Source organism: Impatiens glandulifera, chromosome 4 (genome assembly GCF_907164915.1).
Source record: "Impatiens glandulifera chromosome 4, dImpGla2.1, whole genome shotgun sequence".
Lineage (NCBI taxonomy): Eukaryota > Viridiplantae > Streptophyta > Magnoliopsida > Ericales > Balsaminaceae > Impatiens > Impatiens glandulifera.
Genome location: NC_061865.1, coordinates 58,111,166 through 58,183,254, shown reverse-complemented (window position 1 = coordinate 58,183,254; position 72,089 = coordinate 58,111,166). Strand labels below are relative to the sequence as shown.

The following is a 72,089-nucleotide window of genomic DNA, read 5'->3' as shown; positions in this document are numbered from 1 at the left end:
TGTTGAATCAATACATTCATTTGCATTATATGTTGGGCAAATGTGAACCCCTTTTTCGATAATACTTTCATCATTTTCTTGTTTTCGGTTATCATTTTAGAACTTGTAAGAAGTCGCAATGCGAAACCCTTCAAATTGGTCAATTTAGTCAACTATGATACGAGTAAAATGTATGTTGACTATGAAGATTGAATAATAAAAACTTTGTAGTGACTAATAATAATGGTTTCATCATTTCATTGGATGATGTTTTTGTCTCTCAAATAATTGTTAAGGATTGAGAATGAGTTAAACTATGACAGGACTTAATTGTTGGGTCACTATTCTTATTATTTTTTGAAGGATTATTTAGTTGGAAAAATATTTATATATTTTCATTGATCGTATTCGATTGATGCGTACATATCATCCACAAGGCTTAACTAACTAATATTATAACGCTTTCATATAATTGTTTTTGGGAGCCCGATGAGTCGATTGAGGGAGTTTACCGCATAGTTTTGAAACCCAACTCGGTCCTCGGTCATCAACTCAGTGAAGGGGCTGGGTCACTAGTTACTGGTTCAGCCGGTGGGTCAACTGGTTCAACTACTGGATTTCATATAATAATAAAATAATACAAAATAGCAAAAATCTATCAAATTGTATAAATAAATATTAATTACTAATTATTCACAAAACGCTCAAAACATTTACCAAAACCAGTCTCACTAAAATTATCATTATTCTTTTATCCGGAGAAAAACTAGGTTTAAGTTATGACTTACAATAACACTTTAAATCATTTTTTTAGTCTGGTAAAGTAGAATCAGCAAGTTCAGTTAGGAGGTGGAGCTTGGGAGAGGGGAACTATGAGAGTGATAAGTGAGAAAGAGAAGAAGTGATTTTTAAAAACAAAAATATGATAAACCCACTGGGCTAACTCGGGCTGTCGGACTTTTTTTCCAACCGACGGGTTAGCCGGGTTTAATTGGGTTGATTGTATTTTCAATTTTTTCATAACACAACCCGCCGGTCCAGCCGGCGGGCCGGGTCAAATTTCAAAACTATGATTTAACGCCCTTTTGAAGACTTTCGTGCTCATTAATCTATTGGTTTAATTTAATTTTTTGGGTATGATGTCATACTTAGTTTTGTTGTGTTTAAAATCTTTTATAAAAACAAACTATTTTAAATGAAAAAAAGTTTATTGGAAGTGGAATTGAGTACCAACTAAGGAGAAATTGAGATAAAAATAACCAAGTACTAAAATTAATATGATGATGAATAACAAAAAGTAATTACATGAAAATTGACAATATATTATGGGCATGGCAAGGAATAATAACAAATAAAATAGTACATGACTCATAAGTGATATTCATCATGTCTAATATCATTCATTTTGATTTACCGATCCATGGCAAATTGATGATGAGTTTGCAGCCCTAATCTTCTCAATGTAAGCAGAAGCTTTCCAATCAATCCCCGGTTCAGCTACATACCGCCCTCTGTCTTCGTCGCTAGGCCACACCCTATACGCTTTCACCTTATAGTCTTCGGGAAATGTCTCGATTTTTCGCGATTTCTTGGACTTGAAGAAACCGAAAAAAGAAGACGACTTCTTTTGTCTATTGTTGTTCCCACCCATGAAGAGTTATAAGATTATAACTTAGAAAATGCTGGCTAGAAGACTCTTCAATTGTTGTTGGCAAAAGGAGGAAGAGAAGTGATTGTTATTTATAAGTGGAGGATTAGGGCTTGTTTGGAAGGGTAATGAGGAGTTGGGGAATATAGTCTGGGGTCCTTTGAAATGACTGATCTTGTGTTTTTGGTAGCTATAAGACAAACAATGAACAGCTATTCATGTTTTTTGGACCGCCCCTTTCCATTGAAGTTGACTCAAATAGTTAAAAAAAAAAAAATCATATATTATAAAAAAAAAAATAACAAAAATAGTTCTGAACAAACCCACTTAATATTTTATATAGAATAAGACTATTTTCTTTTCTACTAGTAATGGAAGAAATAAAATAGTTCATTTCTTACCCAAATTTCTTTTTTTTTAAATGTATTGTTATTAAATTTGATGGTGTAGATAATTAATTAATGAAATACTTTGTAATAGTTTGCATGTATTTCTTATTAACACCTTATCTAGTAACTCAAGGATAAGAATAGGTATTTAAGAGAAAAAATGAATTACTAGTTCGATTCTTTACTTAAAACGTATTAAGTTGAAATAAGAGTTACGGGTGTGCAAAACTAATTTTCTAAATTTTTAAAAATAAGTTTTCTTAATAAATATAAATTAAAACCAACTGAACGAATCACGGTTTGAAAATATATATATATATATATATATATATATATATATATATATATATATATATATATATATATATATATATATATATATATATATATATATATATATATATATATATATACTTACTTTTCGAAAATTCATTTCAGTAAAAGATTGATTGAACTGAATCGACTTGTACTAGGCTATATTGCTTAAAGATGAGAATTAAGCTATAGAAGAACAAAGTATAGTAAAGCTAAAATCAACAATGGAACACCCAACAAAAGGAATAATTAGAAAGCACATAGACGTCTAAATCACCTATAACTCTTTAATTTTATTTTTGTTTTAGTTTTGATTTTTTTTTTCTTGGATCCTATGCCTTTCTCATATATACTTTAATTTAAAACAAAATTATTAATAATACCAATAAGAGAAAACGTGAAAATAGTTATTTATATTGAAATCAATTATAAAATGTGAAATCTCATTTTAATTTATCATGTCCAAAGTAATAGATAATGTAGCAAAGCGAATTGAATAGGCTATATATAGTTTATTACAACGTTTTTAATACCTTGAACATATCCATAAGAAAAACCGATTTATTGGTCGGATTTGAATATTATTATTTTATTAGATTATTCTCAAGAATTTTCTTAATTATAAACTAGTAGCTAGTAATATTACTGTACGTCCTCCATTAGCAGCACTAACAACAATTTTTAAAAGATGAGAATGGAATATATGAAGCATAAAAGTACATCAAAGCCCTCTTAATTGAGGCACCAATATAGCTTAATTAATTATTATCAAATCTTGTTTGGAATCTATGTTTTTTATAATTTACACGTTTGGCATGATTTACTTGTATACTTTTATTTATTTATTTATTTATTTATTTAAGATTCATTTTGAATATATATATATAATCTTGGTTACTTTTTTGTGTCATATTTATTTTATGACTTTTGTGTAGTTAAACTTTAATAATTTCCATACATAAATTATTATTATTATTATTATTATATATATATATATATATATTTTAAAAAGATACATGCAATATGATATAAATATAATCGTTTATTAAAATAATTAATTCTAATTACACATGAAGAAAATTTCTGAAACAAATTATCTCTTATCATGAAAATACGATCGGCACGAATAACATGATCGACACAAACGGAAGAACAAAACGATCAACACGGTATCAAGGTCACGATTCGCTTGTTGTGGTCGCGATTAAGGAGGAGCTCCATAGCAGGCGGAGGTGGATGTAGGCCAAGGTAAAGTTTTTAATTGGCTTTGGAGGTCAGTTGATCAAGCCTGATATCAACCCTTCCTTTTATTAAGATAATTATTATTAATATATCATTTTATAAAAATTTATTTTTTAATATATATTTGTATAATACATAAATTTTAATTAATATATAAATAAGATTTATTTATATAAGTTAAAATATAAGAAATTATATATAAAATAATATAAATTATATAATATTATCATTTATTTTAAAATTATATTTATATTTATATGATAATTATATATTATTTTTTTTATTAATTTCAATATAATTAATAATATAAATTACTTATAAAATAAAAATAAAAATAATAATTTATATTATTAAAAATTACTTATAAAATAAAAATAAAAATAATAATTTATATAAATATAAGGGTAAAATAATCTTTTGTATTTCTTAATTTTAAACTATTTCAAAATTTTATAAAAAAAAAAATCACTAAACTAATATTAAAAATAAGCTAAAACAATTATATTGATTTTGTTTGGTATTTAAATAAGTAAATTAATATATTATTTATTCTTCCAAAACAATTTATATGCATTAATATTTTATAATCGTCTTCTCGAGTGTCTATTCATTATAATCTGTTTTTTTCCACGATTTTATATTTTGGTTCTTATTTTCATGTTTTGTTTTCTTTTGCCTATATTCTAATTGAAATCCACTAAATTAGATTTTCATATTTTTTTTTATTTATATATTTAGTTTTCTGTTATTTAAAGCCTAATTAATTTAACTTCTCACGTTTTCTTAACCTAATTTTTTCTTCAATTATATAATTTTAAATGTAAAAAAAAATTGAGTATTCTTAACTTTTATTAGAATTTGTATATTTATTTTATTTTAGTAGGTGTATTCGTGAAACGGTTTGATTAATAATTTCACTTATTATCCGTATTAGTGTAATATTTATAATATTTTCAATCTAGCCAAAAAAATCCTGGATTCGCCGTTGATCGCGGTTGTTAGTCGCTCATGGTCACTTGTATCAAGAACGTGCATGCTCACGATCGATACGATCGGCACAATCGACACAATCGGCGCGAACGACACAATATCGACCCTAATAGCTAGGTTAGTCATTTATCTACAAAGTTTGATTGGAAGGTTAGGGTTTTTGGTTTTCTCTATTTTATAATAGTTAGGGTTTCTGGTGTACCCTATTATGTAATTGTTTTGATTTGTTGTTGGGTTATGCTCTTCAATAAATGAGAAGAAAGAAAATAATAAGAATAAGAAATTCAAAAAATTTGTGATAGAAGGTTTAAGGAGTCAACTGAAAAGAAAATTGATAGAATTGCTGAAGAAATTATTCAAGAAAAATAGGAATGCAGCAAAAGTAAGGAACAAATTGCTAATAAAAATTCTAAAGAAAAGGTAGTAGAAAAATGCGGGGAAGGTTAGGTATAATGAAAGAGCAAATCTCTTTGAGCTTAAAAATCAAATCATAAAGCTACTGATGCATGCAAAGAAATGAGAGATTGTGCTCAACAAAGAGAAAATACAGTAAACAACCGTCCAATTGAATATACATTATCTTTAAAATTGGAACCCACTGAAGAAGAATACAAAAAGATTGTAAACTAGTTAGTGAAAACAATGAGAGAGTTAATGAAGTTCACAAAATCAAAAACTTATACTATTAGGAGCAATTAATTCCAGTTGGAAGGTAATGAAGTCTAGAAAAAGAATGCAGAAAAAAAAGTAGAGGGTCATGCATACAAATGTCAAATTTACTTGGGTGGGTTTAAAACAAAAGTCGAGATTCTCAACTCTCCTTTTGAATTTAAATTTCTCACTAAAGTGAAGGAGAAATACGTCAAAGAATGGAAAATTTTAGTTGTTGGAAACTATATAAGAAAGAACTGTGTATCTTTCCCAGTCACCAAGGAATCAATAATGAAACAATGGGAGCAGAAAGGACTAGAGAAGGTTTCTGCAAAAATCCATGATTCTATTTTCTAAAATTCAAAAAGGGAACAAACTTGGATAATGTTCTAAAAATTGGGCATACTTATATTGGATCCAACTAAATGAAGTTGGAGAGATAGTATGAAGAATTGAACATTCTAAGTAAGTCAAAGAAAATAGTCCAAATATGGTTCAAACATAGGAACATCCCAGCACACGTGTATAATGCAGAAGCTCTAAGCCACTTTGTTAGTCTATTAGAGAAACCATTATATATAGACTCAATTACAGAGAGAGAATAGCACTTTACTTTTTCTAGAATAATCATTGAAGTGCATCATCAAAGTACATTGCCAAAGAAAATGACAATTATTGATATAAAGGTAAAGTCCACAGTCATGGAAATCTCATATGAATGAAGGTCAAATATGTATTTTTTCTGCAATACTTTCTAACATTTAGTACTAAATGTGCAAAATTAATTGAGGAAGAGTAGAAAATCCTGAAAGCCTAGGAAGCGGAAAAACACGAAAATGAAACAAAGAATCAATAATAGAAGGCATATTGTGGAAGTCAATGACAGTGATAAAAAAGACAAAAATGAGGAAAATACAAAGGAATAAAGTATGGAAGAATCAGAGAAGGAATAAAACAATGAAATTGAAAAAATAGAGGATGCTGAAGAAATTCAATCTGAAGACAAGGAAAATGAACAAGAAAAAGAAGAAAGCAAAGAAATAACAAAGAAAATTAGGGTTGTTGATCCTCAAACCTGCAAAATTGAAGCAGAAAAAAACATTGATAAAACCATGAAATTTTGAAAAAGAATTCCTTTTATCATATCAGTACAGGTTCATACAAAGAGAGGTAGGCTTAACAATGAGAACAGACATACCTCATCATCTGCTACAATTCAATCATCTTTAATAAAGTATGAGCGGGGAATGAGACGTGGAAGAAAGCAACATGACCTATAAGGCGAATATGGAAATAACATGAAAGATTGGGAACGTTAATTGTAATCTTTGTTTATACTGTCGTTTGATTGCTAGCATTCAAAAACTTTAGGGTCGTTTGTTTGTCATCTTATAATCAAATATAGAGTTAGTCTAGTTTTGATTCTTGACCCTCCCACTTTTTGAGTTTTTAATGAAATTGTGCTAAATTGTTTTCCAATAACATATAGTCGTTTAAAAATAATACAAAAACACGAGTGTTCACCTAGTCACCATACACACCCAAAACATAACGAGAGCAATAATAAAAATACAAGTCAAAATGTTCACCAACAAACAAAACGTTAACGAGTTCGAAAATCCTAAAAAATATTAATGAGTTAATCGACCACCTCCACTGATTTTCTAGAAAAGATCTCTCATTTTGTTATAATAATAGCGTTTAGTGTAGAATAAACGCATCGATCGACCGTAATCACTGAATATTCTACGATTTTTTACAAATTATCAAAAAGAAATATCGGGATACGATCTATAAAATATATATATGATCTTACAAAGTATTAATATTTAATTCTCATATTCTTCATTATGATCCCCTATCTCAATATATTCAATTATCTATATCTAGAAGCCATTTAGAGTTAATTATTTGTGGCCGTAAAGATCATATATATATATTCTCCTTTTAAGATGCTTTAGATGATTTATTTTAATAATGAAATATTGTAAGTGAATTTTCCTTTATAAATTACAATGATCAATAAACGGAGATTCTCGATAAGATTGTTGAAAAACTGATAAAAGTAAAAATTGAGAACTATGTAATGTCTGAGGTTTTGAGGTTTTGAGGTTTTAAGGTTGTGAGGTTTTGGGTGGTTTTGTTGTGAAGTTTGAATTGGAGTTCCTGATATGACAAAAATACATATTTGAGTTACTATCTTGATTATTTTCAAGTGGACTATATATCTAGTTTGAGAGAAATCGTCGAATTTCAATAATTGTAGTCGTCTAATTCGTATCATTTATAATGGTATTATTATGAGGTTTTCTATTATTTATTCTTTTTAAAGATCTATGAGCTCGAGAATCTATTTGGTAACATGTTTGTATTATTTTCATGTTTTGTGATTTATTCATATCATGCTTTGTCTTGTTGTGTGCTTACATAAATTTTTTTTATCAATTTTAATATTAATGAGACGCTAAATGTTGGATTAAGATTTGTGTCGATCTCAATTCATATGCAACAGGAGATAGTTGTATGTTTATCTTATTTATAGACTACTTTTGTTGTTTCGTTTTATTTGATTGTAACTTATGACTACTAAGATTATAATTTGAACTCACTTATTTTTAAGGGGTTTTAATAATAATTTTACCATATTTGAAAGATGTGAATTAATGAAATAATTTAATTATTTAAATATAAACACCAAAAATTATGGTCGACAATTTTAGACCCGGCACAAAAACACGGCCCGAACCGAACACGAAAAATCATGTTAGGGTTATGTATTTTTTTTGTTCGAAAAAACTTAGGTCGATCTGTTTAACAAAATTAATAAACGAGTCAAAATTGGGTCGAGCTAAAATGACTCAAAGTAGACTCGATATCCGTTTACAAGTTTTTTTTTTGTTGAGTTTTGTGTATTTTCTATTTATCCACTAAATTTCTTTTGTAGGAATTTTTGTAAACATATTTTTAAATTAGCTTTATTTTTGTTTTGTGTTCATTTCATTTTAATTTGAAACAGATATGTGAATTAATTATATTGAGTTGCGTTCAAGTTGAGTTAGATAAATTGGGTCAATCGGGACGTGTTCGAGTCAATCACAAATAAACAACAAAAGACTAATATAAATGAAGGCACATGCCATCTTTTTTTTATAATCTTTTTCTTTTACATAAATGAGAACTTACATCTCACCGTAATCCTCCTCCGCTTCCATAAAAAAGAACCGTATAATCTTTAATTCCTTGTCAATTTTTTGCGTGCATGATTTCGCTCTTTGGATGACTCCTCATAAGGCTGCAGTCCATTTTGCACTTGATTTACCGTTTACAACCCACACCATGCACTAGGAACCTTGGAAGATCACTTAGCTTTATAATTTAAGAATCTGATACAACAATTTTGAAGAAAACACAATGTTTACATGTTGTTTGATTTGAATTGATTATATGTTGGGCGAAGACGAATACCTTTTCCGATAAGACTTTCACCATCTTCTTGTTCCCGGTTATCATTGTAAAACTTGTAAGATGTTGCATTAATGCGGAACCCTTCAAATTGGCCAATTTAGTAAACTATGATACAAAGAATAAAAGGTATGCTAACTATGAAGATTGAACAAAAATTTGGTAGTGACTAATAATAATGGTTTCATCATTTTTATTGGGTGATGTTCGTGTCTAAATAATTGTTAGAGGTTTGGATTGAGCTAGTAGATATGACCGGCCTTATCATTGAGTCACTATTAATAAAAAAAAATTGATGAGGGAATTTGGGAGAAGGGATGGAGGAGGAAATGACGTGTCACTAAGTCATTCTCTCTCAAATTTCTACTCCAAATTATTTTTCAAAACAATTGATGTACCTTTTAGTAACCGCATTCGACTGATCCGTACGTATCATCACAACGCTTAACTACGCTTAACTGTTATTATGACTTTTTCTGATATTAGCTTTGGGAAGCCAGATGAATCGGTTAGAGTGTTTCCCGCCCCTATTAAAAACTTTTATGTTAGTTAATCTATTGGTTTTAATGAATCTTACTTCAATATTTTTGTTGATGTCATGCTTAATTTCTTTTAGTTATGCTACTCTCATTTTTTTATAAAATATGAATTTTAAATATATACATGTAAAAATGTTTATTGGAGAATGAATTGAGTACCCTACTAATTATTGATGAATGAAGTAGAAGAAATTGAGATAAAAATAACCAAGTACTAAAATTAATATGATGATGAATAACCAAAAGTTAATTACATGAGAATTGACAATATATTATGGGCATGGCAAGGAGTAATATCAAATAAAATAGTACTTGACTCATAAGTGATATTCATCATGTTTAATATCATTCATTTTGGCAAATTGATGATGAATTTGCAGCCCTAATCTTCTCAATGTAAGCAGAAGCTTTCCAATCGATTCCCGGTTCAGCTACATACCGCCCTCTATCTTCGTCGCTAGGCCACATCCTATACGCTTTCACCTTATAGTCTTCGGGAAATGTCTCGATTTTTCGCGATTTCTTGGACTTGAAGAAACCGAAAAAAGAAGACGACATCTTTTGTATATTGTTGTTCCCACCCATGAAGAGTTATAAGATTATAACTTAGAAAATGCTGGCTAGAAGACTCTTCAATTGTTGTTGGCAAAAGGAGGAAGAGAAGTGATTGTTATTTATAAGTGGAGGATTAGGGCTTGTTTGGAAGGGTAATAAGGAGTTGGGGAATATAGTCTGGGGTCCTTTGAAATGACTGATCTTGTGTTTTTGGTAGCTATGAGACAAACAATGAACAATTATTCATGATTTTTGGACCGCCCCTTTCCATTGAAGTTGACACAAATAGTTTTTAAAAAAAAGTTTTTCCATATATTATAAAAAAAATAACAAAAATAATTCTGAATAAACCCACTTAATATTTTATATAGAATAAGACTATTTTCTTTTCTACTAGTAATACTATGGAAAAAATAAAATAGTTCATCTCTTACAATAAAAAATAAAAATAATTATTGTTACTAAATATGATGTTGTAGATAATTGATAATGATATATATACCTTCTAATAATTTGTATTTCTTACTAACCCTTTATCAAATAACTCATATGATAGGAAATAGTTGTGTCTAATTCGATTCTTACCTCAAACGTCTTAAATTGAAATAAGAGTAACGATGGATAAGTTGGCTTTCTAAATTCAAGAAAAAAAAATTACTGAGTTTTAATCAAAATCATCAGAACGAAACAACGGATTGAAATTTAAAAAACTAAATAGATACTTACTGTTCGAAAATGCATTTGGGTGAAAGATTGATTGATCCTAATCTACTTGTACTTGGCTATTTTTTTTAAAGATGAGAATTAAGCTATAGGAGAACAAAGTACAGCTATCATCAACAATGGAACATCCAACAAAAGGAATAATTATAAAGCACATAGACTAAACCACCCATGGCTCTTTAATCTTGTTTTTTGTTTTAGTTTTTGGTATTTCTTTTATTGGATCCTATGTATTTTGTCATATATATTTTAATTTATAACAAATTTATTAATCATATCAATATATAAGAGAAAACGTGAAAAAAGTTAATATCTTTTTAAATTTATCGTGTTCAAGTGATAGATATTGTAGCAAAGCAAATTGAATAAGAAAAAACGTTTTTAATATACTTTGAAAATATCTATAAGAAAAAACGTACCTCCCAATGATATAGACACTTATTGGTCGATATTAATTAACTCGAGAATCTTTTTATTTTATTAGATTATTCTCAAGAATGTTCTAAATTATGAACTATATTAGTATTACTGTCCTCCATTAACAGCACTAACAACAATTTTAAAAGATGAGATGGGCATTAATAATAATGCAATATGCAAAAGCATAAAAGTACAACAAAATCCTCCTAATTGAGACACCAATATAGCTTAATTAATTATTATCGAAATAGCATGATAATGTTCGGCATGATTTACATGTATGATTTTATCTATTTAATTAAGGCTTATTTTGAATATATATAATTTGGTTTAGTGTATGTATGACAATTTTATTCTGCACATTGGTTTTCAATCTGAATTGCCTTGTGACGGCGGGTTGTCTCTAGTTTGACCGGTAATTGATCGAGAATGTTATTTGTGTTCTATGTCTCGATTTCGTTCAGATCTTATCTCTACTTTGTGTCCCAAACAACCATAAACATATATAATTAAATATTTAACATTATCAATATATTTATTTATTCTTATTTATTTATAAAAATTTCTTTTTTATAATAATAAAAATTTTTAATATATATATATATATATATATTAATATATAATATATTACAAATGTCGTTTATATAATTTTATCAAATATTTTTTATATTTTTTTTAGAGAATATGATTTAACGGTGGCTCGCGAAGATTCTCTGAAATGAACGGGACGGGGATGGTAGTAAAAAAATCATCGAGATAGAATTAAGCCGGATGATAAACGCATTTCCTGTTTCAATCCACCTAATTGTCGTCCCTAGTTGGGTTATGTGTTTTTTTATTGTCATATTTTGTGTCATTTTTATTTTATTTTCTCTTGTGTTGTTACGTTTAAACGAATCTCGTCATTTTATTAATCATGTTTTTATATATAAATGATTTTATAAAGTATTAATATGTAATTACTGATCATATGCTTCATTATGATCCCCTATCTCAATATATTCAATTATCTATATCTAGAAGCCGTTCAGAGCTAATTATTTGTGGCTGTAAAGATCATATATATTCTCCTTTGAAGATGCTTTTTAGACGATTTATTTTAATAATCAAATATTGTAAGTGGATTTTCTTTTATATATGTGATGAAAATATATTGGTTTCTTAATTTCTTAAAGCTTATAATAATAAGAACGTACAATAAGATCTTTAAAGTTAATATTTATTTTTGGGAAGGTGGGTCAGGGTCAAGGATCGTATTATCGGGTTCTGAAATTAAATTTCTAAAAAGATATCACTATCATAATTAAAGTAACAATATAATTTCTCGATTCTTTATGCATGAAACTTCGATTTTGTTCGAGCTCATAAAATAGAATTATAAAAGTTTCAGTGTATTATGACATTTTTATTTTATTAGATAAAATTCTTGATGGGCTTTTATTTTTTCTTATAAAATTTAAATATCACCTATTTCTATAAATTAGTTAATATTTAACATGAGTTGACTAATTAATATTGTACTTAATTTAGTTAAGCCGGGGAGGGTCATGCTATATCTGATTACACTTGAAAATGTGATGATCAATTTCATGCTTTTTTTCTTAATTAATATGATTATGCTGTTCTTTTAAACAAAACAACAAAACAAAAAATGTATTCAAATCAACTTCACTAATAAAAGAATACAACACAAATTGAATGCACACTAAAATTCATCATAAATTGAAGGACATAAATTAAAAAACTCACCTCAACAAAGAGTATGTGCGCAATTCACCTAGGGTGTGTTTGATAGCTCTGGAATTGGCATTGAAATTGGAATTGGAGGGTCCAATTCCAATTCTTATGTTTGTTAGACACTTTAATATTAAGAATTAGAATTGGAATTAGAATTCCAATGGAATTCAATATAGTGTAATTTGATAGTTCTCAATTCTTATCTTTTTAGGTCGAAATTGTAATTCCAAATTAACACGTTTTTCATGTTTTTGACATGTTTAACACGTTTTTCACACATTAAACACGTTTACACGTTTTTAACACGTTTTTTACACGTTTAACATATTTTCATATTTAGGCACGTTTAACACGTTTTTGGCACGTTTAACACGTTTTTGACACATTTAACACGTTTTTCACGTCCTTGACACGTCTAACACGTTTTTGACACGTTTAACATGATTTTTACGTTTTTAACACGTTTTTGGCACGTTTAACACGATTTTGTCACGTTTAACATGTTTTTGACACGTTTAACATGTTTTAACACATTAAACACGTTTTTCACGTCCTTGACATGTTTAACACGTTTTTGACACATTTAACACGTTTTTCACGTCTTTGACATGTTTAACACGTTTTTGACACGTTTAACATGATTTTCACGTTTTTAACATGTTTAACATGTTTTTGACACATTTAACACGTTTTTTTACGTTTTTGACACATTTAACACGTTTTTTAACGTTTTTGACATGTTTAACGTGTTTTCACGTTTTTGACACATTTAACAAAAATTTTTACGTTTTTGACACGTTTACCACATTTTCACGTTTTGGCACGTTTAACAAGTTTTTCACACATTTAACACGTTTTCACGTTTTTGACACATTAACACATTTTTTTTACGTTTTTGACACGTTTACCACATTTTTGACACGTTTAACACGTTTTTGGCACGTTTAACAAGTTTTTCACATGTTTAACACGTTTTTGACACATTTAACACGTTTTCACGTTTTTGACACATTTAACACATTTTTTTTACGTTTTTGACACGTTTAACATGTTTTCACGTTTTTAACACATTTAACATTTTTTTTACGTTTTTAACACGTTTACCACATTTTTGACACGTTTAACATGTTTTTCACGTTTTGGCATGTTTAACACGTTTTTCACATGTTTGGAACGTTTAACACGTTTTCATGTTTTTAACACGTTTAAAACGTTTTTAACACGTTGTTGACACGTTTCACATGTTTTTTACGTTTTTGACACGTTTGACACATTTTTAACACATTTAACACGTTTAACACATTTTAACACGTTTAACACGTGAAAACGTGAAAAACGTGAAAAATGTGAAAAACGTGTTAAAACGTGTGAAAAACGTGAAAATGTGTGAAAAATGTGTGAAAACATGAAAAACGTGTGAAAATGTGAAAACGTGTTAAAACGTGTAAAAAATGTGAAAACGTTTGAAAATGTGAAAAACGTGTTAAAACATGTAAAACGTGTTAAAACATGTGAAAACGTGTGAAAGTGTGTGAAAAACGTGAAAAACGTGTGAAAAACGTGTTGATATGTGTGAAAAACGTGAAAACGTATTAAAACGTGTAAAAAACGTGAAAACGTGTAAAAACGTGTTAAAACGTGTGAAAAACGTGAAAAATGTGTGCAAACATGAAAACGTGAAAAACATGTGATAATGTGTGAAAACGTGAAAAACGCGTGAAAAACGCGTGAAAAACGTGTAAAAACGTGTTAAAACGTGTAAAAAATGTGAAAACGTTTGAAAATGTGAAAAACGTGTTAAAACGTGTGAAAAACGTGAAAAACGTTTGTAAAACGTGAAAAACTTGTGAAAAACGTGAAAAACGTGTGAAAATGTGAAAAAATGTCAAAAACGTATTAAATGTGCCAAAACGTGAAAACATATTTTAAAAGTTAACATTTTGAATCGATATTTTATTTTACAAACATTGGAATTAGAATTGAATTACAATTCTATCATTTTCCCAAACATAGGAATTGGAATTGAATTACAATTCTATCATTTTTTCAAACATAGGAATTGAATTGTAATTCAATGCCAATTCTCATGGAATTGGAATTAGAATTCCAATGCCAATTCCAATTCCAATTCCCCCTCATCAAACACACCCCTAGAGGAATTGAGAAATTAGAGTTTGAGTAGGCTTGAAAAAAAATTTAAAAGGCTTAAGAAAATAAAAGGAAAATATAGATTAAACGAATGAATAGATGTGATTTTTATCATTTAAAATTTTTTAAATAGATAAGTAAATAGTGGGGAAATTTGACGAAATGACCCCAAAGATAAGGTTATTTGACCTGGTAGTCACTTGATAATTTATTTGCTCGCGTGGTCACTTTTATTTTTTTTGGACGAAATTACCTGCTTCGCGTTTCGTGAAGTGAATTAGGATTTTATATAAATACCCAATTTTTTTCATTTCATTCATTTCCTTTCTCTCTTCTCTTGTTCGACGGCGGCGGCGAAGGCTACGACAACGGCGGAAACATCAAAGATAAGAAAACTCTAACACCCTAACATTCATCATACTGTTCTTATTTCTATTATCTTCATTTCAAACGATTTATGTTATTCTTAATCAAACCCTAACCCTAAATCAATTTAATCTGTTCATATTTGTTCATGAATCGATGTTCATCATGCTGGTCTTATTTATATTATCTTCCTTTCAAACGATTTATGTTGTTCTTAATCAAACTCTAACCTTAAATCAATTTAATTTGTTCTTATTGTTCAGATTGGTTCATCTTCTTGTTCATATTTGTCGATGATGATATTTGCAGATCATATGGGTTCAGTTTCAGGTAATATTCACTTCGCGTTTCGCTAAGTACTTCGCGTTTCGCAAAGCGGCACATCACGCTACGCGAAGCGGCACGGTCGGCACGCGAAGCGACACGGTCGAAACGCGAAGGCACATCGCGTTACGTGAAGCGGCACGATGGCCTTGTGATTCTCAACAATATTGTTCTAAACTCTAAAAGGCATACATATAATAGAGAGTTGTTTATGTTGTTGAGCCCCACAAGAAGCAACAACAATGTTTCCATTATAGGGTGTATAAACTTGTACATGTTTAGAACCATAATTTTCGATGTTTTGGTGGTAAAGCTAATTCAAGTGTCCTTTTGTTCATCACTCTTACAAATATATGTATGAAAAAGTTCTTAATAATACTGCTCTGAATTTTTGTCTGAATCACAACATTGGGCTTCCTTGGTGTAGAAAAATTTCTTATAGAAGTTCATTCACTTTTTCTTACCAGATAAAGAGGTAAAGATAAAGAGATCTTCCATTCAAAATGGTCAATAACAAACAAGTCTATGTAAAATTAGTATCTTCTCTATAAATGATATCCAAGATCTGGTTCATAAAGAAAATCTTCTTGTTTTTCTCAATTGCATGACCATTTAATAAAAAAGAATCAAGTGTTTTAAACTCAACTTTTCACTCAGATTTCTAATCAACTAAGGCTTTAGCTTACAAACACAAATATCATCTTTAATCAAACATGCATTCATTACTCACACCTTAGAAAAAATAATAGTACAAGAAAAGAAAATACATCTGCGATATACTAAGAAATAAGTATACCCACGCCAGTAGGAATCGAATTTGATGTTTTACACAAATCTAAGTACAACTTTGTGCCGCTTCACGTAACACGATGTGCCTTCACGTGTCGACCGTGTCGCTTCGTGTGCCGACCGTGCTGCTTCGCAAAACGTGAAGCCCTTCGCGAAACGTGAAGTCGCGAGAATCAAATGAATCTTCCTTGGAAAAAGAGAGGGAAGAGAAAGAAGAGAGAAAAAGAAAATAAAAAAATGAAAAAATTTGAGAATTTATATAAAAAAAAAATCCTTTCGCGAAACGTGAAAGGGGTAATTTTGTCTAAAGAAAATAAATGACCACGAAAACAATTAAAATTATTGGCGACCACGAGATCAAATACTCCCATCTTTGGGGTCATTTCGTCAAATTTCCCAAATAGTGAATAAAATTTTTAAAATATTATAGTGTCGTGTCACATTATTATTTTTAAAAAAATTATAAGATAATTGGATATAAAAAATATGAAATTTTAGATCAGATTTTTCTTTAAAATATTTTATATTTATTCAGCTTAAAATACATCTAATTAATTGAATTTTATAATAAAATTCTACAATCTTCTAGTCATAAACTTTATATATTTTTTAAATAGTAATTTGTTATGAAAAATAAGAATACAACTAAACTAAACACATAACATTATAAAATATTTGAAAATTTGGTACATGCAAATTAAGCAAATTAAGAGATTAATTAATGAGCACATAGATCATCCCGATTAAGGGTGATAAGCTCTTAACCAATTATACTGACTTTGTTAACTATATATATCGGTTGAATAAAAGCGTTGATTCATTTGTAACTTTTTAGTTCACTAAAAAGTAATAAAAATAGTGACTCAATTATTTAGGTTATATCCAATGTCTCAATTTAAATCTCTCAACAATTACGAAAAAACTTGCATCACTCATTGGCTCAATCTAAAGTAATCTTATAATATCATTGTATTTTCTGTTATTTATAATAAATTATAATTTCTAAAAATTAAAATATCTAACAAATAAATTAGGATATCTTAATGTCAACTCTAATAGACATAAAAAAATGAATCATTAATTAAGGTGTGATTCATCCACATTGTTCAAGTTCATTTTGATAACTTAACATCCAATTGATGATGTAATCTCTTACCTCATAATTGTTTATGAACTTGAGCAAAGACATGACATCAACCATATATTATATAAACATGATTTTTCATTGATCAAATCTATACAACCAAATTAATCGTCCTCCATGGCTCAATTGGTGGGTAATGACGATATAGAATCGTTAGGAATTGAGCTTTCCGAGCTTGGAAGGAGTCTTAGAGCCTCGTTCCGCCACCACACTTCAAGCTTACGAATCAATTCTGGTTTGAGTTCGACAAGAAACGATGTAATTACAGACGAAGAACTCGCATTAGAATGGGCTGCCATTGATAGATTGCCTACGTTTGAACGGTTGAGATCATCGTTGTTTGAACAAAACGACGAAAATGTCAAACGGGTGATCGATGTTAGAAAGCTCAATCTTGGAGAAAGGCGTTTGATCATTGAGAAGCTGATCAAACACATTGAGCATGATAATCTTCACTTGTTGCAAAAACTGAGGAAACGTATAGACAAGTAAGTTTCTTCTGTAAATCGTCGCTAATAATATTAAATCTTTTTAAATCGCCGCAAGATATATGTCGCTAAAGATTATCATTTTGTATAAATCGTCGCTAAACATTATCACTTTATTATATAAATCATTGTTAAATACAAATCACTTTCTATAAGAGCTTTTTAATTTGATCTTGGATTTTTAGAAAGAAAATCTGAATAAATAAATTGAAATCAAACAATAACTAAAATTATCACTTTTTTATTTTTTATAATTTTATTATTAAGAAAGCAAAATGTCTGCTTGGAATTTTTTTAATAAGTTAATAAACAATTGAGTTTTATTTTTTTTGACTTTATGGACACTTGAATTTGCTATTTAAATTAATGGGTTGGTATATATTTATTTAAAATAATTGTGCGTTAATGGTTGAAAATATTATTAATTTATTTAGATTATTTATAAATAATCAAAATAACCTTAACCAGCTCTAAGTCTTTACTAAAAGTTCACTTTGCATATGAAGTCGCCCAAAAATCTTAAACTTTTTATAACACAAAAATAATACACTTTTTATAATCGTCGCTAAAAAGTTTTACATTCTTTAAATTGTTGCTACAAATATTTATTTACTACATATCGTCGCTAAATATGATTTACATTATACAATTCATGCTCAATAAGATTGACTTCATATAATTACGATTACAAACAAAACTTTTTTTATTTAAATCATCAATACAGAGTTGGCGTTCAATTACCGACGATTGAAGTGAGATACGAAAATCTGCAAGTTAAAGCTGAGTGTGAAATAGTAAAAGGGAAACCCCTCCCAACTCTATGGAACTCCCTAAAGAGCATGGTTTCGGTAAGAATTCCCGAATTTCTAATTATCCAGATTGTTCTATTGTAACACTCTTGTACTCACGTTGAATTTTGGATTTTCGATTGATCTATAGGGATGTACACAATTACCAGGTCTAAAATCGAGAGCCACAACAATAACTATTCTCGATGATCTGAGTGGTGTCATTAAACCCGGAAGGTTTTTGTTGAGTTGTGTTTGATTGATTAATTTCGAAAAATTAGAAGCATTGGTGTTTTAATATTTGATCTCTAATTGCAGGATGACATTATTGCTTGGTCCTCCAGGCTGTGGGAAAACAACCTTATTGAAAGCACTTTCTGGGAACCTAAGCAAGTCTCTTAAGGTCATGCATTTTTAAAAAAAAATGTTTTTTTCTTGATTACAATTAGGGTTTTGTAACATGGTTTTAAATTCTTGTTATTTTCAATAGGTAACTGGCGACATTTCATATAACGGGTACAAACTTAATGAGTTTGTTCCGCAAAAAACATCTGCTTATATAAGTCAAACAGACCTTCACATACCCGAGATCACCGTTAGAGAGACTCTTGATTTTTCGGCTTGTTGCCAAGGGATTGGAAATCGGGCAGGTATATTTACTCACTTTGAGATGGTTCTTGTAAATAATATGTAATTATATAATTTCAATTATGCCCATTTGATTCATGAATTAGGTTTGAGTCTAAATATGGGTCTGAGTTTAGACAAGAAAACTTCGTCAATTATGAATACGTGTCTAATTAAGTTATGATAAAAAATGGTATGAAATACTAAATAATAAGAAAAAAATTATTAACATTTTTCAGGACAAACTCAACTCCAAAAAAAAATGTTTCCATAGTCCCTACTTAATCTTAACTTAAACCCATGTAAGGATCCTAACGCAAAACCCACATTCAAATTTAAATCCAAATCCATATTTGATATTTAGTCGAAGGATCATAAAAACCGAGGGAGTCTTTTATTTGTAAAACAAAAAATAAACACTTTTCACCTTAATAATTACAAAATATAATAAACTCTTAAAATTCATGTCTCTTTTTTCATTTATTATCGACTTTCTTAAATTACTTTTATTTTTCCCTAATCATTGATCATTTAAAAAAATAATAAAATCCTACACTCATTAGTATACAGAAAGGACTAAAAGCGATTATCCGTCGCTATTTATATACATTTCCGACGGATATTAAAATCGTCGCTCTTCTTGTGTCGCTAATCCGACCATTCGTCGCTAATGATTTTGATGCAGAAATAATATCTGAAGTGATAAGAAGAGAGAAAGAAGCTGGAATTCTTCCTGATCCAGATTTAGACACATTTATGAAAGCAGTTGCAATTGAAGGACAAAAAACTAATCTCCAAACAGACTATATCTTAAAAGTAAATTAATCTTAAAATTAATAAACATGTTTATCATCTTTCTTAATTTCTCCAACATCATAATCTCAATAATCATTCAGATTCTCGGAATCGACATATGCGGCGACACCTTAGTCGGAGACGCCATGAGGAGAGGAATCTCCGGCGGCCAAAAGAAAAGATTAACAACTGGCGAGATGATAGTTGGCCCGACAAAAGCTCTTTTCATGGACGAAATATCCAACGGTTTAGATAGCTCCACCACATACCAAATTGTCGTTTGTCTTCAACAGCTAGCTCATATTACCGACGCAACCGTATTAGTGGCGCTTCTCCAGCCGGCGCCAGAAACCTTTGATCTCTTTGATGACATTATCTTGATGGCCGAAGGGAAGATTGTTTATCAAGGTCCCCGCGATCAAATCGTTGAATTTTTTGAAGAATCGGGTTTTAAATGCCCTGAAAGGAAAGGAGTAGCTGATTATCTCCAAGAAGTTATATCGAGAAAGGATCAAGGAAAATATTGGTATAGAAATGATCAAAGTTATAGTTACGTTTCTGTCGACGCTTTTGTTCAAAGATTCAAGGGTTCTGTTAACGGGGAAAAGATTGGGAACACGATGAAAATCGCGTTCCCGAGATGTGTTGAAGATAAGGCGATTTCTTTTAGAAAGTATTCACTATCGAAATGGGAGCTTTTTAAAGCTTGTATGTTGAGGGAAGTTCTTCTCATGAGGAGGAACTCGTTTGTTTATGTCTTTAAAACGACGCAGCTTGTGGTTATCGCGTTTGTGACGATGACAGTTTTTATACGAACAAGGATGAAAGTCGACATTGTTCATGCGAATTATTACATGGGTGCTTTGTTTTATGGTCTTATAATCATATTCTTTGATGGATTTCCCGAATTATCGTTAACAATTGGAAGGCTTCCTGCGTTTTATAAACAAAGAGATTTGTATTTTTATCCCGGTTGGGCATACGCGATTCCGGCCACTATTCTTAAGGTTCCTCTTTCGGTTTTGCAATCTTTTATATGGACGGTTCTAACATATTATGTTATCGGATATAGTCCTGAGCCGGAGAGGTTCTTTCGTCAATTCCTTTTGCTTTTCGGTCTTCATTCGGCCGCGACATCTATGTTTAGGTTTACGGCTTCGGTTTGTCGGACTATGGTCAATTCGGCAATTGTTGGCACGCTCGTTGTTTTGTTTGTTTTCTTGTTTAGTGGTTTCGTCATTCCTAAGAGTAAGTAGGGTTTCTAGGGTTTTTTTTCGAGTTTTTTCTCGATGATTTAGAAATGTCTTTTCTATTTTGCAGACGCCATGCCGAGTTGGTTGGGGTGGGCATTTTGGATTTCACCATTGACTTACGCTGAGATCGGTATTGCCTTGAATGAATTCCTTGCTCCAAGATGGCAAATTGTATGTTTTTTTCTTTTGATTGAAGAAACTTATCTTGCTTACTAGTGTTACATCAAATGTTGTTGAACTTTTAAAAATAATATTTTATGTGAGGTAAAAAAAATTGTGTATTACTTTGACAAGTAAATTGAGTTTTTTTTTTCACATTTTTACATTTACCCATGTCAGGATTCATTGGGGAATGTTACAATTGGGCAAGAAACTCTTAGAAGCCGTGGCTTACAATTTCATGGTTATTTCTTTTGGATATCATTTGGTGCTTTACTTGGTTTTACACTTCTTTTTACCATAGGCTTTACATTGGCCTTATCCTTCTTGAAACGTAAGTTTGGTTAATATACTAGGTTAATTTATGGTTATAGAAATGTATATACTAATCCGGTTTAGAATAATATACAACATTAGCCCCCGGAACTCGCGCTATCATTTCGAGCGATAGGTTGTCTCCCGTTGAAGACCCCGAGGATGAAGTGAATCATAAAGAACCATCCGATGATCGTAAAAGTAGTTTTTCTTTTTTTTAAATGGTTCATTTCGAAGATGATTGTGTTAAAAATATCAATTTTTTTTTATTTCAGGTGGGATGGTTTTACCTTTTGAACCTCTTAATATAGTATTTGAAGAAGTGCAATACTACGTCGAGCCTCCTCCGGTAAATTCCTTTCGATCTTAAGTTGTATATGTTTAGGGACGGATTTATGTATGTGTTTTTGTCTTTGTCGGCTTAAGCCCAAACAAAATAAATTATTATTTATAAAATCTTTATATATCTTGATATTTTAAAGATAATATAGTTATGTATTAGTTTTCTATTGGTTTGGAAGATAAAATTTTATTTGTTCATGCATATGCATTACAACATATTTTTGCTCATGTTAGGCAATGAAAGAAAGAGGTTTTTCCGAGAAAAGACTTCAACTTCTCCACAATATTACCGGGGCATTTAGACCGGGCGTGCTAACCGCGCTTATGGGGGTGAGTGGAGCGGGTAAGACGACGCTTATGGACGTTCTCGCGGGAAGGAAAACGAGTGGTGTGATCGAGGGAGAAATCACGGTTGGAGGATATCGTAAAGTTCACTCAACATTTGCTAGAATATCCGGTTATTGTGAACAAAATGACATTCATTCTCCTCAAATAACCGTAGAAGAATCCGTCATCTACTCCGCTTGGCTTCGGTTGCATCCTAATATCGATTCAAGAAATAAACTCGTAAGCCTCGTACACAAAAACAACAAAAAAAAATACCCTTTTTTCATATGGTTTGTTTTTCGTGTTATAGAGCTTTGTAAAAGAAGTACTCGAGACAATAGAGCTCAACCAGATTAAAGATTCCTTAGTCGGAATTCAAGGTGTTAGCGGTTTGTCAACCGAACAACGTAAGAGGCTCACAATTGCGGTGGAACTCGTCGCTAATCCTTCTATAATCTTTATGGATGAACCAACAACCGGTTTGGATGCTAGAGCGGCTGCAATCGTGATGCGAGCAGTTAAAAACGTGGCTAACACCGGTCGAACGATTGTATGCACAATTCACCAACCGAGCATCGACATATTTGAAGCGTTCGATGAGCTAGTTCTATTGAAAGTAGGTGGACACATTATCTACTCCGGACCACTTGGTCCCCACTCTAGTAGTATAATCAAATACTTTGAGGTTAGTTCTATCAAAAAAAAACATTTGTTGCCCTATTGATATTTGGTTGTAATTAATTAACCAACTGTTATTTTATTTCGACCAGAGTATTCCTGGTGTGCCAAAAATTAGAAATAATTACAATCCAGCCACGTGGATGCTAGAGGTCACTTCGACGTCGTCGGAAGCCGAACTTCATATTGATTTTGCACAAATTTATCGAACTTCTTCTTTATTTGAGTAAGTCGCCTTATAATATATACAACTTGTCACAAAATTTGTTACATAAAAACTTAAAATTGATTTATTAGACATTATTTTCTATAGTCTAATTAATCAAGGATTTGCTTCTTTTGCCTTAGGACCAACAAAGGGATGGTTAAAATGTTGAGTAAGCCGACACCGGGGTCAAAAGATTTGCACTTTGCAACACGGTTTTCGCAGAACGGGTGGGGACAATTCAAATCATGTCTTTGGAAACAATATTTATCGTATTGGAGAAGCCCTTCATACAACTTGAACCGATCGATATACCTTTTATTCGCGTCGTTCCTTTTCGGGTTATTGTATTGGGATCAAGGGAAGAAAATGTAAGTAAAGAATGAAATCTCTTCAACAATAAGTAGAGCCTTTAAATGACTTGTCTTTTTTATTTTTTGCTTGATAGAGATGATCAACAAAGTCTTTTCAACATGCTTGGTGCAATGTACACAGCTTGTCTATTTTTGGGATTTAACAATTCTTCGTCGGTTTTACCCTACGTATCGATGGAGAGATCGGTCTTGTATCGCGAAAAATTCGCCGGAATGTACGGTCCTTGGGCTTATGCACTTGCACAAGTCGCGATTGAGATACCTTATCTATTAGCACAAGCTATCGTGTTTGCGATAATCACATATCCAATGATCGGATTCTATTGGTCGGCCAACAAAGTGTTTTGGTACTTCTACTCAATGTTTTGCACCTTGTTATACTTCACATATCTCGGGATGCTTCTCATTGCAATCACGCCAAGTTTTCCTTTCGCCTCGATCCTACAATCATCCTTCTACACGTTACTAAACTTGTTCGCGGGATTCCTCATTCCTCAACCGGTACGTAACACTTTCTGAATTCTAAAAAACAAAATTTGAAACATTCGTTGTTAAATTGCGATTCCGGTTTGGCAATTGTAGGAAATACCCAAGTGGTGGATTTGGTGCTATTACATAACTCCGACGTCTTGGTCGCTAGAAGCAATGCTTACTTCGCAATATGGCGATATGAAGAAGACAATCCAAGTATTCGGAGAATCGAAAAGTGTCGAGAGTTTCCTTCGAGATTATTTCGGTTTTCGCTACGATCGCTTACCAATAACTGGAGTTCTTCTAATTGCATTCCCTGTTGTTTTCGCTGCTCTGTTTGCATTCTTCATAGAGAAACTAAACTTCCAGAGGCGATAGAAAAACTACTCTTTTTTTTTTCCTTTTTTTCAAGTTTATTGTGGGTTTTCTATTTATAATGTTTGTGGCCAATTTAAATACAAATTAATAAGTATATAAATTCATTTTATTTTTATAAAATTATAAAATCAAAATAATAAACATGTAAAATTAAATATTTACTTTAAATCTGACAATTCACTCAATTCTAAAAAAATACTCAAATTTTAAATCTGACAATTCACTCAATTCTAAAAAAATACTCAAATTTTAAATGAATAATTTTAAGAAAATTTGTTTAATCTCTTGCAAAATTTATAGATAAAAATTATTCTACAAAATCAAGATTAAAATACCATAATTCTCCTACATTAAAACATATATAAAGTACCAAGCATTTTGGGTAAAAATTGCTTTTATATATATATATATATATATATATTACCAAATAAGATTATTATCCAAATAATCAATAACCTTATATATCAAATAAGCAAATATAAAACATACATCAAGAACAAAACATAACCCAAAAAGATTTTTGTTTTAGAAAATGCTCAAACAATAACAAAGTAATAAATTCACAAAATCAAAGTTATAATAATTTCTCCTATTAATAATAATATTCCAAAATAAACCTCCACAATTGCTAAAATGCTAAATAGTCTAAAAGATGAAAACAACACTACAACCATAGTTAGACAAAAACCAGATTTCATAATAATCTATAGATGATAATACATGTAGTGGCTTTTTTAATCTTTTAGCTGCAGCCTCCTCTTATCTGAAAATAATCCCAAATAAATCCACATCAGGTTCTAACAATTCATCCTAAAACTATCAAATATTCCATTTTCAAATAATCCTAATAACAACCAAGAACAAAGATTATACACTAATAATCAAGAGTAAGTAGTATAATACCTGTGCTTATCTGAATTTAGGTCTTTTCGCCATTCCGCCTCCGCTCCCTCCGCCTCGATGATGATTACTAGTATTACTCCTCCTGTCCGGAACCCTAGCTTTCCCAAACGAAGTCTTAATCTTCCTCCGTTTCCTCTCCTCTTCGCTATCCGACTCGGCTCCTTTCTCTCTATCGGCTTTACTCGCCTCCTTCTCCAACTCCTCCCACGTCTTACCCTTATCCTCCTCCGATCCCTCGTCGGAGTCTTCTTCCTCTTCCTCCTCGTCAGACTCCACCAACGATTCCTCACTATCATCCTCATCTTCAGATTCAGACTGATCAGATTGCCCATCCGAGGGTTCATATCCGTGGTCTGACTCCTGGGAGTTCTCAGAATCTGAATCTGAAGCCTCCATGTTCAGAAACTCCCACCCACCGTCCTCTATGAACTTCTCCGGGTCCTCGGTTATTGTCTTCAGAATCGGCCGCCAGTTCAGATTCAGCCTACTCTCGTAGTATTTCAAATCAGTCGTGTCCAGCCATTCCTTGATCCCGTCGAGGGAAGTTGAAGGGATTGAGTCAATGCGAAAAACGTCTCGTTTGAAATCCTTGAAGACGATCGTCATGTCAAAATTCTTCTGCCCGAGGCCAACTCTCTCCAGGTTAACGATCTCGATCTCATTCAAAGTGATGACTACAAACGGCGTCTCTATCAGCTCGACGAGACAGCTCGAGGTGGGGACCACGAAAGCCGAAGACTTGTGGGGGACACCGTTGAAACCGAGGTCTCTGAAAGGCTGGTCGAATTCCAAATCGAGACCTTTGAACTGGGGCTGTCCCCACAGCTCGTTTGTTCTGTTAACGAAGTTTTGGAAGTCGGTGTTGATTTTATTCTTCCGATCCCTCTCTCTTTGTTCTTCCTCAATCTCGTCTGGATCGTAAGCCGACCTCTTACTACTCCCGAGTGTCTGCACGACTTCTATCACTTCGACAAAGAACTGTACGTCTTTTGTCTTCTTGTTTCCAACCATTATGTGGTTGTGCAGATGGAAGTGAAGCAGAGTCACCATCTCCTTTTCCGCAGGCTGAAAAAATGCGTGTTTCACATTTACGTACATGATATCGACACGTTCATCCGATCTCGATGTCGAGTATCGAAACCCATTCGCATGCGCTTCAAGAGTCCCGCTCAGTTTCCTCCCCCGCCCTCCAAAAACAGGGCGGATCCATAGATCAGACAGCCTTATCGGTTTAAATTTGGCTCCGGCTAGCTGAAGCTTCTCCTGACTGACTAACGTCGCCCTCTCGGCTTTCTCGGATTCTCTAGAAGTCACCTGCCTGCGTAGAGTTTTAATCTGCTGCACCACGTCACTTAAATGCCTCGGATCCTTACATCGGAAATACGCCTCCCTAACGTAAATATTACTCTGGAATTTAATGGTGTTGGCGTCGTGTGGACTGAAAGGAGTTCCAGGGACGTTGAACATAATCCTGATGTAGCAGTTACGATGAGATTCCTGCTGGCTGGAAACACTCTTCACCATCGCGACATGAAACGGGACCATGCTTCCTTGAATCGGTAACAGAATCGCTTCATTCTTCTGGTCAATCTGAATCATGAAGTCCCTCGGAGGCGGTATATCGTTCACGTTCTTGTAAGAAACCAACTCGCCAGAAGGCCGGTCGGAGCCACGGCTATTACCTAAGCCCGACCCGGCTCCTGCCAGCCTCCTGGCAGTTTCCTCGTTCTTCTGACGCGCAAGTTCGGCTTGATGCTGCCTTCGTAATTCCTCTTTCGACATCTCATTATTAACCGACCTGAGAGTCGCCTTCGAAGGTAACGATGATTTGGAGGCGTTTACGTTTGTTTTGACTTTCGGCTGTTGTTCTTCTTCTTCGTCGTCTTCGTTGAACGAGTACGAGACGTCCTTGAGGGATTTCGAACACAACGAAGTCATCACCTGGGAACTGTCGCCAGCAACGACAACAGTGTCGGCTAGCAATAAGGAAAACTTCTTGGTCTTCGAATTCTTTGTTTCCGTTTCCAAGTTCTGTAAACCGAGGGAAACATTGAAAATCATCCCCGGCTTCAACACACGGTCGTTCTTCGCATTCAGACTAAGACCCGACTCACGAAACTCGAGGCCCATCCCGATTCCAGCTGATTTTGTCAAATTTGGTAAAAATTCAGGAGCATCTTTTTCCACTATGGAAATAGCGGCTTGGAAAGCTGCACTGGCCTTGTTCCCTGGTTTCAACGCAGCTATAGAAGCTTCTTGAGCCTTAAGGAGGACTTCGTAAGCTTTGATCTGCATAGCATTCGCATCAAACAGATAAGTTCTCGCCACATTCGAACAGTAGCTGTTGTAACGGGATCCAATGGCGCATATGATGACACTTGTGGAGTCATAGTAAAGATTGTCGTCGTTGCTCGAGGCGCTCGGTTTCAGATCGAATTCTCCTCCACTTTGAAAAATTGGAGGATAACAGATATCAATGTTTTCCGCCTTCAGCTTCACATTGATCTTCGAAGGCTCGAGTATGACTTTCTCTGTGTCGTCCATCAACGAAGAATGTGAAACCTTCTTCTCCTCATCGATAACCTTCTCAATCTTGGGAACTACAAAATGCTTCATAACTGATGACGTCAAGTAAGCAGCTTTCTTCACATTAGTAATCTCAACGCTGTCCTTAACTGCAAACAGATCGGAGAATCCATTCGATATATCATTCAGTTGAAAATTTGCACTGTTCAGTTTTTTCGTCCAAAGTTCCAACAAATTCCCTTCTGGCAACTCTCTCGCAATGTAACCAACAATAGGAGTATCTCGACCTTCTGATTTCGACAGAGCATGAACCGTGCTGAATATGGAATCCATTAATTTGGTTCCATCGTCGGTTTTGGACTTCACATGCATGATAACCTCGGCACCAACAGAATCCTTCGACGCCTTTTTAATGCCTTCAAGTAAAGAGGATTTCTTCTGGCTGCATAGGAAATGGATTTCCTTCTTCATGAATACCATAATAGTATCGGGGAATTCATAACCAAGCAACCAAATGTTGAGAGCAGACGATTTTAAGTATCGAAGGTCTTCAGATGGTGGAGGAGTTGCTATCGCAAGAACATCAGAATCACCCCATAGGTCACTCTTGTAGTCATTCCAGTGTTTATATAACATCTTTAACCGATTGCTAAAGCTTTCGAGATTAATAGCATAAGCACTAGCCCCAACTGCTGGCTTTCCATTTGTAGCTTTTGCATTACCATTATTTCTTTCTTCGGGCATTTCAGATCAACCAACTATAGATAATCGGATTTTGGGCAGCAGTTTCAACAATCTGGAAAGCATAAGCCATGAAAAATATCAATTAGCATCAGAAATAAAAGGAATTTTTAGAATCTAAGTTTTCTTAACAACTGAAAATGAGCCCAGCTTTGAATCGTTCAGTGAATATTAGAATTAAAAACAGATATAGAGACTCATTAATATCCATTGGAATGAGCCAAATATTGGAATTCTTAACCCCAAAGAGAAGTTACAGGAATTTGGAATCAAATTTTCTTAACAGATGAAAATGAGTCAAACTTTGAATCATAGGCAAGTATTACAATTAGAACATGCATAGAGACTCATCAAAATCCCATTGGAATGAGCCAAACTTTGGAATTCTTAACCCTAACAAAGAGAAGTTCAAAGAATTTGTATTCAAAATTTTCTTAACAGTTGAAAATGAGCCAAACTTTGAATCATCCACAAGTATTAGAATTAGAACATGTATAGAGACACATCAAAATCCCATTGTAATGAGCAAAACTTTGGAATTCTTAACCCTAACAAAGAGAAGTTGAAGGAATTTGTAATCAAAATTTTCTGAACAGTTCAAAATAAGCCAAACTTTGAATCATCAACAAATATTAGAATTAGAACATGTATAGAGACTCATTAAAACACCATTGGAATGAGCCAAACTTTGGAATTCTTAACCCTAACAAAGAGAAGTTCAAGGAATTTGTGTTCAAAATCTTCTTAACAGTTGAAAATAAGCCAAACTTTGAATCATCAGCAAATATTAGAATTAGAACATATACAGAAAATCGTTAAAATTCCATTGCATTTTGAATTCAAAGATACGAAACATACTTTATTCATATAAGAAATGATCTGCAACCGCAATTTCATACAAAACACAATTATTCACTAGACACATACGAGCATCTACAAACAATTTCATTCATGGAAGCTACTCCTTTCGTTAGAGAAGACTCTTAAGGTCAATGTAAAGGCATTTTTTGTGTATATTTCAGATTACACAGTAATTCTTCAAGAAGATGCGAGGTAGAGATTATTATGATAAAAATTGATAAATAGGTTCCTTACGCCTGTATTTTGCCTCAAATCGATCAAAACTAAGTTCCGTTTATAGCGAAGGATAAGAAGATCGAGAAGATAAAGGATGAAAAAGCATAGAAAATTAGCGATGATCGGAATCATTACCAGTTCAGTAGTTTCGAGGCCGCGTAATAGAGTTTCGATTCGTCAGAGAAGCGATCTTGTTGTAGATCCAATTTAGTGATCACCGTGAAGAGAAGATGAAAGGGCGAGAAATAGATTTATCACATCGAACATGAAACGGCCAAGGAGAGAGAAAGTTTCTAGGGTTTATCTTAGCCAGCAATTTGACGAATTAACCCTTCTATTTTGCGATAAATCACCAGTTACCCCTCTCTCGGGTCGGGATCGTCTCTTTCACAAGTTCCTTCGTCTCCTCTTCCATTATTTATGATACTGACACGTGGCAATATCTGCACCCTTTATTTTGATTATCTAACCTCTTGCTCTCCCCCATCTCTCTATATCTATTTTACAAATTTTTATAAATTTAAATATAAATATTTATATTTATATTTTTTGTTTTTTCATACAAATAATATTGCTTAATCTTTATTCGTTATGACATTAATTAAGACGATCCTTTAAAAATATATTAAATAGTAAAATAAAAGTTAGGATTTTGAAATATGTAAAATATAAAGTCAAAATTTATTTATGGTTGTTTGATCCAATAAACATTATAAATTGTCATTTATTTATTTTTCTAATATATTATTTCAAAAGAAATCACTGGCACCAAAATAATCATTATTTTTAATTACTTTGTAATTAGCCCAAAATGGTAACAAAGTCGTGTTTGTGTTTATAACAAAATAAAATATAATTTTCAATCATATTATAACTAGTATCAAATTAGTATGTAGCAAGATCGTAATTATACACTTGTATAACAAAATAAAATATTATATTAGGTTTTCATTTATTCTGAGTATAAATCAATACTAAATTTAATTATATTTTTAATTTTAAAAAAAAATCTAATAAAAAATTAATTATGATTTTTTTTAGATTATGTTCATTTGTTATATCTTTTTGAACATTAACAATTATTTTATTATATTTTTATTTATTTTGAAAGTATTCCAAGTATAAATCAGTATTAGATGTAATTATCTTTTTAATTTTAATAATTTTCTAATCTATATTAGTAAAAATTGAATTATGATTTTTTTTAGATTAAGTTTATTTGTTATATCTTTTTAAACATTAAAAATTATCTTATGAAAATAATTAGAAAATGTTATTTTTAATGTGCAAATAAAGTTCATAAAATTCATAAAAATTAAAATATTCTTCTTCTATTTGAAATCACATTATAATGGTGGGAACTAATTCCCTCCTAATACTAGAGTAAATAAAGTTTTAATTCTAATTACTTTATCATTATTAATATAAAATTCAGTTTCCTACACAAGATAAGTTTCTTATTATTTTATAAAATATTCATATCAATCACTAAATTTAAAAATTAAAACATAGAAGATTTGTAACCAAAATATAACTAGTGAAATATTAAAATTTATAAAAATATCTCTTTTATATTGTATATGATTCTGACACAATTATCAAGACCTTTTATTTATAATAAAAAGTATTAATAGTAAATTTATATCTCTTCCGTCTCCTCTCTTTCTTTTAACTTTAATTATTTTTACTTAATCAAATTCAATAAATTCTAACTATAGTATATATATATATATAATAATAATATTTTACTTTAAATTTTTTTTTATCTTTTTTAATATACAAATAATACATTTACATAGGGATAAAACAATTTCCACTTTTAAATTAACAACATGTTTGATATAATTTCTCAATTTTTGTTAGTCATAACAATAATTAGTATCATTCTTTTAAAAATATACACAATGGTTTAATGAAATATTCAAAATAAAAAATAGTTTGATCAAACAAATATTAAAAATTATGTATTCTTCAAATATATTATGTAAAAAAATCACATCATTAATATAATAATAATTTTTAATCATTTTGTAATTAGGTCAAATTAGTAATAAAATAATCTTAGTATACCTCGCCTAATAAGCTAGCAATGTTAATTATACTTTTTTTAATCTATAAATATTATTAGTATACTTTGCGGTAATACATGCAATTAATCATCTTTTTAGTTCTAAAATATGTAATCCTTTTAGTTCTAATAATCTTTCTAATCTATATTAGTGAAACTTGAATTATGATTTTTATTAAATTATATTTTTTTAAAAATGTGAATAATTTTACTAAGAAAATAATGAAGACATTATTTAAGATAGACAAAGTTCATAAAATTTAGAACATTTTTTTTTATATTTGAAATTTTATTATAATGGTGAACTAATTCTCTTCTACTAATAGATAAAGTTTTAATTTTAATTTCTGATCATTATTAATGTTACACCAGCCTAATTTCTTAGGCCCGGTTTGGATTGATTTTTAAAAAATTATAGGGAGAAAAAATAATTGTTGATAATGATTTTGAGGAGGTGGTGATTATTTTTTGTAAAAAATTTTTAAAGGTATTGATAAATAAAAATAAAAATAAAAATAATATTTTAAAATAAATGGTATTTTAGTATTTTGATTAATAAAATGAGTGATATGATTATTGAAAAGTGATGGAATTGAAAATTTGATTTTGATTGCCTAGTTTTTAGGCTTCGGTGTATTGGTTCGATTTCAAAACGCTCAAATTTTGAACTTGAAAAGTTTGGATGATTTTTTTAATTTACTTACCAATTATATATTTTTTTTAAATATTTTATTAGAGTGTTAATTTATAAAATGTTATTTTAAAATATATTTTAATTTTATATATATTAATAAATTTAAAAATATTTATTTGTTCAAATTCAATTTTTAAATTGATTATATATATATATAGTGAGATATATATTTTTTTAATTATTAAATTTTAATATCTAACAAAATAAATAATACAATATTATATATATTTGAGAAGAGAGAGGGAATTCAAGAAGAAAATTAGAACACAGCAAATTATTTATTAAACGGTAATGATTTTACCACGTGTAAGATTTACAGAAGATGGGGAGGAAGATAAAAAGGACCAGTGAAGTAGACGATCCGACCCCCTCTCCCGTATCAACCTTTCATTTTGGCTCGCTCGCGCTCGCGCTCCTTTTTTTCGATAAAATTTCGGTTTGATTTTAAAAACTTTATTATTTAAAAAATAAATAAAAAAAATAGTTGGGAGGTAAAGACATTTTATTTTGTTTGTAATTTTTCTTTTTAATTTCAAATTTTAATACAACTCACTAACACATTTTAAATTTCAATTTAATTCTTAAAATTATAGAATCTTACAAAAATAAAATAAAATTATTGAATTCAATTTTAAATAAACTCTTAAACTAGTTAAAATATATGATATTAAACTTTTAAGATTTATAATTATATTTACCAATTTTAATTATACTTTAATAAAATTTTGTTTGGTATAAAATTTTAAAAAATAGGTTTTAAAAAGAAAAAATCTTAATATAAATAAAAAATAATTTATAATAAAAAGATAAATGAATTTTAATATCATTGATTGATAAATGTACTAGAAGGTAAATAAAAAGATTTTAGTTTATTTCATAGTTTAAATTGACTAAATAAGAATACATATATTGAAACATGAGAAAGAAAGGAGTAAATAATGTTTGATTAATTCTTATACAACTAATTAATTAATATTTTTTATTTAAATTTTAAGTCAGTTTTTAAAATTCTTCTTCTCAAGTATATATAGTATTTTAATTTGTTTTTTATGATAATAAATAAGTCTTAAATAAATCTTAAACTGTGTTTCTAATTTAAATATTTTTTTATTAATTTTATTTTTATGAATTTAAATTTTGGATTTTTCTAAAGTTGAGTTTTTTTTGTTTATTATTTGAAATACTGTGTAGATCCTTAACTTATTTTTCAAAACTATATCTTATATAATCAAAATATTTTATTATAATTACTTATAGGAAGTAATTGGGATGTTACATGATAGGAAAAAGAATTGATGGAGACTAACAATTTTTGTAACAAATGCATTTGAGGTTAAGAGTACTGCCACATGCTCCGAAAACGTAGCCATCTCTAGTGCAACTATCATTACAATTCCAATTATAAAAGAAACATGCGCCTTGAAAACTTTTGCTTGGAATTTTGCAAAATTTCGCCTCAACTAACCTTATTGATCCATTATCCTCCTCTGAAAAAATAACAAATTAAAATTTTCATTATGATATTTTCGATAGAGCCTTATTAGGAGAAATAATAAACTTACCTAGAATAAAAAAAACTAACAATAATACAAGACAAACCAATTTATTCATGTTAAATGATAATAATATATTAACTTCTTTTGCCTACCAAATGAGAAGAAGGCCTATTTAAAGTGAAAAGAGAATAGCAGATTTTTATAATCTAAATAGTTGTTATTATTAAAAGCTTATATTTAGATTCTCATCATCCAAAAATTGATTTTACATATTCATCTTTTACATATTTATAAAAAGAATGTTTAAAGGATAGACTTCCAATTTAAACATTAAGGTCCTTTTTGTTATAGCATTTGGTCAATGCTATTATCTCATTAAATTAAATTATTTAATAAAAAAATTCTATATTTTTAATAGATTTCAAAAGTTAAAAAACAAATTAATAAAATGGAAGTTTAGTCAATTTCTATATGTCAAAATTCATTTATAAACATTTTTTTTATAAAGTTTAGTTAATTTAATATTAGGTTAGGCTTGTACTATAATTAATTTGAATTCAACTATCATCAATGAGTAAAAAATGAAGACGGGTTAAACTATTTCAAAATACTAGAAAGATATTTAAAATTCAAAAAAACGTATTTTTCAGACGAAAATTTTAATTGCATACAATTTCTTACGATTATGTTGAGGACATTTGATGCTTAACTTGAAAGTAATATACTGACTATCCATTTAAAAAAAAAGATTTTACACATACGAATATAAAAGACTCACATTTTTGCCTTCTTTAATGTGAATAGGTCTAGGAACTCGTTTATGTTCAAGTAGTACATGTGTGCATTGTGCGACACCACCTATATATTTATATAATTACGTTTCAAGATTCGTCAATAAATAATGACAATCTGTCCATTTTACGAGTTATTTAACGTGAGATTTGAACATAAAAAAATCAAGGTTAACTCTTTCTTCCACTTAATTAACTCCCTTAACAATATGTGAGGGGATAATGAGAGGCGGCAAAGGAACATCTCATTTGAGAGAACTCTTTACATCGACGACCTTTAAATCGTCCTTATCGGTAGAACACCCCTCTCCTCCCCCATTAAAGACATTTTTATTAGAAAATCAAGAATATATTGATAGACTAAAATGAGATTGAAAGAGATTAGTAATAAGTAGAAGGTTGTATAAACATGTATTTCACGCGGCGACAAGATGAAAATATATTGACAAAATATCTTTAAATTAATTTTTTATAAATATTTCATCTCTCAATAAATATAAATATATATAAATATTTTCTTTTCTAATAATTATAAATCCTAAATCCCAGTTAGACTCTAAACTCCAAGAACTTAACATATTAAAATAATTTATTTATTTAATTTTCTTAATATATATATTATCTCCTAATTATAATTATATATATATATATATTATATTTCTTACATAATAAAAATAATTATATCTCTTATCCTGATTAAAAATATTTATCTCTTAATTTATTTTTTAATATAAAATAATTATATTAATGAGACAAACATATAAATTATATGATTATTGAAAAAATAATATAAAATATATTTATATATATAATATATTTATATAGAATTAATAAGAAAAAATCACATTAGTTATTTATTATATTAATCAACAAATTATCCTTACTCAACAAATATTATATATAAAAATAAAAATGAGAAAAAGATATGAATATATATAAAAATATAAATTATTAAAGAGAAAAGTTTTTTTTAGTTTTTAATTAGGAAAAATATGGTAAAAATATTATTTATATAAATATTTATATTTAAAATAAAATATGTAATATTATATAATTAGAAATAAATTGGAGAGATATTTTTTTTTAATAGAAATGATTAGGTTAGGGAATTTGGTAAGGGAATGACTTGGCATAATTTTATTAGCTGAAAAAATTAAATAATTATCTTTCAACCAAAGATGATGTCAAGTCATTCCCTCACCAAATTCCCTCACTCTATCACTCCTTTTTTTAAATAGGATAGAAAATATAATATTTTTATTATATATGAAATGTTATAGGTATATTTTATACAAAGAGATAAATTATTAATTTATTATTATAATTCTCATTTCATAAAAGAGAGTCTATAATATATATGAGAAATGATTGAGAGAGGGAACAAGGCTGTCAAAATCGAGAGTTTACGTAAAATCGTTTTCTAATTGTAAACTCGTAAAATCTAGAGTTTATATGAAATCGTAAGAGTTTAGTTTGAAAAATAATAGTTATATATTATTATTATTTATATATATAATTAAATATTTTATACTTATCCAATTTTTAAAAATTATATATTTTAATATAAAATTAATTAAAAAAATAATAATAAGTAAATAACACAATAAAAAAATTATACTTACAAAATTAATTATATTAATTAATTTATTTAAATAAATAATAACTTTATTTTTTATTTTTAAATATAAATTTATTTTTTTAAAGTAAAATCGTATATAATCGTAAAATCGAAATTATTTATAAACTCGTAAAATCGTAAAATCTTATTATCATAAATTTAAAATCGTAAGAGTTTACATATTTAAGAGTTTACTTAAAATCAGACTCGTTAGCATAATGTGAAATCGTAAAATCGTAAGATTTTAAGAGTTAACTAGAGAGTTTGACAGCCTTGAGAGGGAATGATGTGGTACAATTTGATTAGCAAAAAAAATAACAAAATTTTCTCACATTTTATCCTTTTTTCAAATCAGTAATGCAGTGACACATCATTCTCTCCCTCAAATTACCTCCCTTTATTATTTTTTAATACTTTTATAAAAATATATATAATATTAAAATTTATAAATATTTATGATAAGAAATAAAATATATTTATATAAAATTAACGATAAATAAATATATATATATATATATATATAATTAGAGAGAAAATAAAATAAATTAGAAAATAAAATTTAGTTATTATTATAAATATATATATATATATATAATATATTTTTAATACTTTTTATAAAAAATATATAATATTAAAATTTATAAATATTTATGATAAGAAATAATATATATATATATATATATAATTAGAGAGAAAATAAAATAAATTAGAAAATAAAATTTAGTTATTATTATTAGCTGAAATATAGTTATTATCAGCGCTTAACAAGATAAATCTATGGCTGAAGAATCAACTAATGAATATATGAATAGAGTTTATTTAATAGACTCTTGTCAACTATGAGATTTCTTATTTAGTACCTACCCTAAACCCTTCAAAGATGAAATAGTTTATGGTTGTTTTATGATGCTGTTTCTAATATACACATGATTAAGTTACTTTTCATAGAATATTTTCATTCAAGGAATATTTTCATAGAATACCTTTCATTTAAACTTGGAAGCAAAAAAGAGTCATCTAAACTAACGTTGGAAGCAAAAAAAAAGTCAAAATAAAATACTTTTATCATTTCACCATCGATCGCCTCTCTATGTTGTATCATTCAGGAATCAGGATAAGGCGAGACTAGACTCTCAATATAAGTGTACACTTTATATTGGTATTCTGGAAGGCAACCTCTAATGTTGGTAGGCCTAAATGTATGATTGTCCATATTATACAACACCAAACGCTGCTTTCCTAACATCAAAAGGACTTCAGTTTTCGTAAAAGAAATACACAAGGGTACATCATACAAGTAACCCTGGTGTCGAATACAATACTGTATTGAAAACAACTTAGACCAAGACTCTACTTTTCCATACTCATTCATCACCCATACTTCGGCTTGTTCATAAAAATAGTCACGTAGAATACAGAGGAGGCTGTCACCTAAAACTCCTAGATATGATTCCGTAGCATCCTTCTCATAGCAGGGTTGCGAGATTTCCGAATATGTTTCCTTTGACAAATCGAAAGAGACTATAGGATTGTCACTATTCCAATAATTGTGGAACAAAGCTTCCCACTCATTTTCCCCAGTTGGAGCCCAATGAAGTGATCCACTCACAAAGGTGCACTTAGTATCCATGGGAAAGCCTTTAGGGAAAATTCCAATCTTCCTCCACGAATCTCTCTTTAACCCATAAATATTTACTTCAGTAGATTTAATGCGAATCACCTTGTAATCAGAACTAGCCTCGTCATAGCCAAACCCATATACAATGTCTCGACCTAAACGCTCTTTTAAGCCTAAGCCACAATCGGGCAGTCTCTTTGATTTCCTAATAGACGGGTTCCATAAAAATACAGAACCTTCTTCTTCTGAAGCTATACAAACCAATCCATTCACAGAACCAACTATCAAAACAGAGTCTGGCCAGTGCTTCAATGGATAATAGTGGTCATGTGTACTAGGATAACATTCTTCATGTAAAACAGATGGGAGAGAACATGATTTCACCTCTAAACGAAGATGGGAGCTCATAATAAGTCTATGGTGTGCATAACCCTTGTCTTGGGTGGAAGCTCTCAGATGATTCTGGACGAATATGGGATCGGATATCAAAGCGAGCCAGGATCTGCATACGCACCTAAATTTGACGAGGGTTTTGACGGGAAGTTTGATTAGGATTTTTGTGATAATTTCTATTGGCAGGTAGTAGGGAAGGACATAGACGGAATCGGTGGTCTTGCGACGCTTTCTATTGGTAGGAACTCTCTTCATCTTCATCATCGCGATACAACAGAAGAGAAGAGGTTTCTTCTCTTCTTTAGCTAGCTAGATGCTTTAATATATATATATATATATAAATAGGCTTTTATATATGTTTTTTAAAATAATTAATTTAAATAAACTCAATACTGACCGTTTCTAACGATGCAATTATTGTTTTACACGAGAAAATAAATTTTTTTCTTTATTTTTCTAGGTCAAAAACCAAAATTTCTATTTTATTTAATTTAATTATTTAAAAAATTTCAAAGAAAAATATATATTAATTCATTAATTAAAATATCAAAATATATTTATTTTAATTTTATTAAATTTAAAATATTTTTTTTTAATAATTATCTTAAATAAATCTAAAATATATCATATTAATTAGTATATATTCTTATTATTACATTATTTTATATTTAAACTATTATTTTAATAAATTAACTAAATAATTTTAAAATTAATCAAAATGATTTAGCACATAATAGATTAGTTCTTAATATATTTAAATTTTAATATTTTTTTTAAATAATTTAAATGTCACCCGGAGGACGAATATATATATATATATATGACACTTAAAATATAAACACCTCTTCACTGTTCTACGTCATCACAGTTAATTTAATTTTTTTAATCTATATTAATTATTTTTCTCACCTAAAATATATATATATATATATATATATTTCTCTTTTTTATAGATATTTATAATAAAATAATAATTCTCAAATTCTATCGTATAATAATTATTAATTTATCTCTATTTTTAAAATTATTAATTTCTTTTTTTAATTAATATTTTTATTTTATCTCTCATTTATCCCGTTTTCAAATGGGAGGTGCTTTTTCCCACCCTCTATTATTTTCACCTGATCTCACTCCTTAATCACCTCCAAAATTACTTATTTATCCTATCACTTTTATATATTTACATTTTTTATTTTATTTATTTTATTTTATTTAATTATTAAGTTTTTTTATCATTAAATATAATTAATTAATTGATTTTTAATATGTTTTTTTCTACTTTATTTATTTAATTAAAATACAAATTATTATTTTTTTATATTATAATTATTTAAAATATATTAAATATTGAAATGTGTCCTAATTTAATAAAATATAAATATTTAATATTTTATTATATTAAATATATATATTTTAAAATACTTATAAAAATATAAAAATAATAGTTAAATGGATTTTTTTTATAAATAAAATTATTTATTAAATAAATAAGATAAAGTCTTTAATATATTATATATTAATAATTAGTCAAATTAAATATAATATTTTACTTAATAATATATAATTTTATTTAAATTTGATTTTGTTAATTCAGAGCGATCCTAGAGCCTAAATAAGGTAACCTATTATTAAAAATATTATATTTGATTAATTATTAATATATAATATTATTAAGTAAAATATTATGACTAATTATTAATATATAATATTTTAAAGACTTTATATTATTATAGATAATTTTATTTATAAAAAAATTGTATCATTATAAGTATTTTAATATATATATATAATTAATATAATAAAATATTAAATATTTATATTTTATTAAATTACGACACATTTATTTTAAACAATTATAATATAAAAATAAAAATATTTTGTATTTTTAATTAAATAAATAAAGTAGAAAAAAACATATTATAAAATAATTAATTAATTATATTTAATATAAAAAACTTAATAATAAAATAAAATAAGTAAAATAAATTAAATAAAAAAGATAAATATATAAAAGTGATAGAGATAAATAAATAATTTTGCAGGTGAATGAGGAGTGAAATCGGGTGGAAATAACATAATGGTGGAAAAAGCAATTTCATTTCAAATTGGCTTATATTCAGTTATTATTAATGGCTTTACAAAGATAAATTTGTTTAGTGATTTATAAAAAAACATTATATATATATATATATATTATTTAGTATTATTATATATATATTAGTGACGAGATAATAAATATTTAATATAATTAAATTTATTTTTTATATAAATATATGATGAAAGTATATATATATATATATATATATATATATATATATATATATTTAGGGCTTTTACTTGAGCCACCGAAGTTATTATCTTCGACTTAGTCAATCTAGGTCTAGAATAAATGAATAAATGGTCTCTTAAGTGGTCTAAGCATGTTAAAATTGTAAAAGTCATGAACATTTAACCATTAAATGAGGGGGACGGGTAATTCACAAATTTATTGACAAGAATTTATTTTTATTAGATCATTACCAATTTCTCCAAACCATCACACCCTATAAACAAATGATTATTGAAATTAAATATCTTATGACAATATCTCTGGTTGAAATCACTCTAAAATCTCTCCGGATAAAATCAAATATGAGTGAAGGCGGAGTCAAAAATTTGAAATACACGTTAACTAAAATATTATAACTCGATCGATAAAGGCTTAAGTAGAAAATTGAATTCGTCACATTAACACTAAAATATTAAATTAGTCCAAACATTGGTTCTCTCGAATATTCATAATTATCTTCCAATATACAACATATTTTAATCCTTATTCTTTTATATAGCCATCTAAATACATATAATTTTTCATGAAACTAACCAACTATGTCACGTAAGATCACAATATTTATAAACCATATCTAGTTCTATTAAAGAAACAAAACATATAATAAAAGTAAAGATTCAAAAAAGTTTTAGGAAACATGAAAACTCACCTAGATTGATTTTCCCAAAGGCTAAGATGAGAATATCAAGAGTTTTTTTTATAATTTGAGTGAGGTTTAAGATGGGTGCAGAGTGTTGTACCGGATCTACAATCCTAAGGGGGACATTGATTATATGGTTGTTCTATTAGAGGTTTATCACATTTTGGGAAGTTGGTCACCCTCAGTACAACACATGTTATCTAATAAGTAGATTTGTCTTTGTCATTGTGTGGTACGATGTGGAGAAACCGTTAAAAGTGTTAGATATATTGTCTTAAAATTAAAAAAATGTATATACATGATGTTACAATAAATTAAATAAACTAGAATATAAAAAAAAATGAAATCACTAGAATATAATGTTGATTCGATTACCCTTAAAACAGTTCTTTCGTTTTCCGTTTGTTGATTTTTTTTTTTATATTCCTTAAGATGAACAATTTTCATTTTTCGAAATGAACATCATCTCTTTCGCAACATCGCAACTCGTATTTCTGAAACATGAAAGACAAAAAAAATCGATGGCGCAAACTTTTAAATAGCTTAGCTGCACAAAGAAAATTGTTTTAAAATTTTTAGTAATCTTGTCTTGAATAACAGAAAATATATATAAATGTGATGTTACAAATAAATAAAATAAAATTAAATATACGAAGAACGAAATCACCGATTAAGATGTTGATTCGAGACATTGATTAATACGTTTCCCTTAAAACAATTTTATCGTATCCCGTTTGTGCTGGAGCTTATCGCAGATGGTTGTCTCTTAGGGTACAACGAATCAAACAATGATTATGCACTGAAATCACTACGCATCGAATTACTTGATCAATATACCTGAACTATCGAGCGAAAAACTCGAAGAACACTCACAAAGAAAGTTTTTGAATTCTAGAGTGAGAAAAAAATAAATAAAGAAGTAATGTGAAATGAATAAAAAAATAGGTATATATTGCTGAGAATTAAACACGATGTTCTAATTAAACATTAAATATTAATCAAACAACTAATATTCATAATTATCTTCCAATATACAACATATTTTAATCCTTATTCTTTTACATATAATTTTTCATGAAACTAACCAGCTATGTCATGTAAGATCACTAGATATATATCTAGTTCTATGAAAGAAACAAAGCATATAATAAGAGTAAGGATTCAAATAAGTTTTAGGAAACATAAAAACTCATCTAAATTGATTTTCACGAACGCTAAGATGAGAATATCAAAGAGTTTTTTTTTTTATAATTTGAGTGAGGTTTAAGATGGGGTGCAGAGTATTGAACCAGATCTACAATCCTAAAGAAGACATGGATTATAGGGTTGTTCGGTTAGAGGTCTATCCGAGAATGTTGGGTCCAATACAAATTTAAATTTGAATATTTATCTTTTCTTGTTGTTATTTGAGGTTCAAAATTGAATAAAAAGTTTTACTACATTAGGCTTCAATTTTGAATTATGGGCGATATTCTTCTTACTTTATAATTTTATTTTTCAATTAATTTATGATCATCTTTGTAGAAAAAATATCAATTTCTCTCTTTCTGAATTTACCTTTTTTTTTTATACCATTATATAGTTTTAAGTCGCTCAAATCATATTCAGGAGTGTGAATCTCAAAATAATACTTAATTTAAAAAATAAATATGTCTAAAACAAAATTTACACAAAGTTACGACATTTCGTAGACACCCTATTTTGAACCCCAAATAAATAAAATCAATATATTCGGTCAAGTATAATGTTAATGCAAGAATACTACTGTAGTAGAATATTTTAAATAAATAATTAATCCACAAAATGGCCTTTATCAGGCCAATTTCGGGTTGATTCAAATGTCAATTTTCAAATATACTCAAAATTGGGACGAACAGACACCTCCATGAGGACCGATTCGAAAAATTATGGTTCATCTTCACAAACTAGGACTATGCTAGTCGCAATCTAGCAGCATTCAGCCTTCTGCGTGATCAAAAGAAGAAAGATAACTTAGTATAAACCAAAAACATTATAAATAATAAAACATGTTAACTTTAAGTAGTTTAATGGTAGCAAAAACTATGAATGAATCAAGATAGATTTCCAGTGCAAGAAACAAATCAAACTTCAAGGCAAAGAATAGTACAAAAACAAACAATTAGTTTTGATGAACCTTTGTGAACTAGTTAGGCTGTTAAAATAGATAAAATGACCTCAATTTTTTTAATGTAAAATCTCATATGTTTTATCTGAGCCCATAGCCCTTGTAAATGTGGATATGAGATTTGATGAACCATTGTGAAGAAGTTATGCATAATGTCATGAGAGCCAATTTGAAAACACTTTTATTTGAATATTGATGTGAGGGTAATCATCAGTAATGCTGCAGCTGCAAATAAGTAAAATTTTGTCAAATAGCTGAAAATGCAGAACAGTGAAAACCAACCAAGCTAACAAGTTCTCCTATTTGTAAAAATGGAAAGCTCAAAGAATAGTACATTTGAATTTTTATGAATCTATGGCTGAAGAATCAACTAATGTCAACTATGAGATTTCTCTCATTTTCATCACAAAGATAGAAATGATTAATGGTTGTTTTATGATGCCGTTTCTAAGATACACATGATTAAGTTTCTTTTCATAGACTATTTTCATCCAAGGAATTCCCTACATAAATTATAATCACATTTTTCAAATTAACACTTAGAGCACCAAGATCAAAATGCAAGACAATTTGGGATATTTAGAAAGGAAAAAATCAGGATCAAATTTTATGCATAGAGTCTATGAAAACCTTGGAAGCATGATATTCTTATTTTTTTATAAGAAAATGTAGTCATTTAAACTTGGAAGCAAAAAAGAGTCATTTAAGCATGACATTTTTGATAGTAAATGATCAAAATAAAATAATTTTACCATTTCACCATCAATCGCCTCTCTATGTTGTATCATTCAGGATAAGGCGAGACTAGGCTCTCAATATAAATGTATGCTTTACGATAGTATTTTTGAAGACAATCTTGAATGTTGGTAGGCCTAACCGTATGATTGTCCATATTATACAACACCAAACGCGCTCCAAACAGCAAAAGGACTTCAGTTTTCCTAAAAGAAATACACAAGGGAACATGATGCAGGAAAACCTCTGGATGACTAGAATACCGTATTGAAAACAACTTAGACCAAGACTCTACTTTTCCATACTCCTTCATCACCCATACATCGGCTCGTTCATAACCAATGTGTTCATCACCAATGTTACATAGTAGACTGAGGCTGTCATATAAAACTCCTAGCTTTGATTCTAAAGCACCCTTACCATAGCAGGGTTGCGAGAATTCAGAATACGTTTCTTTTGACAAATCGAATGAGACTATAGAATTCCAAGTATTCCAATAATAGTCTAACTCATCTTCCCCAGTTGGAGCCCAATGAAGTGATCCACTCACAAAGGTGCACTGAGTATCCATGGGAAAGCCTTTAGGGAAAATTCCAATCTTCCTCCACGAATCACTCTTTAACCCATAAATATTTACTTCAGTAGATTTAATGCGAATCACCTTGTAATCAGAACTAGTCTCGTCATAGCCAAACCCATATACAATGTCTCGATCTAAACGCTCTTTTAAGCCTAAGCCACAATCGGGCAGTCTCTTTGATTTCCTAATAGACGGGTTCCATAAAAATACAGAACCTTCTTCTTCTGAAGCTATACAAACCAATCCATTCACAGAACCAACTATCAAAACAGAGTCTGGCCAGTGCTTCAATGGATAATAGTGGTCATGTGTACTAGGATAACATTCTTCATGTAAAACAGATGGGAGAGAACATGATTTCACCTCTAAACAATAAGCGGAGCTCATAATGAGTCTATGGTGTGCATAACCCTTGTCTTGGATGGAAGCTCCCAGATGATTCTCTACGAATATGGGATCGGATATCAAAGCGAGCCAGGATCTGCATACGCACCTAAATTTGACGAGGGTTTTGACGGGAAGTCTGATTAGGATTTTTGTAATAATTTCTGTTGGCAGGTAGGGAATGACATGGACGCTCTTGCGACGCATTCTCTTTCCATCCGCATTAGGATTACTCGTGATGTTCATCGTGATACAATAGAGGTTTTGGAAAAAGACAATGATGGTTTAATTTTGGGTTTTATCATTTATAGAATATTGTATATATTTTTTAAATAATTAAAATAGAGAGTATGAGATTAGATATGGGTGGTTAAAATGAAAAAAAAAATATATTACAAGTATATTAAAAATATTAATTTGTAAGGTATATCGAAAAAAAGAGAAAATATTATACCGTTACCGAAATTATTGATACAGTAAATGTATAAAATTTTCAAAATTTTGTTATATTGGGATATATCGAAATAATATTTATAAAATAATATATATATACATAATATTATAATAAAATAAATAAATTTGATATTAATTTAATTATAGAAATATAATTTTTAAAAATAATATCAAAATATAATATATATGCAAATATGAGATTGTAAAAAAATCAAAGGGATGATAACGGGTATCATATCCATCGGGTAGTGAAATACCTATCCCTGAACCCGATTTTTATTTTACTACTTGACCCCAATTTGTAGGTACTCGGATACCCCCATTACCCGATTAAAACGTGAAATTATATTTAGTATTTTTTAAATACTAAATATTAAAAATATATATTTTAATTAACACATTTAAACTTAAATAATTAAAAATTATTATAAATTAAATCTAATATCTTAACTAATATGTTATTACAAAATATAATTGACTAAAAAAATATTAATACATATTTTATCTTTACACAACTATTAATCATTTATACTACATAATATAAATTAATTCACACTGCAAAATATAATAAACTTAAAATAAATATAATATATTTAAGTAAACATAAATTTCAAAATATTCATCGTTTTCTCACACAAAAAAACACATTTTTCTTGAATAGTTTTGTAGAAGTTAAAGAAATGTCAACTCTCACTAATAAAACGAAGAAACTATGAAATAAATATCAAATATTAAGTTAATAAATAAGTATAAAATTATAAAAATTGAAGAACAGTCCTAACTTTATTAAGTAATAAATAACATTAAAACTAGTAATATCGAAATTTAAAAAACACAAATTAAAACATTATTTAATTGCATAGTTATGTTGTAGAGGTTGAACAATATAACCATCTTTTTATTATTGGTACCTGAAGTTAGAACAAAAACAAAATGCTAAAAGATAGAAGTTGAAATAAGGTTGAAAAAAGATAGAAAATAAAAAAATGAAGATTAAGATTAAGAATCACACTCGACTAATAAGAGAGAAACACTTATTATAATGATGTTAGCGTGATTTAAACATCTTGAATCACTGTATTACTTGAATTGAGAAATATAGATGTTAAGATCGAAGATGAAGATGCTGCATTAATTCTGTTGGTATCTGTACCAAACTCGTTTGAAAATTTTGTTCAATCATTCGTTGTGGGTAAAGACTCCGTAACTTTAAAGGAAGTTCGGTCAGCACTTCATACTAGAGAACTGCGCCATAAGGTGAGCGATGAAATTGTAGACAGTCAAGCATCTGGGTTGATTGCCAGCACAGTCAACTATAAAGGGTCTGAAAAGAAGAAGGATAAAAAATACAAAGATAAGGGCCATAGTGCAAAAGACATCTGCAATTACTGTAAAGAACCTGGTCATTAGAAGAATAAATGTCCTAAGAAAAGGGGCAAGTATTCTACGACTTCTATAGCACATAAAGACAGAGACACCGACTCAGAGGAGGACATTGCCCCTTGTAGCTAACGCTTCTCTACACCCTATTGATACGTGGGTGTTGGATTCAGGGTGTTCATATCATATGAGTCCGAACAAAGAATGGTTCGATATCTATGAAGATTATGATGGTGGAAACGTTGTCATGGGAAATGATGACATATGTAGAATGGTGGGTATTGAGACTATCAAGATTATGACTAATGATGGTAAGATACGGACCCTAACTGGCGTTCAGCATGCTCCTCAACTAAAGAAGAACTTAATATATTTAGGCATTTTAGATATTAAAGGTTTCAAGTTTAGTGGTGAAGAATGAACATTGTGCATCAGTAAAGGTTCAAAAATAATACTGAAAGGTATCAAACAGAATACCTTGCATATACTACAAAGTATGACACTAACAGGTTCCGCAACGGTCGCATCCAAATCTGTGAATCGGCACCCTGATGTAACCAAGTTGTGGCATATGCGACTTGGACATATGGGAGAGAGGGGGATGCAAATTCTGTCCAAACAGGATCTTCTATCTGGTCACAAGGTTACCAATCTTGAGTTGTGTGAACACTACATTCACTAGTAAAAAAATGGGTATTAGTAAGGGCAAAAACCGTTACTGAAAGTCTCAAAAGTCGTTACTAATAACATTTTGTAACGACGAATAAAACCGTTATCATTCGTTATAGAAACGAGCGTTACTGACACTCTTATAGTATTAGTAACGGCTTTCGAAAGTCGTTACTGATACTCCTCTAACAACAGTAACTTGGCTAAAACCGTTTCAGATAAAGCATTATTAACGGTTTTAGCCAAGCTTAAACCATTACATATAAAGCATTACTAGTAACGATTTTCTTATTTATAAAACGGTTACTGATATATTAATAGTAACAGTTTTCTTATTTATAAAACCGTTACTGATATATTACTAGTAACAGTTTTCTTATGTTTAATACCGTTACTAAAAAATATAATTGTTTTTTTTAATATTTCATATTTGTACTTATATAAACAATAATAATTATACATTTTGCAAAACTATTAATATATTCCAAAAACCACAATCATCAATCTAAAGACCACAATCATAATCCAAAAACCACAATCATCCACAAACCACAATCATAAATCCACAATTCATCAATTCACATAAACCATAAATCGCGCTCTTGTATTGATTGTTATCCTTTTGAGAATTATGTTGACGAGCACTTCATCTAACACCAACACGTAATTCACCATTCTCTACCCTGAAGTAGAGAATTAACCATTTTATAAAAAGACAGATTTGAATATAGTCAAGAAGAAAGGAAATTCCAAAATAGAGAAATACCTTAGGAAAATAAAAGTATCTCCAACAACTAATCTCTTGGAGGTGACGAAGGTACTACATCCTTAGTAGTGTACACTTCAGTTAAACGTTGTCAACATTAAATAGATTTAGGAGCTAGCTGTTTAGGTCTTACATCTTGCTCTGGCATTAAAGTAACTTGAACATAAACTTCATTAGAGTCTTGCTCGACCTACACATCAAATAAAGAAGGATAAAAGAATTATTCACCAATGATCTGCTAAAAAGTATCCAACAATGGCAGAAATTACAAATTCCCTAAAATTTGAACAGAAATAGAATATAAAAAAGCTTACCATAAGCTTAATTTGAGAAATACTACTAAGAATTTTAGAAGAAATTCTCTTATTTAATTCTTGATTTGTGGAAGCCTCCAACTGTATCAATGAAATACATATAAATTGCACCACAAAAGCATATACAAATAAATCGCACTATGAAGAGCGAACATGATGAGACAGGCCTAAGAGAATCGGTGGCGGAGAGCGACGATGACAGTAGTCCGATTTTAAGAACGACGACAGCTTCAACGGTGAAAGAGAAGGCGATGGCGAGCGGAACGGGAGCAGAGAAGAAAAGAAGAGAAGGAAAAAAGAAAGAAGGAAAAAAGAAAGAAGACTGTGTAATCAGGTTTTATTAGGATATCAGTAACGGTTTTAATATAACCGTTACTAATACCCCTTGTGAAGACGAAATACATAAGAGATATCAGTAACGATTCTAGTATAACCGTTACAAATGTATGTATCACTAAGGGCTTTCGAAAACCGTTACTAATTCCTCTTGTAAAATATTTAAAATGAATGCATATTAGTAACGGTTTTAAGGATAATCGTTACTGATGTCCCTTGTGAAGACGAAATATCATAAGAGATATCAGTAACGGTTTTAGTATAACCGTTACAAATGTATGTATTAGTAAGCATTTTCGAAAACCGTTACTGTTACCTCTTGTGAAAAATTTAAAATGAATGCATATTAGTAACGGTTTTAAGGATAACTGTTACTGATACCCCTTGTGAAGACGAAATACATAAGATATATTAATAACGGTTTTAGTATAACCGTTACAAATGTATGTATTAGTAAGGACTTTCGAAAACCGTTACTGATACCTCTTGTAAAATATTTAAAATGAATGCATATCATTAACGGTTATCCTTAAAACTGTTACTAATATTCTCATTTCGATAAAGAAGAATAAAAACACTAGTGTCTGTAACGGTTATTCCTTATGACCGTTACTGGAAGTTTTTATCAGTAACGGTTTTAAATGGCCATTACTGATATCTTGATATCAGTAACGGATATATTAAACCGTTACTGATAAAAACTTTCAGTAACGGTGTTATAGCGCCATTACTAACATTTGTTACCAAAACCTCATTTTCCACTAGTGATTTTCGAGAAAAAATATCGCAGTAAGTTTAGTAAGGGAGTTCATAAAACTAAGGGCACACTGAATTATATCCACTCTAATTGTTGGGGTCCTACTCAAGTTGAAGGTATAAAAGGTTATAACTATTTTGTAACATTCATAAATGATTACTCAAGGATGACCTGGTTGTATCTTCTAAGACATAAGAGAGAGGTATTTAAGACATTCAAACATTGGAAGGCACTGGTGGAGAATCAAACTGGAAAGAAAGTTAAGAGGCTGCGAACAAATAATGGACTTGAATTTTGTTCATTTGAGTTTAATGAGTTTTGCAAGGATATAGGGATTGCAAGACATCACACTGTCCGAGGTACACCACATCAGAATGGTGTAGCAGAAAGGTGAATCAAACACTGTTAGAGAGAGTTAGAAGCATGCTTTTTAATGCTGGATTGGCTAGAAAGTACTAGAGCGATGATGTCTTAACGGCTTGCTATCTGATAAATCGTGCACCACATACTGGTATTGATTGCAGAATCCCTTACGGGATATGGTCTGGTAACGTCGTTGATTATTCTCATTTGAAAGTCTTTGGATGCACATCTTACTATCATGTTAATGAAGGGAAGTTGGAACCAATGGCAAAACAAGGTATTTTCATGGGCTATGGAGATGGAGTCAAGGGATATAGAATCTGGTCATCTTCTGAAGGTAGAGTAATCCTCAACAGGGATGTCACATTTAATGAGAAGTTTATACTTAACTCCTTTATCAAGCTATCACTTTCTAGAGAAAATAATAATACCGAGAAACAGGTGGAGCTTGAGGTGACTCCAGTTCAAGGGACAACTGACATGACACACGATACTGATAAGCCATCTGAGGAAGTTTATCAATTTAAAGCACGTGAAAGTCAATCTGACATTGCAACACGACCTAGAAGGCAAATTAAAGTTTATGACAGGTTAATTCATTCAATCGAGGGAAGAAAGATCTCAAATGGTCCTAGAAGTAGGACAATCAGTCCCTCCATGAATGATACTAAAGAAATAGTAAGTTATGCACTTTAGGTAACTAAAGATGTCATACATAACGAGTCATCTTCTTACAATGAAGCTGTTAATGGTGGTGATTCTGCGCAATGGATTGCTGCCATGTGTGAGGAAATAGAATGACTTCACAAGAATAATACATGGGAACTGGTTACTTTACCTAAGGGAAGAAGAGTCATTGGGTGCAAATGGATTTTCAAAGGAAAGATGGAACCTCTAGTGTTGAAGGGACCAAATATAAAGAACGATTAGTTGCAAAGGGATTCAGTCAAAAGGAAGGCGTAGACTACAATGAGATATCATCACATGTAGTCCGACACACTTTTATTAGAGTACTACTAGTTATAGTAGCACATCGGGATCTGGAACTCGAGCAATTAGACGTGAAGACAGCTTCCTTACATGGTGAGATTGAGGAGGATATACTGGTGAGTCGTCCTGAAGGATTTCTTGTTCCTGGTAAGAAACACATGTTTATAGTTTGAAGAAGTCTTTGTATGGACTTAAACAGTCTCCTCGACAGTGGTATAAGCGGTGCGACAATTTCATGATTGAACATGGTTACAATAGGAGTGCATATGATTGTTGTGTCTATCACAATAAAATCGGTGATGGTTCTTTGATTTATTTACTCATGTATGTAGACGACATGTTAATCGTAGCTAAGAAGATGTCGGAGATTCAAAAAAGCTGAAAGACCTTCTCAGTTCCGAGTTTGATATGAAAGGTCTAGGTGGAGCACGAAAAATTCTGGGCATGGGAATAGTAAGAGATCGAGTTCAAAAGAAGCTAATTCTTTCACATAAGAGTTATATTTTGAAAATGTTGTCTCGTTTTGGGATGAGTACAACAAAGGCTCTCAATACTCATGCAGTTGTTACTGATCATTTGTCTGCATTCACACCACAGTCTGAAGCTGAGAAGTTATATATGTCTCATGTACCGTATGCTAGTGCGGTGGGTAGTTTAATGTATGCCATGGTATGCACTAGACCTAATATTGCGTATTCAGTTAGTGTTGTTAGCAGGTTTATGTCTCGACCTGGTAAGGAACACTAGCAAGCGGTAAAACGAATATTTCGCTATCTGAGAGGCACATCCGATGTTGGTCTCATTTATGAGAGTAATAATCAGTGTCTCGTAACTGGTTATTCGGATTCAGATTATGCTGCAGATATCGATGGTAGAAGATCAATGACTGGTTATGTTTATACCCTTGGTGACTCTATGGTTAGTTGGAAGGCAACATTGCAGTCGACTGTGACGTTGTCCACTACCGAGGTTGGGTATATGACGCTAACTGAAGCAGTCAAGAAGGGTATATGGTTGAAAGGGTTAATTAGTGACCTTGGCATCTATCATGATCAGACAATTGTTTTTTGTGATAGCTTAAGTGCTATTTTCTTGGCGAAAGATCAAGTGCATCATGATAGAACCAAACATATTGATGTTCACTATCATTTTCTTTGTACTGAGAGGAGAATCAAGTTAAAGAAGATCAACACACATCATAATCCTACTGACATGTTCACGAAGCCGGTCCCACTTAGCAAATTCACTCATTGTTTGGATTTGTTAAATGTTGATAGTTGAAAGTAGCCTAATAAGGCTTTTCTTGTTGGGTGATACTAAGACAATGTGGAATTTTGTAACGTTTTACCTTTAGTATAGGAATTAATAATTCCAATTAAAAAAAATGTATTCTACAGTTATGCTTATTAAGTTAGGTGTTTTACGTTTTCTTTTTTTCTGAATTTAGATAGTTGTAATCTTTTTATCTTTATCTTTAACAATAAGAAATCTTATTTCTTCTGTTTTTATCACACTTCATTGTTCATCACTTTCTTGCATTCTGCACAACAGACATCTCGACAAAAATGCCTCCTTAGAGTCATTCTTTGAAATAACCCAACTTTTTCGTAAAACGCAAAATATGTAAAAACCAGCACGTTTATGATATCCGAAACATTGTAGATAATAAAAATGTATTATAATATCATTTTTTAGAAAAAAAAAACAACCCGAAAATCGAGTAGAAGAAAACTAAAAAAAAAATCAGGTCAACTTTGGTCCGCCATACTTGGACCGGTCAACCTGAAAGATGATGTCAGCATCGGGTTCGCCAGGTCGGAAGCCAACACAATCTTAAAAAAATCACCCAGTCCTCTAAAAAAAAAATTAGCCCGGATATTTGCTTGAACCATCAAACCCAATCAAATATCGAGATAAAGAAATGTGTCCGAATAAGAATCAACCTAGACACACCTTCACTCAAATGAGCATAACTCAAGCTCTAGTTCATCAATGAAGGTGATTCAACTTAGGATGGAAAGCTAATTCATGTATCTTTCAAATGGAATCGGTCCTGAAACTTGGTTCGATGTTTGGAGGACCTTATAATCCGATACAAGTTGATACATGCTCAAAATTCAAATTCTAGGAGCCAACGAGTCAAATTCAACTTCATGATTCATAACTTTAGTTCCAGTCATCCATTTGAAATAAATGACCTACTATTGTAAAGTTGTGGATGTTATCTTTCCAATGAGACTAAATAGACCACCTAGTTTGCTGTGTAGGGAACACTAGATCGCCCGCAAGACGGGTGGTGTAGATTGTATTCGTCTGTGATGTGTTCAAGCGAAGATTAGAAAATCCATAGACTGGATCTCTTAAAACTTGCTACACGAAGATTGTTGTTGGGATCCATACCTTTCCAACGGATAATAGACATCTTGAGGCATGGTCTGAGCTATCCTAGAGAGCCCGTCAAAGTTACGATTTGCAAAATTGAACTAAACTGAGCAATGGATGAATTGGATTTTTTTTAAAAGATAAGTTTGCCCTTGGTTGATAAAATGCTTTGATTCCAAGACCTAAACCTAGCCCAAGATCGTGGCTAACCAGTCCATTAACCCAAAACCCGGCCGGATGAGTTGGTACGGTTCGTTCGACTCAGCCAACCCTTAACTCGGTTTTAAAGCCTAAAAGGATCAACCTACCCTTCTAACCATCTAAATAACTCATTTTATTCCTTGAAAATTATTATTATTATAATAATAAGTCTTTATTTTTAAAACACAAATATATATATATATATATATATATATATATATACATATATATATATATACATATGATTATTCATTTTGTCACCTCTCTGGTTGAAATCATATATCAGAGTGCCGGAGTTAGAATTTGAAATTTATCGAGCCTAAAATATTCTAACTCTATATCAGATTCCGATAAAAAAAACAGTTCGTGGAGAAAATTGAATTCGTCGCATTGACGTATTGAATTGCAAACCTCGCATTTAACCAATAAAAAATTAACTAGTTCAGACATCAGTTTTCCCGAATATTCATCAAGATCTTCCAATAAACAACATACTTCAATCTTTATTCTTTTATAGCCATCAAAAATCCATATGATGTTTTTCGTGAAACTAACAAATTCTAAGAAACATGAAAACTCACTTAGAATTGATTTCCACAAACACTTAGACGAGAGAATCAAGAGTTTTAATTAGATGATTTGAGTGATGTTGAAGACAAAGAGGGGTGCAGGTACTAAACCGGATCTACAATCCTACGAGGACGAGGAAGAGATTATAGGGTTGTTACAGTTAGAGGTTTATCACAATTTAGGAAGTGGGTCACTCTGGCTAAATCCAGGTTACCTAATACGTAGATTTATTCTTGTGTGTGACGATGAATGATTGTGGAGAAACCATTAAGAGTTCAGTCACTATGGAGAACTATAATGTTTAATATAAATGCTAATGTAATGAGGTCGTGTTGTTGAGAATATAGATAAGAAGACAAAAAAAGAGGAGGAACATTAAAGACTGTTTTTCGTCTATTAGATTATTCTCATCGAACTCAATGTTCCTTTTCTATCGTCTTCTTATCTACATTCTCACCAACACGACGTCGTTCACCTTTGAGAATTCGGCTTGATCATATGATTTTCATTAAGGGCAAAGAGAGGATGAATAGAGAAATTTGTAGATCTTTTATGCTTAGTGAAAGCACCAATCTCCACTCACACACGGATTACATGCACTAATTTACTCTCCTACACATATTAAATGCACCTCTCTCTCCTTCACCAATTAAATAACTTTACCACACACTTCATTAACTATATTATATTATATTATAAAATTTGAATAATATTTAAAATCAAGTAGTTGTGTTTCATTTTGTTCAACAGTAAATGTAGTACATTTTGGTCAATTGATTTATTTATTATGCATAGTTTGTATTGTGATGATATATATGAAGTTTATTTTAGAAAAATTCAATAAAATGGGTAAGTGAACCCATTGAAGTAAACTTAAATTATATTTTTTTAAATAAATATTGAAAAAATAATATTTAAACCATACATATAATATAACTGAATCGAAATAAAAAATTAAATATATGTTGACCAATAATGAAGTATGCATGATAATTAGTTCATGTAATAAATAATATATATATATTTTAAATATAAAGTAAAAACTATTTAAATTAATAATATTTGAAAAAATTTATTAATTTATTCGATTAATTAATAATTACAGCCAACATGGATACTATTACATAAGCTGACATCTATTTAATTAATCATAGAATGTATTATATATGTTTCTATCTATTATTAATTTTCTTAATTCCGAAAATCATAAAAGAATCTTTGGAAAAATTATTATTTTATTGAGTATTTCAATTTTTTACATTGACATAAGTTGGGATGGAACAAAATATTAATTTAAAAAGTTTCAAACCTACCAATTATTTAAATTTTAAAAAAAAAATATATGTGAAAATTGAAAAATTTAAAGTTAAACATACATAATAATTAATAATAACCTATCAAAAGTGAGAAAGATTGGGAGAATAAATGACGTGGCACAATTTGATTAGCCAAAAAAATAATAAAATTTTTCTCTCTCTTCTTATCATTTTTCTAACTATAACCATATAAGTCATGTGACACATCATTCCCTCCCCTCAAATTTCATCTTTATCACTCTCTTATAAAGTTAAGTCTCCATCATCTATTTTTTAATTGAATTATTATTATTATTATTTTAAATTTGTTTTGTGACACTTATAAAACTTATACTTTTATTTTGTTATTAAATTTAAATAATTTTTATTTTTGTTTATATTATATTATATTATATTATATTAATTTTTTATTTAAAATAAAAGTAAAATATTAATTGAGAGCAGGCTAAATCATTTTTAATAATTTAAACATTAAGTATTTTTAGTTTTGTATTTTTAAAATGCTAAAAAAAACAAAAAAAGGGTTTAACTCTCTTCTTTTTCATCTTCATATCAATTAAAATATTCTCTCGATTGTTCTTGAAATTCTTTATCATCACCTCCATATTCATCATTGAAAGCTTGAACTGAAACAAGGATTAGAGTTACTACATTTCATCTTTTACCCTTGCAATAATGGTTCATCTTCACAAACTAGGACTATACTAGTCGCAATCTCGCAACATTCTAACTTCTGCGTAATCAAAAGAAGAAAAATAACTCAGTGTAAACGAAAAACATTACTAATAATAAAACATGCTAACTTTAAGTAGCTTAATGGTAGCAAAAACTATCAATGAATCAAGATAGATTTCCTGTCCAACAAACAAATCAAACTTCAAGACAAAGAATAGTACAAAAACAAACAATTAGCTTTGATGAACCATTGTGAACTAGCTAGGCTGTTAAAATAGATAAAATGACCTCAATTTTTTTCAAGTAAATTCTCATATGTTTAATCTGAGCCCAAAGTCCTTGTAAATGTGGATATGAGATTTAATGAACCATTGTGAAGAAGTTAGGCATAATGTCATGAGAGCCAATTTGAAAACACTATTATTTGAATTTTGATGTGAGGTTAATCATCATCAGTAATGCTGCAGCATGCAAATAAGTAAATTATTTTCAAATAGCTGAAAATGCATAACAAAAACAACCAAGAAGCTAGCAAGTTCTCCTATTTGTAAAAATGGAAAGTTCATGTAATCATGTTTGTAGTTTCTATGATTACTATTTAGAAGAAAAATATTTGAAAAGTTAAAGCCCAAAGAATAGTACATTTGAATTTTTATGAATCTATGACAGAAGAATCAACTAATGTCAACTATGAGATTTCTCTCATTTTCATCACAAAGATAGAAATGATTTATGGTTGTTTTATGATGCCGTTTCTAAGATACACATGATTAAGTTTCTTTTCATAAAATATTTTCATCCAAGGAATTCCCTACATAAACTATAATCATATTTTTCAAATTAACACTCCGAGCACCAAGATCAAATGCAAGACAAAGGGATATTTAGAAAGGAAAATAAATCAGGATCAAGTTTTATGCATAGAGTCTATGAAAACCTTGAAAGCATGTTATTCTTATTTTTTATAAGAAGATGTAGTCATTTAAACTTGGAAGCAAAAAATAGTCATTTAAACTGACATTAATGCTTGAAATCATATAAGTACAAATCATTTTGACAGTAAATGATCAAAATAAAATACTTTTACCATTTCACCATCAATTCGTCTCTCTATGTTATATCATTCAGAATAAGACCTCAGTGTATGCTTTAAGGTGGTATTCTTGAAGGTAATCTTGGACGTTGGTAGGCCTAATTGTATGGTTGTCCATATTATGCAAAACTAATATTAAATTCAAATCATAAATATTCTACTTCTTGAAAGCAACCTTTAATGTATACATTGTCTATTCTCAGATCTCTTGTTTTTGCAATTCTTGATCAAATTCTTTAGAGAGAATTGGTTTTAAATGGATGGATTGCATTATTGTAAGATCACAAGAAACTGCACATGATTTTATAATGCTCACGCAGAACATAATTAATATTAAAGATTCAAATGACGGTTCAATTATTTGTCAAAGATTCGTTTTTTTCAAGAAAGTTTGTAAATTGTTCTTAATGTTTGAATTCAAGAATTCTGAAAAATGGGCTACATCTAGTTTCCTTCAAGAACACAATCATTCTCTCGAAAAACAAATGTCGAATTAAAAATTCATGACCTTGGTTAATGTATCGGAAACCATTGATACCCAGTTCTTCATTCTTATTTTTAGCTTCGTCAAACCGAGGATGAAGGTTTCTTTTACGCATTTCAAGTTGATCACTCAGGTAGAACCGAAAGCGTCAAATGGAAGATCTAAATTTTTGCACACCGAGTTTAGTCATTCGATTGTTTTTGATAAATCTTACCGTATTATATGTGAGAAACAGAGATTTGACGCAGTTTGTTTCTTTTGTAGGCGTTAACCATCATAAGAAACATGTTCTTATCGGATGTGTTTTAATTTTCGATGATGGCTGCGAGGATTGTTTTACCTGAGTTTTTCGTACATGAATTAGGGCAATGAGGGTCAATCTCCATTTGGATTATAGTCGATCAAGACAAGGCTATTCACGTTCCATAAATAGGGTTTTCCCTTTACGCATCATCATTTTTCTCCTTGGCAAATCAAGGTTGAAGAACAACGCTTGTTTCTCTCCATGGACGGCGGTGATTTTAAACACAAATACACATCTTGTGTTTCTCGGATTCAAAAAAAGAACGATTTTGAGTCAGAGTGGAACCTGATTATGGACAAATACAATTTGAATAACAATTTTTGCTTGAATAAAATGTATCAAACACATCAAAATTGGGCTATGCCGTACATCCTAAATATGCGTTTCTCAGGAATTCCAACAGACGACGGACGTCCATATCGTTCTTTGGCGATACTATTTTCATAAGCAAACAATTGCCCTGGACGAGTTCTTAAGACGTTACACAAAGGTTGTCAAGCAACGTAAAGATAAAGGAAAAACAAGTTGATTTGACTCGTTATATTCTCAAATTCGGTTACTTCACCCTAACGAATCAATGTAGACAAATTTACACAAACACGATATTCCTAAACTTTAAAAAAGTGATCTCTAAATGTTCCGAGTAGAATTACACAAACACAATATCCTCGTTGGGATGTAAAGTGTTTTGAAGAACGAAATTTGAAAATTTAACGAGTTGAAATCATCTTTTTTTTCCTCCTCTCGTTAAATGACAACATTTGCGTAACGCGTAAAAAACTCGTTGGGGGAGATTGTCGGTTTATGAAAATAATATCCCCGAATAAAGATGCAATATTTTTGTCGCTGTTAATTGGAATTCCAACAAAATGTGGCATGTGGATGTATAACAAAGCCCAATTTTGATGCGTTTCATACATTTCATTCAACCAAGGATTCTCGTTTAAATGGTGTTGGTTCAAAAGTTGCTTCTACTCTAAATTGAAATCACTCTGTTTCTAAATCCGAGAAACGCAAGTTGTTCAAACGTCATACATGGAGAGAAACAATCGTTCTTCTACTTTGATTTTCCATGTAGTGAAACGATGACGAAAATCCTAGCTATGGAACGTTAAATAACCTCATCTTGATCAATTATAATCCATATTGGACATTGACCGCTCATTGCCCCTGCTCCATTAACAAACAAAACTAAGTAAAACATTACTCACAGCCATTAGTTATCAAAGCACATTCGAGAACAGATTTCTTATAGTGGTTAACGCCGACAAAGGAAACAAACCGCATCAAATCTCTGTTTCTCATACTACGATAGAATGTATTAAAAACAATAGAATGGTCAAACTAGGTGTGCAAAAACTTATATCTTCAATCTGTCCAAAAGTCAATTTTGATTCTGCCTAATTGATCGACTTGAAACACGTAATAAGAACCATATCACCGGCTTGACGAGACTGAAAATAGGAATGAAGCATCTGGCACCAATGGTTTCCGATACATTGATGAAGGTAATGAGTTTCTAATTCGACATTTATTTTTTTGAGAGGTGATTGTGTTTCTGAAAGAAACTAGATATAACCAATTTTCCAGAATCCGTAACCATTAAGAACACTTCAAAAGCTTCCTTGTAACAAACGAATCTTCGACAAATATGAACCGTCATTTCTTGAATCTTTAATATGAAATCTAGTAAGTTCTGCATAAGCATTTAATCTCACATATCATGCTTATGCAAATCATACAAGTCCAAATCATTTTGATAGTAAATGATCAAAATAAAATACTTTTACCATTTCACCATCAATCGCCTCTCTATGTTGTATCATTCGGGATTAGGTGAGACTAGACTTTCAATATAAGTGTATGCTTTACGGTGGTATTTTTGAAGGCAGTCTTGAATGTTGGTAGGCCTAACCGTATGGTTGTCCATATTATACAGCACTAAACGCGCTCCTAACAGCAAAATAACTTCATTTTTCCTAAAAGAAATACACAAGGGAACAAGATACGGGAAAACCTCTAGTTGACTAGAACACTGTATTGAAAACAAATTAGACCAAGACTCTACTTTTCCATACTCCTTCATCACCATAGTAGACAAAGGCTCACTTAAAACTCCCTAAATTTTAAAGGCCATATATTTACCTATGATCAATTCCTACATATTTACCTATGATCAATTCCTATATTCATATACTTTACACAAAACCGACAGTTATTATGTACAAAGTTTCTTGGGAGGTCTACGTGAGGAGTTAAAAGAAACAGTGATGATGATGAGGCAAAGGCATAAGACTGGCAAAGAAAAAAGATGAATTTCTATCTCTATTATCCAAGAAGCAAAAATACTGGACGAACAACGAGAGAAACTATTCGATCAAACCACCCAAAGACAGCATGGCATGACTATACTAATGGAGGGAATAAAGACAAATGGATAACTTCCAAGACAGAACCTACTACCCGGGATGTCAATTGGGCCTTAATTAGAGAAAAGAAAAAACTAGGAATTTGTTTCAAATGTGACGAGAAGTATACCCGAGGACACCAATGCACAAATCGACAATTATTCAGCATTGAAGGTCTAGACGGTGAACTAGAAATTGGAGGAAGAAACTGAAGAAGAAGTTATTACGGATGGAGGTGAACTGTCAGTACAAATCCTTAATTGCACAGCCAACAATTCTACTCTCAAGATTTTAGGACAATTTAAAGAAAAGGAAGATTACCATTCTGATAAACAGCGGGAGTACTAATTCTTTCATCGATGAAGGAACTGCTCAACAGTTGGGATGTGATCTGCAAGAAAAATTTCCATTATCAGTCACAATTGCAGACGGGGGTATATTATACCGTCGACATAACATACTAAATCTCACATGGCGAATGCTACGGTTCACTCAATGCGTACAATCAAATTGGGAGGTTGTGACATGATATTGGGGGGTCGATTGGATGACAAAGTTTGGTCATGTAAGCTTGAACTACCCAGAAAGATACATGAAGGCAAGACTCAATGGATTAAAAATTAGATTGTATGGAATTAAAGAAAAGGGTTCTTTCAAATTGATGGGTGCCAAAGCAGTGAAGAAAAACATTAAAAAAGGCTTAAGTTGTTTTGTGGGGCAGATGTATCATATGGAACTATGGAAGTAAATAACACAAAAGATAACAAATTTAAAGAGAAGTTAAAGGTGGACAAAAATATTACAGACTTAATTGAGAAGTATGTATCTATATTTAAAGAGCTACGGATCATGCTATAGTGCTAAGACCAGAAACATTTTTTTCTTAACCCTAACAAAGAGAAGTTCAAGGAATTTGGAATCAATGTAAAGGCATTTTTTGTGTATTTTTCAGATTACACAGTAATTCTTCAAGAAGATGCGAGGTAGAGATTATTATGATAAATATTTTGCCTCAAATCGATCAAAACTAAGTTCCGTTTATAACGAAGGATAAGAAGATGAGAGAGGGTGAAGCTAAATACTTACGAGGACCCTTTCTGAAAGTCGAGCATTGATCTCGATCTGCCTTCCCACCTTCTCCCTTTGTTCTTCGTGAATCGCCCATCTCCCTTTGATCTCGAGCATTGAACTACTACACCAAGAACCAGCGATTTCCTCCCCCTTTTCTGGTGCATATTGGGGTTGTTTATAAACAGCACCCCTCTTCCATTTGTCCTCTCTCTGCTGGCTGTGGCCTCGTGATCCTCGCGTCCAAAGGATATTGATTCGGGAAATCAGCAGTTTTGTTCTTTTCTTCTTGTTAGAGAGAGAGAGCAGACCGTTGATGAAGAAGAGGAAAAGAGTAAGGGGGCCCTTGGTTCAAATAAGGGAATCGGAATAGGAATGGGATTGATAGATGTGTGGAATGGGAATGGGTATGATTGATAGAAGTGTAGTGTTTGGTTATGAGTATTAATCATTTGGATATTTCCATCCCGATATTTCTATTCCATTGATAATGTTTAGATTTATTAGAGATAAATTATTAATATTAATTTGTAATTGAATTAGATTAATCTTTTTATTTTATATTTTATTTTATTTAATTAAAAATACAAAATATTATTATTTTTATATTATAATTGTTTAAAATATATAAAATATTGAAGTGTGTTCTAATTTAATAAAATATAAATATCTAATATTTTATTATATTAATTATATATATATATATATTTAAATACATATAAAAAGTAATTGAATGATTTAATTTTTTTATTTATAAATAAAAATTATCTATTAATAAATATAATTTTTTTAAAATATTATATATTAATAATTAATTAAATGAAATATAATATTTCACTTAATAATATATACTATAACATTGCATAATATTTTTAATAAAATTTTTTATTAAAATATTTTATATCTAACTTTTCTAATATTTTTTCAATATTTATTTTAATAAAATTGTTATTTTATTTTTAAGTTTTTATATTTTAATTAATTTATTATAATTTTATTATTAATATATAATATATAAATATTATATAAAAATATTTTTTTTATTATTAGTTATTATAATTATTTTAAAATATTTATTTTATTTTATTAATTTTATATTATTTAAAATAATTTCTCAATATTATTTAAATAATTGAAATAATTTATTTCAATAAATAAATTAAAATAAATTATTATTTTAATTATAAAAGAACGTCTAATATAATTATAAAAGAAAAAATATATATAATATTATAATTATAATTATGAGAGAGAACGTGGGATAGTGGACATCATGGGAGAGAAAATACATTACAAAGGAATGAGATTCATTCCTCCCAATTTAGAGAGGAATGGATGATTCCTGAGTATCCGGGAATCAAATCAAAGTTCTGGAATGAAACCCATCAACCAAACACTTCAATTACTTTTCCATTCCTGAGTACAAAAACCACGTACCAAGCATCCCCTAAGTATTTGTGATTTGTCTGCTTGGACTCTGTTTGATTTGCACAAATACTTTTCCCACCTACAAAAATAAACACAACAAATCAAATCAAGAAATATTCTAATTTTGATTTTGATTTTAATTTTGTGATTTATTTATCTAATTTATTTTATAAAAATGAATTTAATTTTTAATTATAAATAAGGTGTAAAATGTGGATGTCTACACAAATAATTATCATTATTTTTTCAACTGGTAAGAAATAAAGACTTATTAGTTCAATTACAAATTTCACTCCATATTCTCTGCAAACAAATAATTATCTGCTTTGTCACCACTCTGGTTTAAATCATATATATCTGATTGCGAAATTAGAATTTGAAATCTAGTAAACATAAAATATTCTAACTCTACAAACAGTTTATGGAGAAAATTGAATTCGTCGCATAGACGTACTGAAGTTGCAAACTCTCGCATTTAACCAATAACAAATTAACTAATCTAGACACCAGCTTTCTCAAATATTCATCAAGATCTTTCAATAAACAACATATTTCAATTTTTATTCTTTTATAGCCATCGAATATTCGTGAAATTTTTATGTGAAACTAATAACCATGTCTTAAAAACACTATATATATATATATATAATATCTAATTTTATTTTTTATGAATGAATAAAAAAATATAATTAAGGTAATACTATTGTTTATTCACCTTATCCGACAAATTCTAAGAAACATGAAAACTCACTTATAATTGATTTCCACACACTCTTAGACGAGATAATCGAGACTTTTAGATGATCCGAGTGATGTTGAAGATGTGAGGGGTGTAAGGTACTAAACCGGATCTACAATTTGACATGGGACTATGAAAAGATTCTAAGGTTGTTACAGTTAGAGATTTATCACATTTTAGGAAGTGGTTACCCTGGTTAAATATAAGTTACCTAATACGTAGTAGATCTACACTTATGTGTCTTGTGTGTGAGGATGAATGATTGTGGAGAAATTATGTAATATTATATATATATATATATATATATATATATATAAATAATTATGAGAAAAAAAATATTTAATATGATTAGTGAGAAAAAAATATTTATATAAAATGAATAATTTAAAAGTATATATATATATATATATATATATATATAAAAAAAATTAATTAAGAAAGGAAAATTAGTTATAAAAAAAATAAATCTTAGTGTAAGGGCATTTGTACCAGCTTCCTTATTTTGTATCCCTAAAAATAGGGCTGAAAACGAGTCGAGTCGAGCTCGAGCTCGAAAAAATTTCAACGGCTCGAACTCGAGCTCGAGCTCGATCGAGTATCAAAATTAAAGCTCGAGCTCGAACTCGAACTCAAAACAAGTACTCGAGCTCGACTCGAACTCGACTCGATTAGCTTGAATTTTACCGAGCTCAAGAGCTCGGCTCGAGCTCGACTCGATTAGTTCGATTTATAGCTCGAGCTCGAACTCGACTCGAAACATACAAAATTAAAACATATCAACTAAATAGTTTCACACTTTCAATATATCAAAAGATCACAACAAAATGAATAAACATATAGAATTATTCATTTCACATAAAACATAAACATTCCATCAAAATCAAATAGAACACACAACATTACACATTAAAACATTCAACTTAAAATATAAATTAAAAAATATATATAAAATATAAAATATAAAATATAAATTAAATATAAAATATATTAATATAAATTATATATATTCGAGTAGCTCGTCGAGTACTCGAGCCGAGTATATAACTACTCGAACTCGGCTCGATTATATAACGAGTTGAGCTCGAGCATGCTCAAGCTCGAGTTTGACCGAGCTCGAGTCGAGCTTTGACCGAGCTACTCGCAAGCAACTCACGAGCAGCTCGTCTCATTTTCAGCCCTACCTAAAAATAATATAAAATAATAATATCCCTATTTTAGAGAATCAAAATATAAATTATTCTACATCAGATTCTTTATCCTTATCCGTATATCATTTAAATAATCATTAAAACGACCAACTTTTCAACCACCTCAACCACTTAATTACTTACTCATATATATTTAAATATTCATTAAAGAGAAAATATATTATTTTATTATTTAGGGATGCTACAGTAATCCTTAAATATAAAGATTCACTGTTTATCATCCCTAAAAAATTATAAGGATATGGAATTTGATAAAGCATTTTTTTTACAACTTTTGTATTATTTATCTTCATAATAGAGATAGAACACATTTTAAAGATTCTGCTACAAATACCCTAAGTGTGTATAAGTGCGGACTCCGAGAATTGTTATAGCCTATTTCACTAAATATATAATTTTTTATCTTTATCACTCTGCTAAACACTTTTTATTTTATATTTTTTTTTACATAAGTAGTTCCACTCTCACTTGAAATCGCTTTGTTTCTAAATTGAGAAACTCGAGATATTTATTCGTGTTTGAACTGTTTATTCGTGTTTGAACTCGCTGTCATCGTCGTCCATAGAGAGAAACAAGCGTTGTTCTTTTATCTTGATTTGCAATGAAGAGAAACGATGATTCTTCAGGAAATCATAGTTTCCCATAATTCTAATTCATGTACCAAAAACCCAAGTAAGACATCTTAGTCACATTTTGTAAATTAAATTTATTCATAATAATTAACAATTATATTTTACCTTATAATTTTTAATTTTTTAATTAATAATTTTTTTATGTTACACTCATGATCATATTTTATATTTTATTTGTGTAAATGACAAACTAAAAATTGTACGTTTGTTTAACTTGTTAGAATGATGGACCATTTTTAAATATAACTTAAGACTATTCGTTTTCTTCTTTTTAAAAGTTGCCTTAACTGTGTGATCATCTGTATTTGAAAATTGACTGAACGACAACTATTTTCAATCAGATTTCAAATTATATAATAAAGGAAGACGAACACAATGAAATATACTACAATTGATAGTATTGTAAATCTATTTTTAGACTTTAAAAAAATCATAAGCACTAACTATTCGGATGGATTGAAAAGTCATTTTTTACCTTCCTCCAAGATTTCGAAAGCAAGCTTGTATTGTTCAAGAGACGACGTCCCTAACTCAAAGTATTCACGGTCTTCTTCTCTTAAAGCCCACAACATCAAGTCCTTGAAATCTCGAGACCTTCCTCGAACCGGATCAACATCTCTTATAAAACCAGTTTTGGCATTCTTCGTCACCGATGAAGTATATTTCGAAAGGGAATTTCCTTAATATTCAAAATCTAAAATATCTTTAAAGCGTGTGTTCATAACACACCTTTAAATTGAAACATTTTACATGTGCAACTAACGTGGTGGTTCAAATCATCAAATGTGACCTCATACCTCTCGATATTTCATTCTCAAATGACTTATATACCAAATATGGATCAAGATTGTTTTCGCATTTTAGGCTTAGTTTTATCCATTTGTACTCCGGGCATTCTGATATCTCCTTTTGAAAGTCTTTGAATATCGTATTTGTGTAAAGTTGTCTTCATTGTTCCTTGATAGGGTGGATTGTAAATAACTCAATTTGAGAATTGAACAAGTTTAAATCATCCTCATTTTCCTCCTCTCGACGTTGCTTGACAACCTTTTTGTAACGCGCTAGGAATTCGCTCGCGGGTGATTGCTCATTTATGAACATAGTATTACCGAAGAATGACGTGTTTTCGTCGTCGTCCATCAAAATGCCCACGAAAAATGTACTCATTATGTACAATGGAACCCAGCTTTTACACATTCGATACATTCCATTCAATCAAAGATTCTCCTTCAAATTGTACTTTTTCAAAAGTAGGTTCCACTCAGAATCGAATTCGCTCGGTTTTTTAATCCGAGAAACACAAGACAAGATTTCGCCTTTGAACTTGTCGTCCATAGATTGAAACAAAAGTTGTTCATTTTCCTTGATTTGCCATGTAGAGAATCGCTGATGTGTCTGGAAAATCCTTAGTGATAGAATTTTAAATGACCTTGTCTTGTTGAGTTATAATAGAATATGGACACGAATCGGCATTGCCCTAATCCATGCAAAAAAAAACCCACGTAAAATATTTCTCAGATTTATCGTCCAAAATCAAAGCACATCCAAGGAGAACTAGTTTCTTATGGTGGTTAACGCCAATAAACGAAGCAAATCGTGTCAAATTGTTATTTTTCATACTACGATAGGATGTATCGAAAATGATCGCATTTCCTAATTGTGTTCTCGAGAGAATCTAGATCGTCCATATGCCCAGAAAACGCTGCCGCATCTTCCTAATTCATCGATTTCAAACGCATTAAAGAAACCCGTATTCTCTGCTTGACGAAATTGAAAATACAAATGAAGCGACGGGTGCCAAAAGTTTTTGATACTTTGCCGATCGTTCTTGCGTTTCACGATCATTTGATTTGATAGGATTATTGTGTTCAATGTTGAAATTAGCGATAGCCCATTTTCCAGATTCCATTAACTTAACTCTTATGAACGCTCCACAATCATATTCCTTACAACCTTATCTTCGAGAAGTAATTGAACTGTCTATTGTTGAACGATAAATTCTACGATGAACAACTTGGAATTCTGTTTGTTCTGCGAATGTAACATAAAAATCATATGCAGATTCTTGTGAATCGAACTCTAATCCTGTTTACAGTTTAATCTTCGATTCTTGGTCATCTTTTCTGTCATTATTCTTACCATAATGCATTTTATCCACTTCTTCGTCCACTTCAAACAATTCTCTGTGATATGGAGGAGATGATCGAGGAGAATAAGAGAATACTTGAATTGATATGAAGAAGAGAGTTAAACGAGATTTATATTCTAAATAGGGATATTTGAAATTTGAAAATATAATTAAATAAATAATTATGGTAACTAAAGTTTTAACACTCAAAATGTTTTTTTAAGAGAAGAAAAATTATGATTTTTATTTTTATTTAAAACATTTAATGACTTGGAAAGTCATGAATATAGGTTTATGCTGACTTTTTTACATTAATAATTTTTTTTTAATAAATATATAAAAGATGATAATAATAATAATTTAAATCCAAAAAATTTATGTTAATAAATAAATAATTTCACTCCTGTTTTAATAAATAAAGAATACATTTAATGAAATGGAAAGTCATGAATATTTGTATCATTTAATATACATTTAACAATTGAGCCTTTTAAAAAAAAATAGATAGCCAATAAATTATACAAATTTAAGAAAGAATAATAAAAATAATAATAGTTAAATTTAAATATTAAATATTTATTCATAATTGAGTAAAACCAAAAGGGAGAAAAACAACCGCCAAGCGTTGCCAGAAGGCGTCACCGGCGCAATTTTCTCCGACTGAGACGGTCCTTCCCTTTCTCTATTTCACCGGTAAATTGAAACGATTCATTATCTCCGGCGGCAAGTTTTGTGGTACGTGGAGATCAATTTCGAATAAAATGTTCATAGATTTTCTCTAATCATCTTCTAGTTCAAGTAATTTTATATTTAGTTTGATTATTTTCTGATTCCTCGTTGCCGTTCTTACGAACAGCAACATATTCTTCCATAATCATGAAACCGAGTTATAGATTCTTCATTCATAGACGTAACTCTCCGTTTTCTAGATTTTCATTTCCGAAATTTCATCCTTCTTTATCTAATGAAGCTTCAACATCATCAAATTTGAAGAACTTCGATTCTCCTCGGTTGTTTGGGATTAGATGTCTATTTAATCGCACCTGTAAATCATTATGCTGTCCTGATTCGAATTGCCGCCAACCAAGTAGTGGTGGTAGAATCGGACTTGTTGAATCTGATATTAGGTATTTTTCAACAACGAATGATGATAGTTTGGAGAAACCATTAGCTTCGGAAAGAATCGAAAATGTCGATGAAGAGCGTCGTCACAAAGTTATGGCGGCATTGAAGGAAGAAAAGGAAGAATCTATAATTGAGAAGGAGGCGTGGAACTTGTTGAAGAATTCTGTTGTGACTTATTGTGGTAGCCCTGTTGGAACAGTTGCAGCAAATGATCCATCTGATAGCAATGCGCTTAATTATGATCAGGTTTTCATTCGCGACTTTGTTCCGTCTGCTCTTGCGTTCTTACTCAAGGGAGAGACAGAGATTGTGAGGAATTTCCTCCTCCATACATTGCAATTGCAGGTAAAATCACACATTTGCTTAATTGTATGTTCTTGTATAAGAATTGCAGTAGATATTCTTCCATTCATGTGTAGAGTTGGGAGAAAACGGTTGACTGTTACAGCCCAGGACAGGGTTTGATGCCAGCAAGTTTTAAGGTTAGGACTGTTCCTCTTGATGAAAACAAATTTGAAGAAGTATTAGACCCTGACTTTGGTGAATCAGCCATTGGCCGCGTTGCACCTGTAGACTCGGGCAAGTTTTCTCATTTTTCAAAAAAATAAGTTAAAGTTTGATGTAATTATATAGCTTCTTGCAGTTATTGATCAAATTTTGGCTAAGAAGCAATAGGCTTAGATGCTTAGTGATTGATAATGCTAGAATTGATTATTCGATATTGATGATGGAAGAAGGTCTAGATTAGTTTGAGATATAATGCTCGAGTTGATTATTTTTGTTTCTTTGTGTTTTGCATTACATGACAGGGTTGTGGTGGATCATCATATTGAGAGCATATGTAAAGATAACTGGTGATTATGCTCTACAAGAAAGAGTTGATGTTCAGACGGGCATAAAACTAGTAATGAATTTATGTCTGTCTGATGGTTTTGATATGTTTCCTTCTCTGTTAGTCACTGATGGCTCATGCATGATAGACCGAAGAATGGGTATACATGGTCACCCTCTCGAGATACAAGTGAGTTGATTTGATGAATATAGAATTCCCTGTTTGAAACATATTTGATTCTTTTGTTATTTTTTCTAGGCCTTGTTTTATTCTGCTCTTCGATGTTCTAGGGAGATGCTTTCTGTAGACGATGGATCAAAGAATTTAGTAAGAGCAGTGAATGATAGACTTAGTGCATTGTCTTTTCATGTAAGGGAATACTATTGGGTTGATATGAAAAAGATCAATGAGATCTATAGATACAAAACAGAGGAATATTCTGTAGATGCAATCAACAAATTCAATATTTACCCAGAACAGATTCCTCATTGGTTAATGGATTGGATTCCAGAAAAGGGTGGTTATTTGATTGGTAACCTACAGCCAGCTCACATGGATTTTAGGTTCTTTACTTTAGGAAATCTTTGGTCCATTATTTCTTCCCTAGGCACTCCACGACAAAACGAGGCGATTCTGAATCTTATTGATGAGAAATGGGATGATCTTGTTGGGCGTGTTCCTATCAAAATATGTTACCCTGCTTTGGAATATGAAGAGTGGCGCATAACAACTGGTAGCGATCCAAAGAATACGTGAGTTAGATTTAATACACGCTTTCTATGTGGTTTAATCAAGGTTTCAATAGGAATTCCTAATTCTTATTTTTGGTTTTTTTGCAGCCCTTGGTCATACCATAATGGTGGATCTTGGCCAACCCTTTTGTGGCAGGTACCATCTTATCACTTCATTCCACTTTAATAACTTAGATTTAACTGAAAAATATGGCTCAATTGGGTAAAATATGAATGCCTTAACTTCAAAAGTCAACTTGAACCCTGAAAATAATCAACTTATGTCGTTACAAGGGTAAAATAGTATTTTAAGTACTTTCCCGACATTTACATACCATTATACCAATACCAAGTACTTAAACTTTATATAACACACTCTTAGAAAGTGATAGTTGATCCATTGATTGAGATGATATATTTGTTTTTGTTTTTTTGCATTTTTCATGATAATATGATGATAATTGAAAAATGTTATTATGTGAATTAATTTTCAGTTAACACTAGCATGCATTAAGATGGGGAAATCAGAGGTAGCATGGAAAGCAATTAATTTATGTGAAAAGAGGCTTCAAATGGATAGATGGCCTGAATATTACGATACCAGGAATGGAAATTTTGTAGGGAAACAATCGCGACTCAACCAAACATGGACAATAGCAGGATTTCTAACGTCGAAAATGCTGTTGAAAAATCCAGAGTTGGCTTCTTTATTGTTTTGGGAAGAAGATTCTGAACTTCTCGAGAGCTGTCTCTGTTCTTTTAGCAAATCTAACCGTAAGAGATGTTCACGCGGTGCTGCAAAATCTCATATTCTCGTATGAACTCGAAAGAATAACCATTGTCTTTTGTAAATTTGGTGTAAAGTATATAAATATAGGCATTGATCATAGGGTAAAATATATGGCCCTTATAATTTAGGGAGTTTGATAAGTGTATATAGTGAGGAGTTAGCTCACTAGTTTGTTTTCTGAAATTCTTTTGACTAAGTGTATATATATAATAATAAATAGTTAATTGATTATAAAAGAAGATTATTACATTGATTCATTTGTCTTCATTTTATTTGGTTTCGACAAATTGTATAAACATTAAAGGGTCATTTGACACTTTTTTTCCCTTATTTGGGAAAGGTTTATTTATTGAAAGAGACTCTAAAACTTGAAGTAATAGGGTATAACATGGGATTCTTGCCAATACATTCCTCAGTATAAGCCAATTCAGGTGGAATTGAAATGACGAGAAAACTCGAAAGAAACTGACCTAGTTTTCAAAATTTCTTGTATCGAACTTCAATTGTGCGGGTGATGGTTTATATGTATTTTGATTTTTTTTAATGATATAATTTTTTTGGATAAGGGTGTGAATTTTGACAGACAT

General features: G+C 30.2%; 5 protein-coding genes and 1 pseudogene across 5 annotated transcripts; 2 read left to right on the top strand and 4 right to left on the bottom strand.

Annotated features, from left to right (window-relative positions):
* The first annotated feature begins 17,538 nt into the window (after window positions 1–17,538).
* On the top strand, window positions 17,539–24,621 carry LOC124935533 (annotated as a pseudogene).
* Window positions 24,622–25,180: 559 nt separating this feature from the next.
* Window positions 25,181–30,161, bottom strand: LOC124936553 (FACT complex subunit SPT16-like). The gene is made up of 3 exons (XM_047477058.1): window positions 30,004–30,161; window positions 25,525–28,846; window positions 25,181–25,384 (listed from the first exon to the last, which is right to left on the bottom strand). The coding sequence occupies exon 2, from the start codon at window positions 28,792–28,794 to the stop codon at window positions 25,531–25,533; it is 3,264 nt and encodes a 1,087-aa protein (XP_047333014.1). The 5' UTR covers window positions 28,795–28,846; window positions 30,004–30,161; the 3' UTR covers window positions 25,181–25,384; window positions 25,525–25,530.
* Window positions 30,162–37,637: 7,476 nt separating this feature from the next.
* Window positions 37,638–38,810, bottom strand: LOC124935532 (F-box/kelch-repeat protein At3g23880-like). The gene has a single exon (XM_047475962.1). The coding sequence runs from the start codon at window positions 38,808–38,810 to the stop codon at window positions 37,638–37,640; it is 1,173 nt and encodes a 390-aa protein (XP_047331918.1).
* A 5,635-nt stretch (window positions 38,811–44,445) lies between these two features.
* Window positions 44,446–45,363, bottom strand: LOC124935531 (F-box/kelch-repeat protein At3g23880-like). The gene has a single exon (XM_047475961.1). The coding sequence runs from the start codon at window positions 45,361–45,363 to the stop codon at window positions 44,446–44,448; it is 918 nt and encodes a 305-aa protein (XP_047331917.1).
* A 15,346-nt stretch (window positions 45,364–60,709) lies between these two features.
* Window positions 60,710–66,468, bottom strand: LOC124935530. The gene is made up of 4 exons (XM_047475960.1): window positions 66,372–66,468; window positions 63,296–63,396; window positions 61,908–62,234; window positions 60,710–61,212 (listed from the first exon to the last, which is right to left on the bottom strand). Exons 1-4 carry the CDS (start codon window positions 66,466–66,468, stop codon window positions 61,123–61,125), a joined length of 615 nt encoding a protein of 204 aa, XP_047331916.1. The 3' UTR covers window positions 60,710–61,122.
* Window positions 66,469–68,709: 2,241 nt separating this feature from the next.
* Window positions 68,710–71,755, top strand: LOC124935728 (alkaline/neutral invertase A, mitochondrial-like). Its single transcript, XM_047476147.1, has 6 exons — window positions 68,710–69,494; window positions 69,569–69,728; window positions 69,959–70,170; window positions 70,240–70,733; window positions 70,821–70,869; window positions 71,207–71,755. The coding sequence occupies exons 1-6, from the start codon at window positions 68,901–68,903 to the stop codon at window positions 71,531–71,533; spliced, it is 1,836 nt and encodes a 611-aa protein (XP_047332103.1). The 5' UTR covers window positions 68,710–68,900; the 3' UTR covers window positions 71,534–71,755.
* Window positions 71,756–72,089: the final 334 nt, after the last annotated feature.

What these genes read in the sequence shown, in the direction of transcription:
- LOC124936553 (XM_047477058.1), bottom strand. Translation starts at nt 28,794, where the DNA reads ATGCCCGAAGAAAGAAATAATGGTAATGCAAAAGCTACAAATGGAAAG.
- LOC124935532 (XM_047475962.1), bottom strand. Translation starts at nt 38,810, where the DNA reads ATGATGAAGATGAAGAGAGTTCCTACCAATAGAAAGCGTCGCAAGACC.
- LOC124935531 (XM_047475961.1), bottom strand. Translation starts at nt 45,363, where the DNA reads ATGAGCTCCGCTTATTGTTTAGAGGTGAAATCATGTTCTCTCCCATCT.
- LOC124935530 (XM_047475960.1), bottom strand. Translation starts at nt 66,468, where the DNA reads ATGTTGTGGGCTTTAAGAGAAGAAGACCGTGAATACTTTGAGTTAGGG. An exon ending in TTTCGAAATCTTGGAGGAAG is followed by an intron (nt 63,397 to 66,371) that starts GTAAAAAATGAC and finishes TTATTTTTGTAG; the next exon opens with GTGGGAAAAGTATTTGTGCA. An exon ending in TTGTACTCAGGAATGGAAAA is followed by an intron (nt 62,235 to 63,295) that starts GTAATTGAAGTG and finishes ATTTGAACCAAG; the next exon opens with GGCCCCCTTACTCTTTTCCT.
- LOC124935728 (XM_047476147.1), top strand. Translation starts at nt 68,901, where the DNA reads ATGAAACCGAGTTATAGATTCTTCATTCATAGACGTAACTCTCCGTTT. An exon ending in GTCACCCTCTCGAGATACAA is followed by an intron (nt 70,171 to 70,239) that starts GTGAGTTGATTT and finishes TATTTTTTCTAG; the next exon opens with GCCTTGTTTTATTCTGCTCT. An exon ending in GGTAGCGATCCAAAGAATAC is followed by an intron (nt 70,734 to 70,820) that starts GTGAGTTAGATT and finishes GTTTTTTTGCAG; the next exon opens with CCCTTGGTCATACCATAATG.